Raw genomic sequence first — 70,222 nt, forward strand, 5'->3', positions numbered from 1 at the left:
TTCAGTTATTTGTTTGATTATCTTATCGTTTAGAGGAAATAAGAATCTTGATGACTGATCATTTTGTTCTAGATATATAGTGGAAGAAGTTTCACACAATTCGAACTGCTGATTATTTATCATTATGACTCCAAATTCAAATTAGAACCTTTGAAATCAACTGATGCGTAACTTGAAAGTAAAACTTATGTGCAACCGAAATCTGATGCTTATAAAACTTGAAATTAAAAAAAAAATAAAACGATAATCAATAAATTGCAATGACTATCTTACGTTTTTGATTATAACCTCACGCTACTTATCAGTAGCTTACTTCATGAAATGATCATTATTTATTGTACTCTAAGATCTCTCTATGTACTGACATCGGTCAAAGACTCATTAAAATTATATGTTACTAAAGAATTGTTTGGTGCTAACAATTTTTTAACGTTGGATCGGCATCTAATTTAGAAATAAACAAAAATACCAAGATATATGAAGTTAACTCAGAGTGATAAGAAAAAGGAAACAAATCTTACACCACCCTCCCTAATTTATTAATTATTCCTGTATGTTGGTGAAAACCATACTGACTAATTTTTGTTCACTAATGTAGATTATTTCTTTTTCAAAAAAGAAAGATTTTACATTGTCATATAGACCTAATTACTGAAGCTAGAATTGGTGGATACTTTAGTAATTTAATAGCTGAATAAATGAATCAATTAAAGCTAGATTGAAGTTAGACATTAACACCGTTGGATGCCAGCTCAGTGGTCTGGAGGTTAAGCGTTCGCGCGCAAGATCGATAGGTCCAGGGTTTGAATCCCGTGAGTAAGATCGTGGATGTGCACTGCTGAGGAATCCCATACTATGATAAAACGGTCGTCCAGTACTTCCAGGTTTTCCATAATGGTCTAGCTTTAATTGACTCATGAATTCAGTTATGATAGGTTTTATCTATCGTTACCTGTTTAGTCCTTTATTGTTTTGGTTGTAGAAAAAAGAATTCATCCCGTTATTAATTCTTGCTTATGGACTAATTTTCTCTTCAAAATATTTTTATTACAAATAAGATACTGACTAAAATTGATTTTCCCTCATTTTTTAGTTGTGTATTTCTAGGGAGAAAAAAATCTGACAAAAGCCTAACAAATAGATAAAAATTGCTTAGCTTAATAAACCAAGAAAAAAAATCGAAACTAATTTGTTAAAATGAAAATTGTAATTTGTTTTTCAAAAAAAAACTAACTTCCGTTTGATAATTTTAAAGAAAGGTAGAATGTTAGTAATTTGCAATACTCATTTTCTGTTTGACTAGAAATACCTTAATCTGAAAGTGAAGATGTCGGATTTAACTCGTGATCACGTAGTTAAAAGGACAATGCATACTTATGGGTTACATATTAATGAACTTTACAAAGTACGAACTTATTAATATTCATGTTTTCAGTAGTGTATAACGCCAGTCTAATCTTGCAAGGACCATATTTAAATTAGCGAGTGTTAAATTATTAGTTCACAAATAAGAGTACAGTTGAAGTTTATGGTTAGGGCCTCAATATTATTATTATCCTTAAACAAGCATTATAAATGTATCAGCATCAACTTCTTTTCTAGTATTTAGTTGTCGAATGGCTAGGTCAAAAAACATACATTAGTGGTATGGATAAAATATCAAAATGAAGTGAGATTCCTGACACAAGATAATTTAAATTTTCTGCGTGTCATTATAATGAAAAAAATCACAATTTACACTGAACTATTAAGTTGAAACATGGTTTTTAACAAAATTCTGGAACCAGTAAGGGTTTTTTTTATAAAATATTTTATTAATATTAAGAACAGTAGCCACTCAGTTTTTCTTGAGATATGTATATCCTATGCGGGTTGTATGTAACCTCCGAGCTATAAGTTCTGGTATGTTTGAATTATAATATGTTCTGTAAGCTAAGGGACTTTTAGTTAACTTGTTTGACTTATGCATTCTCACATAGTTCTAGAAAATTTCTGTATTCACTGTTACTTACAACTGATTATGGAAATTATTTCAGTTGAAACGTATCACTGTATTCAATGTTTAATATCTTTTTAAAGTCAAAGTACAAAGGGATATTGAATAGAAACTAATGGTAAGTCACTATTGTTGTGTAGAAGATAATTTACACTGAACGCAATTATATTCGTCAAAACGGAATTCAATAGTTAGGTAAACGAAGAAACATTCCAATGTTCATGTATATACCTCAGGAAACTATTTAGAATGATAATTACCATTCTCTCATTATTGTTGGCAGCCCGACTGAATATATGGGCTACCTCTTCCTGCCTTTTAAATATTTCAAGAAATATTTGCTTTTGTTTGTCTTAGCACATCATTATATCCATTAATCACACATTCTATTCAGTTGCGTTAATCAAAAGTTTACGACGTTTTGCTGCACATATTACAGAAATACAATCAGGAAATCGTGTTGGCTGACAACATGCATTGAAAAAAATGAATATTATTCAGATGTCGATTACTGAACTACTAAAATCTAACTAACGATCGCTCAATATTTACTTCTAGTCTCGATCAAGGAATCAGAAAAGGAAACTTGTTGAAATACTTTCTGTTGAGAACTCTATATTGTACCAACGAAATATAATATTGAATAAAACCAATAATAATAATAATAATGACTAATTATAATTTACATGATGCATCTCAAAAATCGATCACATGAAATCCATTAACTTTTAACATGTTAATTACACACAATAATCAATCTGGAACTTGCTGACAACATATCAACGACAAAAGATGATAGACGTTCCATTTGCAGAAGGGAACACGTTCTATTTTTATTAATTTTTGTATTGAATGATTGGAATACATTTTTTGTTTTAATATTATGAAAATTATTTCATCTATCAAATTTATTGATTAAAAATATTACAGTTGAGAGATCATAAATTTCAATGACATTACTTAATGAAGATGGAAAACTGTTTCTCTTTTTTAAAAAATTATTTGACACGTATAAACTATTATGAAACAATAAAAACTTTTAAGTATCAGTAACTGTTACGTAATTGTTTGAATAATTTGTTTTTCTGGTTAGCGTTTTTTTAGCTGGTTGGTTTTCTACGGGATGGGGTCGTTAACTCCATGCCCAATCCTCCTCCTTTGTCCGGGCTCGGGACCGGCAGTAGCCCCCGCAAAAGCTACAGGCGGCAACATTCTACCCTGGGAGATAACAAACCATATTTCAGCTGAGAAAGAAATCAGGAAGAAGCGCTGAAAGTGGATAGGACACACATTGAGGAAATCACCCAACTGCGTCACAAGGCAAGCCGTCACGTGGAACCATGAAGGCCAAAAGAAAACAGGAAGACCAAAAAACACATTACGCCGAGAAATGGAGACAGACATGAGAAGAATGAATAAAAACTGGATAGAACTAGAAAAGAAGGCCGAGGACAGAGTGGGTTGGAGAATGCTGGTCGGCGGCCTATGTTTCATTGGGAGTAACGGGCGTATGTAAGTAAAGTAATTGTAATGTAATGGCTTACAGTAAAATTGAAGATAATGAAATTAAATTCAGAGAGAAATTTTAATGTCATCTTTTATTTTGATAAATAATGAGAAAGTCAAGATGTTTCAAGCATATGAAATCTTATCATAGTATATGAATATTTAAGAAGGTGGTTCATATCATATTTAAGTGCTTTCTGCTTTCGTTATTGTCGGTAACAATAACAGATGTTTAAATTCACCTATTATTGTTTGGTTGAATCTTCCCATTGAATTTTAGGTCTTCAATCGACCAGTCTCTTATTGACTATATGCGCATACTGTTCAGATTGTCTCGATATTGTCTGGCCATCTGGATTCAGGAGCTAACTGGATAACATGATAGCGTTTGAAGTGAACGGTACTGGGTTCGAGTTCCAGAGTGAACAATAACTCTGAGGTGCAGGTACATCCAGCCGAAGAGTACCAAATAAGACGAAACGCACGTCCGGGATTCCACTGCTAGCCATTTTCCATCTTTGCTTATAATAGTAGAAGTTTTCTAGAATGATTTATTACTGTGACTTAATGTAAGTATGAAATCTTAGACAGAACTTTGTTATCACGGTTTGGGTTGTACGATCTGAGTGATTCAATCATATAGCGTTCATTTTCATCTTTGGTATTATCACCAACCTGAGGTTGAGGTATATACGAAAGTATTCATAAAATCATAATAACATAAAATAATAAGTGTTTTGAATCTTAAAAGTAATATGAATGACGTCGTTATGATTATTATTGACCAAAACATCAAGGATACCATAATCAATATATACTTGATAACAACTAGACACAACTTCAGAATAGATCACCTACACTGTCTACTGTTGGCAGTGTCACATAAGAAACATTTTGCACTTATCAATAAATTACTATTCAATGGTTGAATTCATGAGTCGACCTAAGCTAGACCACCATTGAAAACCTGAAAACACTGGACGGTCGTTTCGTTCTAGTATTGAACTCCTCAACAGTGCTCATCCACAATCGCACATGCGGGACTTGAACCCAGGACTTTTGGACTCATGCGCTGACGCTTACCCCTCTAAACCACTGAACCAGCATCCAACCATGTTCATGTCTAACTTCAATTCAATTAATGATTTTTTTATATAGTTGAAATCATGAGTCAATTGAAGCTAGACCACCACTAGACGTCCGTTTCGTCCTATTCTCTTGCCAAATATTTTATATTAAAATAAAGATATAAAAAGGAAATGGTCATTTTAATTAACATTTACTATTTATACCTGTTACGTAATGAACCTTTATATGCAAATAGATTTTAGTTCGTCTATATATATGAATAAAAGTTTCTATATGCTCATTTTCAACAATCAGGTGAAGGTTAGATTCAATTATCTGTTACTTTATTTGTTAATTAATTTCTATAACAAGTTCATATTATTCTAATCATATTCATATTCATATATACATTAATCATAATATAAATAAAATTTAGATGGATTATTATCGTTTTTAAATTATATACTACTAATTACTTAAAACTCATTTAGAATCATTTTGAACAATTTGAATATAATTTCATTGCTAAAGTATAATGAATTGTTACATTTTTTTAAAAAAAAGTGTTTCATGAACCCAAATAAATCGTTAGAAAATTAGGTCAATGTCATTCATTGAAACGTTTGTCATAATTTCATAAAAGACTATTATAATTGAGATAATAAAAAGAAAGAAATTATACATATACGTGATATTTTGAGATATTTGTGATTACCAGTATGGGTAGTGTGGAGATTTTTGAGGCTTTGATTGAGTTCATCAATCAATCAATGTTAGACTACCATTGAAAAATTGGAAGCAGTGGACGGCTGTTACGTTTTAGTATGGGATAACTCAACAGTGTTCACCTACGACTCTGTGTCAGGTGTGAGTCAGTTACTCAACGAAGACAGTGGTAGGTGGTGGCACAACATCATGGATTGATTGAAGTTAGAAATTAACACCGCTGGATACCGTCTATGTGGTTTAGAGGTCAAGTGTTCTCGCGCGTGAGATTGAATGTCCTGGGTTCGAATCTCGCATGTAGGACCGCGTTTACGCACTACTAAGGAGTCTCGTACAAGGACGAAACGGCCATCCATTGCTACCAGGTGTTCAGTGGTGGTCTAACACAGATCGATATTTGTTATCTTTAAATCTAACAATGAAACACATGATAGGAAGTACATGTTTTCTTGAAATTTTCTTCAAGATATTGAAGTCATCTACTAATATTGAATAATTTAGTAGAATTGTAAAGTTTTCTATTTTTTTCGTTTGCTTGTTTTTCGAATCCGAGTACAATTGTCAACAGTAACGAGTTAACGATTCCCCATTTTATAGATACTATTTTCTTTTTGATTGAATCTATTCAAGATTTACATAGATTAATCTAATCACCGTCTAACTATCAATGTGATGTTGATTACTGGTTGATTTGTATTTAACTGACTATATGTTTATATTGTATATTCATTGTAGTTTATTTGCATAGACTAAACATAAATCCACTTCAGTTAATATCTGAATCTATTTAACAATGAATAACATTTTAATATTATTCACTATTATGATATTTATTGGTATATTCAACTAAATTATTTGTACTTATTCATGATTTTCCATTATCACTTCAACTTAGGTTTAATATTCATGTACTTGGAACTATTATAAATCTTGGTTATGTTCTTGATTTATTAGTATACATTCAGGTAGATGAAAACTATACTTGGGCTTCGAACTAACTTAATCAACAGTTGGTATAAAGAATTAAGTTTATCAAACACTGCTATTGTGTGATCACCTATCCAAAGTTTTAGAAACTAACTGCCTGTCCCAATCTATTGTTTTAAATAAATAGATAAATTAATTAGGATCTATCGACAACCATTATTAGTAATACTGGGATGTGATTTATTCTAATTCTATGGCCTGTGCATAAATGTCAAATTATGGTTATTCAAAAAAAGTTCAGAATACGGAATCCATGATGAAAACATGCTCACTTTATTTCTTCAATGATAGAATGAATAGCTAACATTTAATTTTTAAATGTTGAAGTTTAGTACAATTTTCGTATTAACAAAACGAGAATAGTAATTCACTTGTTGTTCACTTGCATTTTCACATTGTTATTTAGGACTGCAATTCATCAGTCTCTTGTTGGCATATGTACATCCTGTGTGGCCAGCCTCGATATTGCCTGAAGTCACAAACTAAGTGGATACCGCGATGGCGTTTGAAGCAAACGTTACTGTGTTCGAGTCCCAGAGTAAACATCAATTCTGAGATGCAGGTATATCCAGCTGACGACTCCCGAAACGGACGAAACGCACGTCCTCCACTCCACTGCTAGCCACTATCTGTCTTTAAGAATAGTAATTTATTTCAACAACAAGTTTTGATTCTTTTTCAGATTTTCCAAGCCAATATCAGGGATTTATTTGAGAACAAACTTTTCAAAAAAATCTGATTAATGTACACAGTGATAGAATCGTGACTATGTACACTCACATATCCTATAATTATCTCTTAGTTACATTATATTGTCAGTAATGAATAAAATGAATTATCTAGTGAAAACAAAACAGTTAATTAACTGACTGTACTATCTCTAGCACTGGAATCCATCTTTTGATAAAAATTTTTTGATACAATGACTATTTAATAAGTTCCGTATATCCCAATTCTATTTATCCCTTAAAACAACAAATTAATTCGATGCAATCATGTGACTTTTTACTGATTTCGTTCAAATTTCGTTCAAATGGAATTTCTCCATGTTTTTGTTGCAATAATAATTTTCAATACTGGAATTAGATAATTAACTCCTCAGTGTTTGCTATTTTTATATTTTATGTTTACTGCTTAATTCGTGTGATGCGAATAGTGGTAAAATGAAATTTAGAAAATTTTTCATCTCATATCGATTGGAAATGATTTTCACTTAGAAAAGAGAAAAAAAAGCAAACTCGAAGAGATAATTCACATGGTAATAAAAACTTTAGTAGACATTATATTAATTTAAGTAAGTCACGTAATTTTCAAATTACAAATAGAAGTTTGTTTTAATAGATCTTCGTTCATAAAATGACTAATGGTATGCAAATTGTAAGGTGTATCAGACAGTTTGTGTTTTACTAGCTCAGTGGTAACTAGATTTTTGATTTATTTATGTTTTAAGTTAAGAAAAGAAAAAGCTAATCTGTTTAGTTCTGCAAATAATTGGCGCCAGTATAAGCTATTTGTAGATATATTCGCAGTTATTGGAATTATAGTTACACGTTAGCACTAATATGTCCTCTACAGACAACTGTACATTAGAAATTTGGGGTACAACTATTAACTAAAACTGATCTATAATCTATAGATTGTGCAATCAACCGAATTATTCTCTGTATAATCGATTACAACATTGTATATCAATTATCAATGTTTTTCTAATAATTAAGTGATCTCCTTCTTTGTTTCAATATATCGGATGTATCGAGTTATTATTTAGTTGTGTTGTCTTATCAAAAACATTTACCGAAATCTACTAGTAATCTTTAGAAATCCAAATGGTAAAGCCATTTAAACAAACGTTGTCGAATGATAAATATCGTTTCGTTATATCCCAATGAGTAGAAAAGTTGTATTTCTGATGCTTTATTACTTAATGTAATCAAATGAAAATAACAAAAGTACAAAAGAAACAATCAAGAATATTTTTGATACAATCAAAATTATAATAGGTCTGAATATATCAATGTCAAGTTATTCTTGGTCAAGGTGAATTTGTATGACCTATCACTATATTAATTTGTGTGTCAGAGTGTGGGTATGAAAAATGTATGCATATGTAATATGAAGTAATGGGGTTGAAGGATTGTTCTACATTAAGTCATGAAAAGTCCTTAATACAACTTTTCATTGAAATATAACAAGAATATATTTATTAATAACTTTCTACCCAATACTCAATTCATTTGAAACTGTTAAGTTAAACCTTGACACTGATACCTATAAACGTGGTCAAATTTTCACAAAAAGTAAAACGCGTAAATAGTTTTATAAAAGCACTTTCTAAAGTGAGGTATTAGTGTTAGGATGGCTCGTTGGCAAACTCAAGGAAGCCTCAAGAAGCCCAGAAAGAGCCAAAGACATTCCATCCAATCACCGCTAAGGGAACATACTAGAATGTCGACGTGTAGTTCTTCTATTAGTTGAATAAAAAGGACCCTCTATGTGCCTATCGGCTATCCAAAATGATTACTTACTTTCAGCCAAAAACTATAAATACATGAGATTTTTGTACAATATTTGTCACTGTTTTGGGAATAACATTCCTACTGACTAGTCTTCTGTCTTCTCTCTTGCGACGTTGCGGATTCGACCGTTCAAGTAGTCTAGATGTACGCGGCATAACAAAAATCAAAGCTCTAGATATAACAATTAGAAAGCTTTTTCACCAATGATCATTGTAATACTCGACTCAGCTAATTTAATGTTAACAATAAACTATGATTCTTAAGATTGTATAAACTTTCTTTTATAATTAAGAATGTAAATGATACATTGTGATTTACTTTCGGCATTTACAATTCGATCGAAACATTAAAAATTAGTCAGTAAAATAAGATTTAGTTATGGAAATAAAGTTTAGTTGTAAAAGACTCTCTATTTACAGATAACCATTATTATAATTTCTGAAAATTTCAACAAATTACGAGTACAATTTCCAATCCAAGTAAAACTCAGACCCACTGAGCACTAGAGTGACTATCTGATTTGAGTTACTAGTTGAATAACGCGATGACGTTTAGCATGAACGTTACTAGACGAAACATGCGTCCTGGATTCCACTGTCATTCATATTCCAGTTACTGGATACTAACATGTTTACAGATTGTTGAAAATAATTGTTTTTATCATATCTGACTAAATTTTATTAGATAGTAACTTTTACGACGATTACATTCCACATTTCATTGTCATATGCTTTATTTCTTGTGTAATCAAGGTAATCGATAGCGGGTGACTATCTGATTTAAATTTGAGAGCGAACACATCACTTATTGAGTGCCACTTCGATTGTCTGAAGGTTAGGGTTCTACTCCAACAGATTAAATGTCCTGAGTTCGATCATCAGTGAAGTTATCAATGTGCACCGCAGTAGAGTTCCATACTAGTGCGATGAAGCTGTGTCTAGGACTTCCGGAGGTTGCCTAACTTGGATCTGTCTGTGATAGTTCAGCGAACTCTATTTTCTTATCAATGATATCACCTCCCATCGTTATCCAAGTTGTAATGGTAATCAGAAGCAGTATGTTTAGTGATTTATTTTACCATGGCACTAGATCCTTTTTCTCATTTTGTAATTTGGTCATTTTCCTTACTTGTCCTTTTTTCCATATTTTCTTTATACTACATATTCTTATTTTATTTCCTTATAACCCATTAATTATCGCGGAACTTTTGTCCGAAATCTGAAAGAATATTCGTGATTTATAGTAAATAATCTTTTTAACCATACAACAAACTTCAATTTTGTCAAAGGTTCCTCTATGTAAAATAGATATAAGTACAGGAGTACCGCTTTAATAAATGGGTGCATAGAAGAAAAAAATTCTCACTGTTCAAGTCTATTTATGTATATTTTAAGCATCGGTGAATGTCCTTGTTCTATTTCTTAAATAGCTTAGATCTTATTTTGGTAATAATAATCATTGAGATTTGATATTCAGTATCATCCTGTTTAATCTTATTCAAAATGGAAATTCATTTATATTTTTTGTTGTAGTGAAAAATCTCGTGACGCATGAAACAATACGTATTCAATTCTATAACATAGTGTAAATAATTATTTGACTTTTGAACAGCAAAGAAGACTTTATTCCTTCTTAAATCCATTATTAAAAATATCTTTCTGATACAATCAAATAATAGTTCAAAACAATATTCGTAAAGTAAGGAAGGGAACTATTCAGGTTTCCTATGTAATCTGCCCCCAAATGCCCTGATACGGCCGAGAGTGGGGAGGGCTTACCCTGTCGTTCGAAATGCTCTCACACTGCCACGCGTATACAGCCTCTGCAAGGGAAGTCCTACTCACTGCCTTCTCGTGATATTACTGTTGTTTACGAAATTGAGAGGACGAAAAGCGAATGTCCGGCGCTTTAGCCCGGGTTGGTGGACACGGCGAGTCCACCTAGGGGAGTTGGAAAACCCTGATTCCAAACCAATGGCGCACATGGACTCCAGTGTCCTGAGAGAACAAATAGTGTATGAATCAATCGTTGGTCACCAGGTACCATGGGACTGCATCTCCTCACGATGATCCACTGCCTTTAGGTCGAACTCTCGGGGTATGGCCTCTTAAGAAAACCACCTGCTTCAGTCTGGACACCCGGGCAGTATCATAGCTCTTACACAATTAAATGAAATGACAATTTTTTGTCTTGCGCATATATATCTGGTGCCCCCTTGTACCAATATTTGTGTTCAAATAATAATAATAATAATGTGATCCAGTTTATTATCTGTTTGACTAATCGGAGAATATTATTAGTTTTCGTTCAAGAAAAAAACGAATGACTGAAAAGTTATCATACGAATTCTTATAAGTAATTTGTGTAGTGGAGAAGATCTGTAGCTCAGGTGGATGATTTTGATGGAGTTTTGTTCGCTGAGTTGGATGGTTTGGTCGTGGAGCTTTCATCGTTATTCTGAACGACATCATCATCATAAACTTCGAAACAAAACTCCACCAAAAAAAATTTATTTGAATGTTTACAGTAAAACTTATCACATGATTCACATATTTTCAGTTCATGAATTACGGATTTTATGAGATGGCTTAAAATATATCCTAATAAACTGTAATTACAAATGATTCTACAATTCCAACGAACAGTTTGTTTGTGCATACACCGTTGTTTTTTCTCCATAAAATGCTTTCGGAATATAATATCGTTGAATATCTAGCATAAAACAAGTACGTATTATTATTCCCATTTAAAACAGGGCATTTAGTGAAAGAATCCCTTCATAGTCAACTTATCATCGAATACATATGTATGAAGTTTAAAGTTTTAACTTTGTAACGAATCAAAAAAATAAGCAAACATATGACGTAACAGAAAGATTGTCATATGTTTTGTGGTGTACAGAGATAAAATAAATGGTTGAATGATTTTTCTCGGATGGGTGAATAATACAAAGTGAGCAAACTTAATAATCTAACATTGGATTATAGGGTGAATGGAGTAGAATGTTTAAAATGTTATTATCACAAGAATTACAATTATACGATTGCCCAGGTTGATAACAAATTTGTTGAAAAGAGATATCTGCTCTGAATTTCGCGTTTTCATACAGATCTTATGCATGACTGACTTTGTTGTTTTCTTCATACATTGAGTCTTAACATGTACTTAATTATGGCAGTAGCCTTCCATTTTCTCATGTAATGCATAAATAATAGTAATGATAAGCGTCTTAATGTTATTGACATTTTTGTGTTCTATTTAGCATAAAATAGTGCCCAGGAAATAAAATGTTATTATAAATAAGAAAAAGTGATAATACAAACCCTCTTGAAGAAGTCATTACTTTAAAGAAGTCTATCAGAATTGTATGTTTGGAGAAAAATTGTACTTTTACGCACAAATTATGTTTGTGTATAGAATAAAGGATGATCTATTATCACTGATACCAATGTACATGGACGGGGACGGACATGAACTGAACTGGGAAAATGTTGAAATTTCGAGTAGATGAAACTTATAAAAATATCAGATATCTTCTCGAAAGATAGTATTCAAATTAATGGGTAATCGATAGACATATGTAATTAGAACTAATCTATCAATTCATATGCATAGGGCTCAACCAACTACATGATGAGAAGTTAACCAAACATAGCACTTAAGTTGAATACAATAATAAACAAATCAGTCCATCAGATCTAAATGTTGAAACAATTTCTGTAAAAACTAAGTAACTCACATTTATACCAAGTAAGCCTCAAAAATGTTATTCAGAACTAAAATGAAAACTCCATAAATAGATTTTCTATCTCAAACAAGTCGGTATAACTGTAAACATTTACCTTAGTTTTAAATCTTCCTCAGCATTCATCAAAATTCAAACTTATACGTTAAAACGGTATAAAGTACAGCTGAAATAAATAATGAGATGTTTAGCATATCAACGATAGAATGACTTACTTTTAGAAGACTTAGAATTGATAGAAATATCATCATCATCATCATCATCATCATCATTATCTCTATATTATAAGGTTTAATGGAAATATTAATTCTTTTATTTAATGTGAAATAAATATCTCTTTTTATCATTTTACTTCATTATTTGGACAGAATATATTGCACTTGGTGTTGTTTACTTGTATCTTCACATTGTTATTTACGACTGCAACTGATCAGTCTCTTGTTGGCATTATTTTATTTATTTATTTAAACACATAAATATTGGTACAAAAAAACACCAGATAAATATGCGTCTCACAAATCTCATTTGATTTGTGAGGGCTGTGATACTGCCCAGGTGCCCAAACTGAAGCAGGTAGTTTTCTTAGGGGGCCACACCCCGAGCCTTTGACCTAAAGGTCTGATCCACAAGGCAGTGGAGCATAGTAAGGAGATGTAGTCCCATGGTACCTGGTGACCAACAATAGGTTCATACGCCATTCGTTCCATCAGGATACTGGAGCCCATGTGCAACATTGGTTTGGAATCAGGGTTTTCCAACTCCCCTAGGTGGACTCGCCGTGTCCACCAACCCGGGCTAAAGCGCCGGACATTCGCTTTTCGTCCTCTCAATTTCGTAAACAACAGTAATACCACGAGAAGGCAGTGAGTAGGACTTCCCTTGCAGAGGCTATATATTCGCGTGGCCATGAGGGAGCATTTCGAGAGAGAAAGCGGACTCTCTCCACTCTTGTTGGCATATGTGCATCCTATGCAGACTGCCTCGATATTACCACAAGCTTTATAAGCAAAGATGGATAATGGCTAGCAGTGGAATCTAGGACGCACATTTAGTCCTATATGGGACTCGTCAGCTGAATGTATCTGCTTCTCAGAGTTTTTGTTCACTTTGGGACTCGAACCCAGTACCATTCGCTTCAAACATCATCGCGTTATCCATTTATCTACTGAGTCCTGATAGCTACTTACTTGTACAATGGGGTGAAGTTTGAATTCATTTGGTATTGTTTATTCGAATGTTCCGATTGATGTTTAGCAATGCAATTGATCAGTGTGTTATTGGCATATGTGCATGGTGTGTGGACTGCATCGATATTGCCTGAAGTCCCAAGCTTTATAAGCAAAATATATTTCATAATTAAAAACTACGAACTGTTCTAAACTAGACTATTGTTGAAAATCCTGAAAGTACTAAAGGGTTGTTTTGGACTAAGACAGTGCTCCTTTTATTAGTTCCTTTAAAATGTATACACAAATGTTTGGTTTTATCCTTGGACTATGATTATAATGTTCTTTGACTTCTTATACATACATATCAGTGCAAAATATTAAAAAAAGAAACCAAGATGAATATTCATAAGTTCATAAGTACAAGTTACAAATAGTGAAAACTACGTTAACTATAAACATGTGTAACTGTGAGATCATATTACGTTATAAAAAATTGTAATCTAACGTTAAATAGAACATCTATAGGTTACATAGTTTATTGTATTTGGTTGTAATGAATTTATTATTTATTTGATACATTAGTGTTTTCATTACATTGTCTAGTCACTTTTTAATTTTCACGTATATTCAATGATCTAATTTTGTATTAAATTCCAAATATACAAAACCAAAATAGTTATAGTTTTGTGTTAGAAATCAGGTAGTTTCGATTAAGTTTTCAACAGATGCACAAACAAAGTTTTGACAATGGATAGTGGTCAGCAGTGGAATCCAGGACGCGCGTTTCGTCCTATTTGGGACTTGTCCCAGAGTGAACATCAACTCTCAGATGCAGGTACATCCAGCTGACCCGTCACAAATAGGATGAAGTGGGTGTCCATTCCACTGCTAGCCACATCCATCTCTTCTTATACCGCTTGTGACTTCAGGCAATATCGAGGCAGTCTGCATGGGATGAACATATGCCAACAAGAGACTGATCAATTGCAGTCGTAAATAACAATGTGAAGATACAAGTAAACAACACAGAGTGAAAGGTTCGACGGTTTACATTAAAACCGGATAAAATATTGAGCAAAATCATAAAATGTTGACAGCTTTCTATATAAGTTGTAAAAAACCAATTTAATTCATAATAATCACGGTTCTTATTTTGAATTGTAAAAGGTTTAAACATATTTAAAGTCAAAAACGACTCTTAACTTTTAGTATTGCTGAACACATTGAACGTGTGTGGTCTTTTGTACTTTCCGATCAATAATAGACCATTCTGATAATTTTTGAGGAGCTTAATTGGATAAAAGCGTTTTTGTTAATTACATAATTCCTTGAATGAAACAATAATCCGTGCAACCGGTAGATTAACTATATACGTCCTGGGAACTATCAGTAAATTAAACAGAGAAGTTGGTTCATAGTGGCTGCATGTACAAAAAATGCAAAATATACGAAGTACTTGTATAGCATTCAGATGAATTGATACAGTCAAGCTATAATATTTCAATAACGTACATGATTCGGAAATACAAAACCAGCTACTTGTAAAAAAGTAAATCTAATGCTACTCAAGAAAAGTAACTGTATCCTCAAGGGATAAATCAATTCAATGTGCTCAAAAGTCAACAATTAAAACTATAGGATAGCAAATATACAAACGTTAGGAAGCGTCGAACTAATTACTTGTCGAAAAGGAAGATATCTCTAACGAACTTGGAAAAGTAGTTTGATTGTCAAACGATAGTTTAATTCAATGAACTGAAGCAGTAGAAATCAAGCTTGATTTTCAATGTAACAAGTTAGGTCAAACAAAATAACACAATCGCTCGAAAGTTATGTAAAAGAAGTGAAACATTTAAAACGAATAAAAAGATTAACATGGAAGGATTTTTACACATACACATACAGAAGCGAAGAAGATAATATAAATATTTTGAAGGTGTACGAAACCGTTGTTTATTAAAATAAGCAAAATACAGTGTTCTATGATTCAAGTGTTTGCGTTATTGAACAGATTGAGTTTGTTTTAAAGAATTACTCCATAAATTCACAAGCAGAATTTCTGTAAAATAGATATTAATAACTTCAGTCATAGTTTCGATAAGGAATACTGTGTAAGACAAATGATTTACTATTTGGAGCTTAAAATTAATCTATTTTCGAAAATGGACGGTTTACAAGTAATTTCAAATTTACCGTGTATACATCATTTGTTAATGCAATCAATACACTTTATCAAAAAGAATGTTCAAATAGGACGAATAGCGCGTACTGGATTCCATTGCTAGCCACTGTCCATCTTTGCTTATAATACTTGTGAATTAGAGCTATATCGAGGCAATACGCACACGATGCATATATGCCAATAACACACTGATCAATTGCATTGCTAAACATCAATAGGAAGATTCAAACAAACAATCCCAAAAAACGAATTCAAACTTCACCCCATTGTACAAGTAAGTAGCTATCAGGACTCAGTAGATAAGTTGATAACGCGATGATGTTTGAAGCAAATGGCACTGGGTTCGAGTCCCAGAGTGAACGTCAACTCTGAGAAGCAGGTATATCCAAATGACCAGTCCCAAATAGTATGAAACGCGCCTCCTCCATTCCACTGCTAGCCACTATCCATCTCTCCTTATAATGCTTGTCAATTAAGGTTATATTGAGGCACTACGCACAGTATGCACATATGCCAACAAGAAGCTGATCAATTGAAATCATAAACATCAATGCGGAGATTCAAACAAACAATACCAAGTGAATTCAGTGTTCAGTAGTTAGAAAAGGGGATGTAATAACAAAGTTTAATTACTGAGTAGTGGGTGCAATGGAGTTTATTTACTGTTTATTATCATCTGTGTAACTGAATGACACAGGTTCAATTTGTTTTTAATAGGGTGATTCTATTAAAGATTATAGATATGCGTTGCTGTTAAGTATCAACTAGCGTGAACCTCATCTGTAGTTTGTTCTAAAAAAATGCTGTTAGCCAACTTGATCTCAAATATTTAACTCGTAAATACCTTATTTTAAATAATAAATATAATGATTTATTCAATATTGTACCAAACACATAATAGTCGTCTGGATCGTTTAAAAGACCATTATTAGTAGTTGTCTAATTAGTGTATTATAAACTGTGAAAGTATGTCGATTTAAACTATGCTTACTATTCATTAAGTATATCAAAAGAAACATAGTACCTTATGTAATTATCCGTGAAAACTTTTTGGCTACTAAAATGTCAACTGTATATATATCTAAGTTGAACCAACGTAAAATTAATTAATATGACCTAGATCATTAAGATAACATTGAAAAATGTGTTTTCTCAACAGATTATACACAAACTTAACTTATTCATTTTTAGTCTCTTTGTCTAATTTATCAATCTTATATACCTTAACTATACAGGATATTGTATTTCGGTTTCTATGTTAATAGAAATTATCAAATGATTTAACTACTCAACATATATATTTATCTAGAGTATTAAATCTTATACAAAGTATTTTATACTTTACAACATCTATCGACTGTTCACTGAATTTGAAATAGGATCAACAGAATACAAATGAATTAATTATTCGTCCTTTTAGATAAATGGACTTACAATAATAAACGATTTATTCTATTTCAATAGTTGTGATCATGAGTCAGTTGAATCTAGACCACTATGAAAAACGTGGAAGCACTGGACAACCGTTTCGTCCTATCGTGGGACTCCTCAGCAATGCGCATCCACGATCCCGCCTCACGAGATTTGAACCCAGGACGTATCAGTCTCGCGCGCGAACGCTTAACGTCTAGGACGACTGAGCCGGCATCCAATGGTTTTATTCTATAATGATTATGTTCTCAGTAACGAATAATAACCATTATCATTTGTAAGGCTTAATTTAAAATTTTACAATGTTGAAGGTCGAAATTCAAAGTAATCCTTTAAAAAGTGAAGATATATATTCTGAGTTCCCTTTATATCACTATTAATACTATGAAAATAGATATCAACGTAAACTAACAACAGAAAATTTCAAGATTTTAATTTAAATAATCCTTGTCCTTATGATGAATAGACTATTACAGTAAATAAACCAATGGGAAGTTGAATTCATTCCTAACAAGATTAAAGCTGTTTTTATAATCAAAAGGAAATTGCATTATTAGAAACGTGAATCAGCATGTGATTAATAAGGTGAATTTTTCTCGTATACATTACCGTTGTACTATAGTTGTAAAGTTTAAGATTGAAATTTATCCTGCATTATTGTAGACATTTCTGCATGTTGTTCACTGATGATTAAAAAAAACCCATCTCATTCATAATTACCGCCTGTTTTCCATATATTTCTCTTATCTATCATCACACATTTATCTTTAATAAGTCTTTAAGTTGGAAACTTCAATACAAAAGTCACTTTAAGAAAGTTTAAGTATTTTAGATAAATGCCTAAGTCAATTAAATTTAGACCACCATGAAAAACTGGAAGCACTGGACGACCGTTTAGTCTTATTGTGGGACTCCTCAACAGTGCGCATCCACGATCCCACCCCGTGAGATTCGAACCCAGGACGCGCGCGAGCGCTTAACCTCCAGACCACTTAGCCTGTGTTAATGTCTAATTTCAACCAACCAACGAAACGGCCGTCCAGTGCTTCCAGGTGTTTCATTGTGGTCTAACTTCAAGTGACTCATGATTTCAACCATAAAATTATCATTGATAAACACTTAATTTTATGAAGCAGAAAAAGTGGAGTAAAACGTCAGTCTCCACTCAGTGTTTGAATGCCTGTTATGTAATATCGAAATACTAATTAAAATTGTATATTCACAAATGATCAAATAAGTGAACTGATTTAAATAAGAGAGATAGATTATTAATAAAGTTAATCTGAAATGATATAAAGTCATGAAACAATATAACCGTTATAGTACCGTTATTGTAAGCACAATATCAGAACAATATCAAATATCTCAAGTTTCAAAAGGTATTTTTTGGGAGGGGGGAAGTAAAAAAACACAAAGCACGGATGATCTTAATGCACATATATATTGCTGTTGTCTGTTAGAATTGTCGTAACCTACAAATGATCAGATTATATTAAGTTTATGGGGTTAGGCTAACCTACAAACACATAATTGAACTAGAGTATTTTTATTAAAAAATACTTGCCTTTAAATCTGGCCTTTTATTTTGACTAAAAACTTGGAAGAGTTTAGGTTAATCAAAATTCATTTTTGCACTTTATTTTGAAACAATCAATTTTCATCACTTGTAAACTAAATTGATCACATTATTTCCTTAATAATAGTTACAGATTTTGATAGAGTTTTGTTCTCTGAGCTGGATGGTATGGTCGTGGAGTTTTCATCGTCCTTCTGAACGATCTTCAAATTATAAACCCCAATTCAGCAACTTAAATTCTCTCAGTTATTGGTGGTTTTCATTACAATTCAATTTATAAAGTTGCAAATGAAGCTGCCACCTTTACTGTTTTATTTTATTAAATGTATATGACATATTTACCTGAAAAGAAGTATAGATTGTATTCATTTAAAATAAATTGAAAATTAATAGCTAAAAAAATATAAAGTTTATCTGTAATGAAAATCTACCGTCAATTAACATTTTTTTTATTAGGGTCATTGTTAAAATAAGAAAAATTATATACCCAGTTTTTCGTGACTATAAATTTATTGTTAATTTGAGCTTCCACTTTATCGGAATAAACTTTATTATTGATTTAAATATATTTTTTTCTTTTTTGATTGAAAAACCTCTCGAATTTTTCATCTTGATATTTGAAAATATTGGTCAAAGTTTTATATTAAATAACATGATTTACACGGAAAAATAAAAGGTCATTAATTCATATGATCGACGGATATTATGTTGATCCTTAGCTATTCTATACAATAAATTTATAAAGTTTCATGAAAGAAGTAAGTGAACTTTACAAATGAAGTTATGTGAAACAATAATGAATGTTTTCTGAGTTTCATTTATTGCTCTTCCACCCAATTAGTTTAAAAAGGAAATTTTACACAATTTATACACGTTGAACATAATAGTGTCTATCTGGACTCAGTAAATTAGTGAACATCAAGTTGATGCTAGAAAAAAATTTTCTTAGATTCGAGTTTTATTGGGACCATTGACTTTCGGAAGCAAGTACATTCAGCAGACAAGTATTGTGTAAGGGGAAACGTGCATTCAGAATTCCACTGTTAGCTACAATTTGAAAGTCTCAGTATCGTAATAGCTGTCAAATAAAAACTAGTTAAAGCCCTAATTTCCAAAGCACCATTCCACGTAAATGACCTATTATTAGGATTTTATAACCTCTTTAATATTTATTATGTTATTGACAACCTGCTGAAATTATTCTGATTTGTTTAAAGCGTAATTTAAAACTCAAATCACGAACTCACGAAGCACTGTAAAAGTATTTTGTCAGTAGGACGGATCTTCAACCTTACTGGGGATTAAAACCATGAGTTTTAAGCCTTAATTATTTAGATTGCTTTCTCGTTTTCAGTGGTTGTTCAGTGAAATATATCCTAGTACGTAAATTAGAAATTAAACAACAATTAATGGCTTATCTTTCAGTTGTTTAAATATTATGCTTCTTCAGCTCATCAGCATATTTACCGATTACATCGAATTCATGCAAAAAAGCAAACAACGAACAAATATTTTCACTTTGTTTAACTTTGTAGTCAAAGTATCTTCATGAATGTTTATAGTTAATCATCTATTTCTTGACTCAAATTCAGTAATAAACGACATTTGAGTTCAAAGAATAAAATAGTAATGAAAGTTTTTTTCTTTATTATTGTTAATCGGATCACTAAGTGAGTGATGTAATCTACACAAAAACTAACATATCTTTGTATGCTCATTCGACATATACTAATATGTTCTGTGAAAAAATGACTAAAACTATAAGTCGATGTATTCTACTGTTATAATCCATACAGCAAATCACATTAAGGTATGCCTAATTGATTTGTTAAAGTGCCCATAATCATAATACAACAAAGGTCGCAGTTTTGGATCTCCTAATAGACAAAATTATGGTAATATGATCAGCAAAAATCAATAAACAATGTGGACTAAATAAACAAGACATTGGCCTCCACTGATAGGTCTATCAGTGAAAACATTTCGATCCCAGTAAAAGTCATTTACTGATCGAATGGCTCCATAGTAACGTCTTTCACTGCAACACTGTGTGACAAGTATTCTAATTCAGAAGTAGGCAGAGTTTCCTTCAAGGTTGTGGTCACATACTGTCAATGCGAAATAAAGAGTCCAGAGTTAAATAATTACAAACTGTGTGTACAAATATATGTAAAAGTGAACTTAATATATGTATATATATATCTAAATAAAATAAAGAATATAAAGACAGTTTGTTTAGATCATAAGGGCTCTGAGTTAGATAACTATTAAAAGGGTCAAATCAATGGACAGATGTTTCGTTCTTGTACGAGATGACAAGGCAGTGAGCATCTACATCTTACAATTGCTTACAGAAGGGTTAACCACAAAATAACTGACCTGGCATCCAGTGTTAAACTATATATCTCGAAGTAATAGATCAAATATTATCAATGAGCAACATGAACATACGTAATTGTAACTTCCTACTACAAAAGTGTACACGTACCGTAGCCAACCACACACACAGACTTATACTAGTTTCATTTTTTCACTTATCGTAACGTAATAATACAATTCTTCACTTAAATTCCGATTAACATGCAAATTTTCATCCGTATTTTTCAAATTTACCATCAACTACAATTAATCCATGTGTTATTCTAAATTCCGAAAATTTAATTCGTTACAATAAACAAAAAAAATTGAATGCTCAAAATAGAGATATTATTTATATTTTGGTGAGAGATTATGAGACTTATGACGACATTCAAATACTTTCAAAGTCTGTTGATGGTAAATGTTAATTCTACTTTTTCTTTTCTTGATTGAGATCGTGAATCGATCGATGTGAAACCACCAGTGAGAAACCTGGGAGCACTGGATGAACATTCTATCCTAGTATGTGACTAATCAGCAGTGCTCATCCACGATCCCATACTCGGGATTTGAATCCAAAACCTACGGTCTCGAGCGGGAACGCCTTGACCAGGAGAGCTAATCTGTGTCGGGTAGAGACAGATATAAGCTTCAGACAATGAACGATGGTCGCACAGTTTCGTAGATTGGCCAAAGTTAGATAATAACGCCATTAGATGCCGGTTCAGTAGTCCAGAGGCTAGGCGTTCGCTCACGAGGCCAAAGGTCCTGGGTTCAAATCCCAAGTGTGGGATCGTGGATGTGCACTGCTGATGAGTCCCGTACTAGGATGAAACGGTCACCCAGTGCTTCGAGATTTTTCACTGGTGGTTACACATCGATTGATTCACGATCTCAATCAAAAACTTAACAATCTCCACAACCCCATTCTGATATTTTATTTTCCTTGACATATTTGTAGTCACGATTGTTTTTTATTCAGTTTCTTTACTTTTGAAAAGAACAAAAAAGAATTGACAAACTAGTTTTCAACATTGGGCAATGAAAATTTACCAGTATTTGTTTTAGAAAAAAGAATCAGGCAAATGTTTAATATCCGCTTATCTGTCTATCCGTCTATGGTGTATGCTACTGATGTCAACAGGCAGAAAATGAAACATAAAGGAATTAAGAATTGAAAGAATTATAAAAGATATAAAAGACAAATGGCTGAAGATTTCCAAATAAAATATTTAATGTATGGTCTCCACATTTTATGAATGAACTCTGTAATTTCTCATTGAACAATAAATTGGTTCTCCTCATCTGATTTCTCGTTCGCTTCACACCTACTTATTTAATTCAAACTTATATGGGGAAATCAGGTTTAGTTCATTGTCTGTCTTATAATATTGTTGATAAACTCAGTAGTTTTATTAGTGTTAGTAGGAGTAGTAGTATTAATCTGACGTTCGGTCATTTCATCGTTCATTACTTTTGTAAACATTTGTCAATTCTAACATGTCCAGCAGTTATCATTTGATCCAGTACAGTGTATTTTGATTCGCTCAGGTAAAAATGTGTCACTTTTCTTAAAAACGGAATTAATAGTGGCGGTAAATGATGTTTATAAATAAACCAGTAGAATATGGTTCGGAGAGGAGTCTAGAAAATGTGTTTCGGTCCATTTGGGACTCGTCAGCTGGATTAATTTGCAATGGGACGGCTTGAACCCATCAACGATCTCAGGATGTTTAAATATTTATGAATACTATTCTCTATCTTTTTATATTATTATTTGCTCTTACAACTTTGAAATTCGCCTGTCCTCGCCGAACGTTCTCCAGTAGAACTGGCCATTATTTCAACTACGATATTAAAGTGAGCTAGAAGAAGCATAGTAGCAGGCATACCAAAACCTAGCATCAGTCCATAATATCACTAGCTGTTGATCGGACAATGTTTCTAGATGATGACTACTTGATTGGTTTCATGAGATAACCACGACCAGTAGTTAGAGACAATCCGTGACATGGCCCAGAATCAGTAGTAGTGGCTCGGATGCATTTACTTCTTATCTTACCATGGATCTCGATATCCAATACTCCTACATATATTCATCTTAATTTTGTCTTTTCAAAATATGTTCTCAGTTCGCACTTCTTTTCATCATCACTTTCACTAAAATTGTCATGACTCTTTTACTATTCATGTCAGTTTCATTTCGTTGTGCTGTTTTGGTTTGGTATTATCACTTTTACTACAAACGTAATTTTTAAATGCAAAAGAATCCAGAAATTTTTTGTTAACTGTAATGATGTGTTGGCCAATGCTGATGTCTATTAAAAGTAAATTGTGATCTGATTTGTTACGAAATTGATGAATAAATGGTCCCATGAAAGCACTAAATTTTTATTTAAATAATAAAATTACCTTCAATCAAGTTTCACTTAACGTTCAGTGTTAATGTCAATGGATGTGAAAATGTGAAGATACTCTTGGAACGATGGAATGAAAAAGGGCTGGCTTATAGATACCTGAAGAAACACAATAAAAAAAGTCAATGATGGTTAAGATGAACTGTATATTTTGTGTAGATAATGGTAAATTAATAGAAAACTTCCAACCTGAATATTTAGGAGAGGGGAAGCATGCCAGGATTCGGTAATGGTGCTTGGGTGAACACCTTCAGCTGGGATGGTTTATTTAATTATCATAATCGGTATCAATCTTCTTTCTCGATAACTCTAATGATTTTGAGGCGTTAACTACATTTATTAATGTCTTTCGCAGTATCTGTAACATAAATAACAATAGGATATAAGCGAATAACTGTCTATATTTATGAAAGCGAGTAACAGATTGTAATTTAAGTGGAACATGTTTCCCTTCTATACTCTTATTGATTGGTGTATCTGAAAGAGCATTTTTATTATTCCTATATTTATTTATCTGTCAGTATGATCTGCTCTGTCCCGTAGAAACATATTTCTATACTGTGCTGAAGATTTCACTCAGTTTTTAGCAGTTTTTATATTTTTTTACAATTGCTTTAAAATGGGCGTCAATAATAGTGTCTTTTAAAGTCAGCAAACCATTTAAGTTATTTTGTTGATAAGTAGTAGTCAATGCCTGACTTTATAATTTACATTGCATCGCAACTCATTTTGTTTGGATAGTTGTAAGGATTAATAAATAAACCCATTTAATACAACTCATACACATTGATGCCAATCACCAAAGGATATAGGTAATTATGACTGGACTGACTGATATGTTTGAATATCACAGTGCTATGGGAGCTCAACTGTTTTTCAAATCTCTGTGTCTTACTGCGCGTAGTTATATTACTTTTTAATGTTTATTCGAATCATATAGAGACGATGGATTCCCTCATTATTGTAGACATTCACAACTGACTGATGGCAACTAAAATGAACTCGTGATCCGTGGTGTTCTGGAGACTGTGTTCGACCAATTGGCTGAAAATAATTTTATTGCCTTTCTCTCAAATCAGGTTGCCCAGAATAATTATGCGATTGTAGAAATTTTTAATAGATTAAAATTGTAAAATCTCTTATTCTACACCAAGATTTGAGAATTGTGAGATATGTTCTTTCATTTCAGCCACATTGAATTAAATAAGTCCCTACCAGTGTTAGATAAATCATAACACTGTGAAAATGAAGTCGATCAACTAAAAATAAGATAGACATGTTACACCAATATTTTGCGATAAAAAATGTTTTATTTTCTGTTTCACTGTGACGATTGTAAGAAGATGGGACAAAACTAATCATGTTTAGACAATCATGATCCATTTGATCTAAATCTGTTCGGGAACTGTGAAAAGAATATTAAGTATTTACCTACTTAACTATTTGGATATCATGAAACATAATTAATATACGGTACTGACAGATTTTATATCATTTTATAAACCTTATTACTTAATTCATTGGGAAGATTTTACTGTGAAAGTCATAATTGGACAGGAGGAGTAAAGAGATTGTAAGATACACCAATCATTGCAATCAAGTGTTCGTGTGAATAAATGTATTTTCTTACAATTCTATTCAAAAATCATGCACGGATTACACAATATCTTTTAATTAACAGAGGAATATTTCAATGGTTGGTTTGCATATATTTGTGTTACATTTTTAAGATTAGTTTGATCATGAGTTTAAAACCATAAACTAATCAGCAATTATTGCTTAGTTATTTGTGACTTTTCAGAAGCCCACATGTTTACAATAAAGTCCGCTAATCGTGAAATGTCATTGTTTCATTCCAAATGTTGGAGATGATTTGTAGCTCAGGTGGATGATTTTGATGGAGTTTTGTTCTCTCTGAGAACATTAGGACGAAATAACTGTCCGCTGTCTTCTGATTTTCAGTGATACATTGATTGGCTTTAGCCTGTGGCGAATATATAATCTAAAAATTAAACCAACTTACATGAACTACCTTCAAATGAGCTGAAAACAATTTCAGTTAATTTGTTTTTTTCTAACTAAATAAAATTAAAATGCAATAAGAACATGGCCCACGTCTGAAATTTTTTCAGACATAACTGATTGCTAAACAAAATGTTAAAGAAATCAGTATTTTCAGTAATGTTGATAAGTGGCTACCTAGGCTATGTCCTTCTTCGAACTTATTAGCTGGTCATACCTACATCCAAGTGTTCAAGTATACACTCAGACTTCAAAAGAGAGCTTGTTAGTTCTAACAACAACGAATTATTGACTGAGCTATTTCATTCAGATAGCTTGTGAATAAGTACAAATAAAAAGTCATTCATCTAAAAAAATGACTAATCAAATGCAGTTATAACGTCAACAACTAGACTATGCAAACCTATACAGTCTCATTTCATACCTGATGCACAGCCTAGTAGCTATCAGAGTTCAGTGGGCAGTGATTTGTAGCTAAAGGTTCTTGGTTCGAGTTCTAGTGTGAGCACTAACACCAAGTTGTACGAAATCAGCTGAACGGTAGTGAATATAAATGAATGTGAGTCTTGGATTTATGTGTTAGTCACTATCTAACTTTCTTAAGAATTTGTGACTGTATAAAAGCAATCCTTTAAGGATGCACACATACTAAAAGATGTCAATGAATTTAACTCTTTAAAACTTAAAACGGAAATTTACAGACTCTTACAAATAGTATTTGTTGAAATAAAAAGAATTATTCTGAATATAAAACTTTTTCTAGACTACTTTTCAACTACCACTGAATAGAATTGGTTACATTTACAATGAACAACCAAAGAGACCATATAAGCAATAAAATGAGAATCCAACTTCCTTCAATGAATTGTAATAGTTTTCCTCCCTAATTTGTTTGTAAACTGGATTTATTTCCACTAGTTACAGATGTATTTCCTGAAATTCTCTGTCTAACAAGATCAATCATACTGTGTTTGCTTTCAATCGTATTTATTCCTTAAATATTTAGACATTTGTATGGATTCCAAATGAATTTCAGTACTATTAACTTTTATTTTAATTCAGTTCTATTTCTAGGACAATTTTGCTGTTAGTTGTTCTAAGAAAATCCATTAGTTTAATTGAATGTCTTAATTTTTTTAAATAAACTATGTTTATACAGTTGAAAAGATCATTCCTTTTGGATATAGTTGTCATCAATGCTTGTTACAATCCTTTTGTTACAATGTTTTCTGTGTTATCAATTTTATCATAAGGATATTTTTAGCACTTTATTGTATATAATCGGGATAAGAAGAAAGTGATTGATTAAGATGTCTGTTTCAGACAATTAAATATTCTCTTACGTGAATTTTAGTAGTTTGCAAATGAAATTAGTCACTTCTGATACTCTTAAAAGATAACTAGTTATAAATGGTATAGAATATTTAGTTTCTATTAGTCTCTTCAAGCAAATTTTGCAAGTTTTATTAGATTTCAAGATAGTTTAGTTTATATGCATGTGACTTCAATTATGTAAACATTATTCTAGATTGTATTTCCTGCCTATGCAAGTCATGAAATTTATCACTTTGAAACAAACGAACGTCAGATGATGAGGTAAGATTTTGTCATTGATAATACAACAAATACTGATTACTGTATGATTAGACCGAGTCAAAATGACAGAAGTTTTTAGTTGAATATCATTGGTCCGTTTATTTATTAACCATAATTACCAGGTCATCTTTAGCCCAGTACACATACCTTCGAACGTCGAGTTCACATAGCCACATTTCAGACATTAAGCAGTTGTTCTTTAACGATTTTCAAATGCCAAATTACATTCAAATCAATAATTATGGAACGAAAAACATTTTTAATTAAGATAACAATATGATCAATGTTGGGTGACTGTTGAAGATCTGGAAGCACTGTATGGCCGTTTAGTCCTAGAATGTGACTCCTCAGTAGTGCGAAATCACGATTCCAAATGCGGGATACAACACAAGAGTTTCGGTCTCGCCTAAAAGATTAACCTCTAGATCGACGGTGTTAACGTCTAACTTCAACCAATCCGTGATATTGCGCGGCCATCTTCCGATGTCTTCGATGGTTAATTACTTCACATCTGACACGGCTGAACACATTTGTATAGTATTTCGAAAAACTCATATCTTGGTTTATTTTCATTTCATATATTCTTGAAAAGTGTGTGTACTCCCTGATCACTGGGGGATAAACATGTTATTGAGATCGTGAATAATTCAAAGAAAGCAAAATACGATGAACCTCAATAAACCAATGTTTTATTTGTAAAAAGGCGGCTTTAAATTAACTAATATTTATACATAAAATTGTCTAAATTCCACAAGGATGAAAGGACTGGCAAGTGATGATGAATAGAATAGATAGATTGTGGAATCAAGGTTCCATCTTTCCTTTTAGTTGTGGTTTTTCAGTTGGACATACCTGCATCTTGATTTTCACATTCAAGTTGTCATTTAAATTCAATGCTTTTCAGTTCGAAAGTGACATTATCCACTGAGTTATTAATTTGAAGTAGCCATTGGCTTGTTTTGTCCTAAATATCAACAATCGGATGAACTGAACCATTTCTAATAATGATAAAATAATATTCTTATCCAGAATAACAATAAAGACTTTAAAATTGAACAATCCTGTTGAGTGAATTCAAAAGCACCAAATCATCTAGCATTATCGATAAATCTTTTTTATCGATCCAAGATTCAACTAAATGTCAGTTAATAATTTCTACCAGAACATAATATATTTTTGATTAATTTCAAACGTCTAACTTTCCAGTTTAGTATCCATTCATACCATGTAAATACCATGTAGGCATCCAAAGTATTTTCAGACATTAGACATAATGAATCAACCGAATAATAACTGAGATACGGTAATCAACCGGATATTTATTTATGCTACATTTTAATCTGTAACAAAATATGTAAAATGCACTTTTGAATATAGAAATGAAAAGATCAAAATAAAACTAATTTGATTGAGTAATTTATGACTATTACTGATCATTAATAACGTTTAATTATTGTCAATTTTAATGGTTTTTATCACTTGAAATAGCATACATGAGATCGGTCATTATATTTCTTTTGGGACGTTACCAGAAGTTTCTTTTTAATTACCGAATTTCAAGTTTTTCATCAATCTATTTCTTAATATCACAACATGAAGTCTGTGCCAGAAGATGATTTTCAAAGATACCCCCAAAATTAATGAGTACTCATGAGTTATATATATATATAGTTTATTTTCTTAGTCGTTCAAGGTCATTTTAATAGGGATCATATTACGAACTTCTATTGCTGGCTTCCTTTGATTTTTCGTCAAATCTTCAAACCCTCATCACTGTTATTAACTTGTTTGGAGAAACAATAATAGTTTCACAAACAAACAACTCAGAGCTAAGAGAGCACAATTTCAGCTGAATCAATTACAAGACAGTAGCATAATCCTAAAACCAGCTTGTAGAATCATGTTTTGGAAACTTTCAAATGATATAATTCAAATTGTTCATACATATATCTATTTATTTATTTATTGTTCAGTTTAATTCATCGAAAGTAAACAAAAGAAAGTAATATATTATTCAAATCTAAAATTTTTAATAGAAATTAACAAATTATATCAGGGTGATAGGGAAACGAATAAAGGAAAGGAGACCATTTTAAAATGATTAGTAATTAGATAATAAATAATCAACAAAAAATGATGAAAATAAATAATGAATTAAGACAAAAATAAATAGATTAAAAGAAAATGAATCTTGCTTGATTAACTTTACAATTCAATAAAAAGAAGCTTTGAAACATCAATTATATTATGAATAAGCTGTGCATTGTATTCTTGAGAATAGTTGGTAAATCTATAGTTCATAGTAACAGGAAACAGTAACTTGATATAATGGTTACCCTTTTATAAATTATTTGGTAAATATTCTGTGAAAATAATCGATAAATGTATAATATAGTCACATATAATATTGAATATTGACTAGAATACTATTTCTGGTTCTTTTTGTAAACTAAAACATTCTTATTTCTGTATACAGCTGTAAATAAAATGTATAATGAGTAAAGTGAATGTGTATTCAATAAATCTGGCTACATTAGATTAATCTGTTGTTTTTATTCAAAGTTGTATTTTTATTTTTAAACTCTAAATGAACATCTGACTGAACGTGAACCAATTGGACAAATTGGACGAAAATTATCGGTTTGACCACAGGTTACACAATTTGCATGCATTTGTCGTAATGTTTCAAGCTGCGTTTAGAATAAAAGACAAAGAAACAGAATATATATACATATATGTTTGATTAAGGACAACACAAATGAGGAAAAAAATTTAAATTATCCCATTATGATTAGTCTTGACATATATACATCTTATGTAAAATAGTTATTTTATTACACAGTTTTATAGAACACAAAGATTCCTGTGTCAGTAGTTTCATCCGAATCCAGACTCCTCATCTAGATGTACCTATATCTCAGTGGTTATTTGAACTTAGTTTTCCTGAGTCACTAATTCTCTCTTGCCCTTCTCTGTCTCTTATAATAAATCATTTATTATTTAGTATAATTGAATATATCACATTAAAAATTCAATCTTTCATTCATAACGAACTCGTATTAAATAGAATAGAAATAGATTGAAAACAAAAAGAAAACAATTCAACTGATTCGAATATATTTCGATCCTATCAGAACTATGTCAATAAACAACAAAACAAAAAATAAACTGAATAAGAACAGAAAAGAAAAATTGCGATTATTTTTCATTTTTTCGTTTTTTTTTGTTTTTTGAATTTATTTTGTTTTTTTTAAAAATAAAAGAGAAAAATGATTCTCTTCTTTTTTATATTTCAGATATTAATATATAGAAAATAATAAGTGAACTAGTTGAAAGAAAATATTATTACTTGGAGAATAACTGTCATTCATTTATTCCCTTGATTAATTTTATGAACTGTACACAATTTAATGCGATTTAATCAATATGAATAAATACAGATTTGATAATTTAAAAAAAAAGTAGGTTTATTAGTCTCCAGAGTATTTTTATGTGCTCACATTTCACTCAATTCTTTAGTTGTAGTTTAGGGGAAGTGACCAAAGGAAAAAAAGGGGGAATGAAAACATTCAAAATATTATTACCTTCGGTGATAACTGGAATTCATGTAGTAAACTGAAATTAGGATGTGAAATTTAATTTAGTGATCTGAAATGATCTTACTCTCTGCAAGAGAAAACATTCGGTGATTCTATTCATTGTTTAGTGGTGTGATTGTATTCTATTCAGAACTAATAATTCTGTAATGTTTAGTATTGTTTGATGGGTTTGTTGTCTAAGGATGGATTTTTGAAATGAATTACTTTCACAACATATCTTGTTATAGATTTATTGTCAGTTATTGCTTTCGTAGATCTATTTATTTCCAAGAGTTGCTACTTTAGCCGTTGCTGATATTGCGATCTGCAATGGGTCAGACTTTTTCGACATACGTACACAGTGAAAGGATTAACTCAATATTACCATTTAGCCACAGTTTTTTAGTATAGATTTGTGATGTTTAGTAATGTAATAGGAAAATGTGAAACCTTATAAATTAAATTCATACGCGCTTTAGAAGGTGGTTTAGAGGTACATCTATTCAAAAAATAGGACCAAAAGCTTTTCCTATATTCCACCCGTACGGAACAGGTGTTCAGTGCTTCCAGGTTTTCAGTGATTGATACATAGCCTCAAAAAACGTAGGTAGAGCAATAGAAATTTTTATTTCTTCATCCAAGCGTAAAATGTCGAAAAAATAGTAGATAGAGAAACTTACTTGATCAATAGTCATCACTACCGGTTCATCTAGAACGATCCATGTGACACATTCATTACATGGTGGTGTAGTTAATGATCCGGAATATGTGTAGTATCTGGATAAATCATCTGCATGATATAAAAATATTGCGGGTAAGGAAAAACGATAATTTAACATGCAAATGATGAACTGATCATTTATAAAAGAAATGAGCTAAAGTAATGCATATTATTTTTAAAGTTCAGTCAGTGTGCTGCACTCACAAATTCCGGTCGCATTCCTGTTCATTTAAAAAGCGAATGCATCACAAAGAGTACAATTTTCACCAAAGATTTCAAGTATCCAGAGAATTTCTGAATTGTCTGCTATCAATATCTCAGTGTAGAGTGACTCAATATTCTTGTTGAAAAGTATAAATACGCTGAAAATCAAGGCATGAAATTAAATCTATCATGAAAATAACACTCCAATACTCAGCACTCACCCACTAAATGAACGGAAATATGACCAAAATATCTGGTGACAACAAAGTTATAGGATGTAAACGATGTTCCAGAAAACCAGTGTCAAAAAGTCATTTAATGAAATGATCTCAAACTGGAATTGATTTTGAAATTACACTGAAGAAAACGATAAAATTTCAAGATTATTTCATCACTATCCACTTAGAATTAGGCACATATGTACGTCAGCTGAAGTTATGATTACCAAATTAGCCTGATGAGATGAAATTAACAAGATGTATGACATTAAAGGTATAAATAGTTAAGCACTAAATGAAAATGAAAAAGACAGCTTTAAGATTAAGGTTCAAATATACAGAGTGAAAAAGTATATTTAAAAGAATTCATAACTGAGAGGATGATCAAAGGTGAATACATCTGTGCCATTGTGAATGACTGACAATCATACACATAAAAATGACTTTTTTGTTCTTATTTCATGATTACAGTTTACTTATGTTACTTACTTTCTAGAACAAAAAAATTTTTATTAGCAAAACAAACATTTTCCATTACTGTCTTGTCTAAAAAGCCTCATTTTCACTACAACTTTGTATGGATGTTATCTTACCCCATTCAGTTAATTTTTTATTTTCTCCAATAATTACATGCTTATTACAAGATGTAGTGTACATTATTGAACTTCACAGTCTACATCACAAACCTATAGTAATAAAATAACCAATAAAAACTGGAGGCATTCATTCTTCATCGTTTGATACTTTAGTAGTGTTTGTACAGGAACACACTAGTAATTAAACCCTAGAAGCTTGAGTCTTAAGATAGCTGCTTAACATTTTCGTGAATAAGTCCTCATAGATTAAATATCTGGTTAAGATTAGTTTGTAATAAAAACTTAGATTGTTTCAAATTGTATTTGCTCAGATTGGCTTCCTGGTCGTTGTTTGATAATCAAATCAATGACTTTAACTCAACAAACAAGTCCTTGAACTTAACATCTTCCAACGTATCTGTTTGACAAGTGAATCATTATTATTATTTGGTTAATAACTATAAAACGATTACTATTAATGATGAATTCTAATTTAGGTGGATTATTGGTAAAATGCTTCAGTATGTACGCGTATTTTTCAAGATAATCTACTATGATCGAGGTGATATGTTACCGTTTTGAGACACAACAAATCAGACTGAAGGTTAAGTAATAAGAAACGCGCAAAATGAAATTAAAGGTATGCCATTCTAAAATTTGATTAAGGCCCCTGATAGTAACGATAAGATATGTCCTAAATACGATACTTAATCTGACACAGATAGACCAAATAAGCAGTACACAATACACGCAATTAGGAAGATAGGAAACAAGACCAAGCAATAGAATTTTGTACCGTAAGAAACGATAGAAATACTAAAATATATGCACTGTTGGACAAGACAATTGGATTAGTAGAAATAGGTGTCAACCATGTGGCATTGCTACGCCACAATTATGTCCACGTCTAAACGTTTACAGTCTTAGTCGTTGCTGTGACAACCCTAACAGACCCAAATATTGATTTGGGCCTAACCAAACTAAAATTTGTATAAAAAGTTTTAATGAATGAAAAATGGCTAAATGCTAGAGTTTATAGAAATAAAAATCATGAATTTCATTTACCAGCTATGTAATCCGCGCAAAGAATAAAGATTCAAGTTGTTTTCTTAACAAAGCAGACGAACTTGATGTGCTTCTGAAAATTTTCATTTTTACAGTTGGAGGTGAATAAAACGAAGAAAAGTTACATTTAACTTTCGACTGCAGTATAACACAACAGTCCACAAGATTAAATACATAAATGAAGTAATGTCCTGTAAGGTTCATAGAGAAAAGTAACATTTTAAGAAAAGCCGAATATAACAGCTCACTCGAGGACGTCCATTTCGTCTTTATTAGGACTTATCAGCGGGATGTAACTGAACTCCAGTGTTGATATTCACCTTGGGACTCGAATTCAGAAGTTTTCGATTCAAAACGCAAACGTGTTATCCACTTATTCATTGATTCCAAAGAGATAACGGTTCGTAAATCCCGTATGAACATTAACACTGTGGTGCGGATGAATTTAGCTGACATGTATGAAGTACGACGTAACTCGAGTTCTAGATTCCCCAGGTAGTCACTGTCCAACTCCATTTCAAATGCTTACAACCTGATGGAAATATCATAGCAGTCTGCTTAGAATGCTTATGTTCCAAAAGAGATTGATCAAATACAGTCCACAAAATCGACAGCAGTATTTGTACAACTGATGGAATTGAATTGAGGTTAAAAATAACGCAGAGAATCGCAGTTTATCATTTCCACTGTCGAATGTACCCCAATCCCATATAAACAAATATTCATCCGCTAGTCTTAATAACATTGAGATTTTAGATTGAAACATTAAGTGATGAGGTGATTGGATGTCTTTTAAAGGTTGAATGTCTTAAATCATCTCAAGATAAACATGTAAAATACTATTACCGGAAAGGCTTTGTGGAGATTCTTTATTTTTATAGTTTACATCACATACTAACCTTGGTTAAGTGACCAACTGAAAACTGGAAGCATTGCACAGTTCTTCAGCAATGCGTATGTATGATATGAGTCAGCCTCCGAATGCCCTGGTATGGTCGAGTGTGGGGATAGTCAGCTTCCCCTCCCGAAATGCTCTCACATGGTCACGCGTTAACCGCCGCTGGCACAAACGTCCTAACCACTGCCTTCTCGACATGGGGCGTTGTTTACGAAATTGAGAGAACGAAAAACAGATATCCGGCGCTTTCACCGTGTTGGTGGATCTAGAGGATTCACCTAGGGGAGTTGGAAAACGTTTATTTCAAACCAACAGTGCATATGAACCCCAGGATCCCAAAGGAATGAATGGCGTATAAATATATTGTTGGTCACCGTCTACCATAGGGCTTCGTCTCCTAACGTTGCTTTACTGCCTTGTGGATTAGACATTTAGGTTAAAAGCTTGGAGTGTGGTTCCATAAGAAAACCACCTGCATCAGTTTGGACGCCTGGTCAATTTTCCAACCCTCACACAAATCAAATGATTTGTGAGGCGCATATATATATGGTCCCTTCATGTATCGCTGTTTATGTGTTTAAATAAAATAAAATGAAGAGATGAAACAAGGAACTATGGGTCTCATGACAGACGCTTAAAATTGAAACCACTTAGTCCCCATTCGATCATTTCTATGTTTAACTCCAATCAGTCTACAATATTGCGCAATCAACTTTTGTTGGTTTGAATGGGTAGCTGTTTCACTCTTTAAATAGTTGAATCCCGTGGCTCTTAACTAGGACTACCGGAGTAAGTATGCCGAATAAGTTTCTAATATGCAAACGATTATGACAAACTTAGAGAAACGATGGAGATTGTCAATTGTATAGCTGTCTATATACTGAAATCTCGCCATGAGACCTGAAGTCCGTGTATCTTACCTTCAAGTTCGTGGATGGAGACTTCTTTTAAGGTTTTCAGTACTCACTGATTTACAGTGTTTATCTAATTAAGATCAGCTCGTAATCTGAACTATAAACGACAAGGTAACATTGAGTATTTAATTTATCATTTATACTGATTTTGTTATTATCCGACTGAAATCATCAATAGATCAACGTCAGACTACACTTGAAAACCTGGAAGCACTGGACGGCCGTTCACTCCTAGTATGAGATCGTGGATGCACACTGCTGATTAGTCCCATACTAGGACGAAACGATCGTCCAGTTCTTCCACGCTTTCAGTGGTGGTCTAACATTGATTGATTTTTTGGTATCAATCAAGATTTTTAGTTATTATGTTCAAAATATCATAGGTTGGCTAGTTAGAAAATGTATCCCTAATAAACAAGTTATTATATTACATTGAAGAGCTTTAATTTAACTTGAAAAATCAGATTACAATTAATGTTGTGTTTATATTACCTAATAAAATATTATTGATACTAGGATAATATCACGAAATATCTTCAAATACCATATTCATAATAAGAGAAAGATGTTAAAATAACACCACCACACCCCTATACTCAAAAAAATGAGAGACTTTTGAACAACGAAAGGAACTTATTGTTTCATTGAGAATGAAGAGAGAAAATTTTCTTCGTCATGATACAGTTTATTTAAACTAAATAATTATTTGCATTTATAATGAATAAAAAGGGGTTTATTAGTCCGTTAAAAGTTAAAGGCAGATGTATCGTTAACCGTTTCAAGATTTTAAATTTTACAAGAACCATCATGAGAATATTACGTTGAATGGATTTTTTAAAGGGACAATTTAACACAGTCAATGAATCCATAGAGGAATATTCCATTTCACCTGAATAAGCTTTTAAAATAATCCACACAAATGAAAGAATTGTTGTGTATTGTAGGATTTTTTAACAAATCAGGCATTCGTGACTATACTCTACGTGTGTGTGTGTGTGTAAATGTATCACACATAATCACTCATTCTTTCATGATCTTAACATTAATTCTAGTTTGTTTCTCTATATTTTGCCATCAATAACCAGTAAGTAATGCCCTTAAGCAATTTTTCATGGATGTTAACGAGTTGTGATTAATCATATTTCTACCTTTCATTTCTTTCTCCATTCTGTTTTGTGGACAATTATCTCTCATATTTACATCTTAATATTCAAACATTATACAGTGTTTAATAACAGTAACAAGGAAATCAATAACAATCAAATGGTAGTTTGACAAGGATTATAAATTCCTATGTGCTTTTAAGAAAAATAATGAAAAATCACTAACATAATGGACATGAATTATGTACTCCTTACACCAATAATGCAGCTTTGGTAAATGATTTTTTAGAAGAGAAGTTTTTTCTAGTGAATTGTCTTCAATTATTTGTAATTAAGCAATCATATAAATTGGGTGAGGATAACCTCCACTCTCGTTCGCAATTTTGACCCTGTGCCGAGTAACCATCTAAAATGAAGAGGGAACTATTATTTGCACTACCGTAATGCATGATGGAGGGCGTATTTCGTTCTCTGTCGTTTTTGCTGGCCTACATGAGAAGTGTGTTTTCTTTGACTAAAATACTACATCATCATGTTACGGACGTGTTAAGTGTAGCAGAATCAGTCATGACAGAAGAAAAATTACAACATAATATAATCATACCTGCAATTAATTCTATAATAAAAATTATCCCCAAATATCTACAATTCAGTGACTAAATAGACGAAAAACATACCCATTATCACTGACTACGATAAACTTAGATAACTTAACAACGTGGAGTTCATCCGCAGCCTATAAATGTTATTAATGTTTTAAATCAGAATTTTATTGTCTAAATCTTTATTTCATTACTTAATCCAGTATATAGGTGTCGTTTGAGGCTATGGGACAATATGACTTGTAGTACGAGTAGAGTTTTGAAAAAAGCGATGAAGATCTTCGACTTTTAGTCCACCATTGTTTCCAAGTTTGTTGAAATGTTGAGTTCTAACGTCGGTAAAGGTACTAGCATTTGCCATATAAAAAGATTGATATAGTTAAAATTCACAAGAATTAAACAAGGTTTGTATTTCTATCGTGTACGCAACTGCTTTTTGTCGAAGAGGCTTGCACTTTAAAATTGGAAGTCTCAAAAGCATTAGCAAACGAATGCTCAGTAATAATTATATTGGCAATCAGTCAAAGTAAGATCTGTAGTTCAATGGATTTCGGCTCAATAACCTAGAGGTTAAATATTTGGGCACGAAAAAGAAGTTTCTGAGTTTAGTTTCAACGGCGGAGTTCCGTACTAGAAAAAACAGCTGTCTACTGCTACTGTATATTCAGTGACAGTCTAACTAAGATCGTTTTCGGGTTTAAACTATGAAAAGTCCACAACATAGTGAATATTATTTCGTGTTTAGAAGAAGTGGTAACCTAACTTTAATCCTGAATGTGGAAGATAAAATATCCATTCTAAAAACAATTGACAAAATCTTCACTCCGAATTCAATCCGGGCATATTGTACTCATGAACGACGAAGTAGGTAATCAACGCTCACGCACATGCTACTTTTTCAGATGATTTTAGGAAAAATTATTATGTACAAAAATGAAATAATATTCAATTTTATTTGTATTGATTGTTTGAATCTTCCCATTGATGATTAGGGCTGCTGTTGATCAGTCTCTATTGCAATATGTGAAGCCTGTGTAGTTTGCCTAGATTTTAAAATAAAATCACAGTATCGCAGTATCGAGACAATCTGCACAGCATGCATATATTTCGAAATAGACTGATCAATTTCAGTCGCAAAACACCAATCGAAAGATTCGAACAACCAAAAGAAATGAGTTAAATTTCATCTTATTATACAAACCAGTGGCTAGCTGAAATCAGCAGGTAGGTGCATAATGGGATAGTATCTGAAACGGACGGTGTGGCTTCAGGTTATGGTATGAACAGTAACTCTAAGATGTAGCTACATCTAGCGGAAGAGTCCGAAAAGGCTGTGTGAGTCCTCGAGTCCACTGCTAACCACCACCCGACAGTCAATTCTATTTACAAACTATGCTAATATTACATGGAAAGATAGACCTAAATATCAATGATATTTTGACAGCACTAATTGTTGGAATGTTAGATAATATCCTTTGCTTACGCCCTCAAGTTTGCTTCTTAATTTACAGACACATTTCTTTAACATCACATCATGTATATACATACGAGTACAATGCATCTAGATTATGTTCACTAAACAGTGACAATTTGGAGAACTTTTGAAAAACCATTGATCTCCGGAGAGATATGAATTTCAAATGACGCTCATTTATAATAAAATCTATCGTCTGATTATAAAATACTTCCCAGAGTCATTTCTGTACAACATAAACATGTACTTAACGACTAGATTTGAGCAGGATATCTAAACGTTCTATAGAGAAGTATATATATATATATATATATATATATATAAATATATATATATATATATATAAATATATATATATATATATATAAATATATATATATATATATATATATATATATACGATTACCACTCAGGACCGTAACAAAACACAGTTTTGCTGAAGTTGAAAGTACTGGCCTTTGGTTTGAAACTTAATAATCCGATCATATAGTCTGTACAGGAGAAGTTGAACGATCTTAATTATACTCCATATGAAGTAATAAATATGTATGACTGAAAAGATTCAAACAACGAGTAAAAAAATATCCAGCGCTTCTTCAGTTTTCAGCAATGTCAACTCGTTATATAAAATGACCGATAAATTACTTGAAGCCTAAGGAAAAACGAGTAATGTACTATATATATATATATATATATATATATATATATATATATATATATATATATATATATATATATAAACCCAGTACTCTCGAACTAATATTTGTTGGAAACTTTTGTAAAACTCAACTCAATCTCTTAAGTTCATTATTCCAGATCTAACATCAATCGTTATTCATCGGCAAGAATATTATATAAAGATTATCTTGATGAATTACTATTAGGATTTATCAGAAGGCGATCATTCACATACTTTATTAAATACTATACTTAATGTGAAGCATTAAGAAAGGATCTTTCAACACGTATTTCTTTGCTTAAGAACACCAACAAAACTACGTACACAGTGAATGATAACGATAAAAAATCATAGCAATTAACCTAAAGTAAGCATAAAATACGAAAATGCATGTATAATTTACACAAATTATCTCAGCAATAAGATTATTGGTTACTATGTCGTTCAATCAATTTATAAACTTATAGGCTACGAAATTTATTCCCTCTTACAACCCATTGGTCGATTGATTTTCACCTTTGGCATGCATACTTGAAGGTAGAACAACAAAAAAATAGCGAACAAGTAATTTTTTAACAGTCATACAAAAATGTATTAAATTAGTTTAATCGTTGGTTAACATTCATTGTAGGTGGAAAAAAAAGAACGATTACTAAATAGTTAATAATCAATAAATAAAAAAACGCAGAAAAGTAAAAAAATTTAACAACCTAATAGAATAACATTACTGCCTAAACATCATTTAGATAAAATGATTGTATTAGGCTTTGTTAATAAAAACTCAATATTTAGAAGATTTTATAAATTTTCACTAATCTCCAAAGGAACTCCGTGTTATTAAGTAGATAAGATAATTAGATAAATAAGCTACTTCCTTGAACAAACTATAATAAACTAGAGAAACTCAATCATCTTACTAGGAAGTGTCATTAACTGATATGGAACATACAATGTAGCCTAAAAGATAGAGAGTGTATGTGGCAACCATATGGATGATTTTCATAAATTGCAAAGTTGATGGAATGAAAAGATTACTTGTTACAATATGAATAATCTTTTTTTCATATTTTGGTATGACAACGGAAATCTCATCAGCAATATTGACTTTTTAATCATTGGGGTAATCAACCTGTAAGGTCTGGTGATAGTCTCAATACCACGAGGAAAATCATTATCTCAATAGTTTAGTAATCCGATTTTTTTAGAGAAATATTTAATAATTTTATTCGTAATTAAATAAAGTTGTTAGATTCGGGTAAAATTATTGGGCATAACATGAATTAGAAATTAAAAACTGTGTTTATAATATTTGACATTTGTCAATGTTATTTAATCAAACCGTGTTTAAATGAATGAACATACTTTTCTGTTTCTATCGTACAGTATTAGATAATACTAATAATAAGTATTGTAGTAATAGTAGTAATACACGTTTTGAGATTATTATATTTTTCGTATTGAATAAACAGAGTAATATTTAGAAACACCACTGATCACTGCTCCTTACTAGAACTCAAGGAAATACCTCTTGAAGCCAGTCACTAGTGGTCATATGTTGATTAATATCAGGAGGGATTTTGTGGATATTATAGTAATTTCAATAGTTGAGATCATGAGCCAATTGAAGCTAGACCATTATAGAAAAACTGGAAGCAATGGTTTCTAGTGAGAAGCAGTAGCCAGTGGAGTTCAACTGGGATAGTAACTCACTGAAGACAATAGTGAATGTACCGCTCAATTTCGTGGATCGGTTGAAGTTAGACGTTAACACTGTTTGATGCTGGCCCAGTAGTCTAGAGGTTAAGCGCTAGCGCGCGAGACTGGTAGGTCCTGGGTTCGAATCTCGCGAGGCAGGGTCGTGGATGGACACTGCTGAGGAGTTTCACAATAGGACGAAACGGCCGTCCATTGCTTCCAGGCTTTTCATAGTGGTCTAGCTTCAATCAACTCATGATTTCAACTGTTGAAATTACTATAATATCCACAAAACCCTTTCTGTTTAACAATATTTCTTCATGCATAAATATATACTAATAATAGAGAATGGATCAATTTACTCATCATTTGTTATAAGTGATTATGTTGATGTAGACGAAAATTCAAATTCACTCTTTTTCAAATTTATTTTTAATAGCTATAAGTGAAAAGCTATTGTCAGTTTTGAAAGTTAAAGTCTAGATCTCATCAGACAATATTGTCAACATTTATAATAAGGCATTATACAATACGAACTAGACATGGAAAAATTAAAAATTAGGAAAAATTACAGATGAGTTAGTTGAAGAAAATAAAGATCTTAATACATAAGACTTTTCTTACAATTTCAAATTATGTAATAGATATACATTTTGACTTGACAACCAGAAAAATATATACATAATGGGGAATTCAAACCCTTACTAAATATCATATATATATATATATATATATATATGTATATATACAACTGTATATACTTAAAAATTATTTACTTACTTGGCAAAAGTGTGTTCAAATCAAGCATAGGTTGAATATCTTTGCTTTCGCCTTTCTTTGTTGATTTCAATAATGTGCATAAACGTTTTAAGGCGTTATTATTATTCGATGATTTGCCCAACTAAAAAGTAAACATTAATAGGGTCTGTTAATGCTGTTATCAGTAGTGGTAGTAGTAATATACTTAATGTAATGTTCCAGCTCATTCGATGAATTTCTTCGATAAGTGTTACCCGCAAACTGACACTATCCCCACAAACCCCTTTAATTAAACCACCTAACGGTACATTTATTATTCAGGTTTATTTTAGTTATTTTATTTGATTATAAATAACCCCATCGTCCAACCTCATACAGTTTATTTGGGTTTATCATATGATGATCACTGGCAAATAATAGATTAATAACATTTGTGTATCATTTATTTATTTACTTAACTGACATGAAGAATCTGCTATAAATAAAACGCCGCTAAAGCTTCATTATAAATTTAGTTGCTTTTTATTAAACATGAAAACCGCTTAACAGACTAGTTACTTGGCAAAGCAAATTATCTGAATTAGGAATTAATACTTAGTTACTAAAACGAAAACCAAATCAAAAGATTGATCACATTAAATATATTTATCTTTATTTCTCCTCGCTATTTAAACTAATGTCAATACAACTGAATTATTCATTTATCCTGTAAAGATGTGAATTGCACAAAACTGTGAAATTAACAGAATTCAATTTACTACTCATTAGGATTATATAAAAATAGATAAACATTCTTTCCTATTATTGTAAGTAATGATGAACAACCATAAAAAAATTACTATTATTCTGAATAAATTAATAAACAATATCAATTCCGCCTATGGCTCCCCCGGGGGCTACTGCCGGTCCCAAGCCCGAATAAGGGAGGAGGGTCGAGCATGGGGTTAGCGACCCTATCCCGTACAAAACCAACTCGCTAAAAACAGGCTAACCAGAAAAATAAACAATATCGTATATACGCAAAATGTTTAATTGACTGAAATGATTATTGTGATTAAATCACAACAAACACAACGAATCTTTATAGATAAACAAATAAACAATGAAAAACAAATTAGATTTATTTCACTTTTAATTAAATTTAAGAAAGAATCGAAAAAAATTATTCATTGGAACGGCGCAAAACAAAAATGACCTATAATGAGTTTACCGCTAATTATATAAAGAGTACTAAGCAAGAAAAAGAGAATAAGAAGTAACTATATTAAATTATCCCTAAGAAAGAAAAAACAAAATTAAGAGGAAGAAAAGGAGGAAGAGAAAGTTAAGTGTTTTTAAGTAGTAAGAAATATTTTCTAATAAATAAAAAATATTCAAATTAGCCTGAAAGTAGGCCGAAGTTTTGGAATTCACAATTTTTTGAATTCTTATGCTGAATACAGTAAAAATTTGATTCGGTGGCTCCTCAGACGTTTACTCCTAATAGCTATTTTTTGCGTGGAATACATACGGTGCTTACTAATTTTCAAACTTAAGTGTCCGAGAAGTATTAATCAGGTGTTGGGGAAGAAACACGTAGATAGTATTCAGATAATATACATATATATGAAATATTAGTCAATGATGAGTACTTGTGTTATAAGTTTTTCGCATTATTTTTTATTCATTTTCCAAATCAAGTAGAACACCTTATTCAATTTTGAGTTAAGCCATTTTAATAAATTTTATGGTAATTGATCTATACACATTTTGAACAGTAAAAGTAATTTCGTCATCTGACGCGGTGATTTACAATAACATTCAATAACAATCAATTAAATCAATTATAATCATTCCCAATTAATAGTAGGGTAAAATGAGTAACACGTTTTGACACCTAGTTTACCGTTAAAGTATATTAAAATCTTAGTAACAAGATGTGTTATGGATTACCTTTAAAACATATTAAAAAGCGTTTACACTCTCTCCATAAACCTAAAAATTAAAAACTATTTAAAAAGCCGAACTTATAGCCAGTTTTTGTGATTATCTGGACCATAAAAGGTTAATTTTTATCAAGCGACTTAGAGAGATTTTTTACTACTCAGATTCTGAACCTCTAAGATTCGATTTTGTATGATTTAGTGAATGTACTACAGATTACTATTTGTTCAGCACTCCAACGCTTTAAGACGTTTGATAGTTAATATCCGTCATTCGCAGGAGGTTGTTATCAAAGTACTCTACAACCTCTACAAGCCCATTTCGTCTCATAAAGTATAGATAGAATGTAGTTAGAAGTTGCATCTAGGACTTGCGTTTCATCCGATTTTGGACTCGTCACCCTGATGTATCAGCATTTCCAAATTGATGTCCACTCTATAATTCGAACGTTACTTCAATTTGTAAGTTTCAAAAAGCGATCTGAATATATTTCCCGTGAATCGAGATCAGAATAATCATCAAACATTTATTCTTCAGGCTAATAGAAGAGAGAATATTTATGGAATCATTACATTAGTGTAAAATCAGACCTATCAATGTTAGACCACCACTGAAAACTGAGAAGCACTGGACGGCATCTACGATCCTGCTCGCAGAACTCGAACCCAGGACCTTCGACCTCGCGTGAACCTTTAACGTTCAGACCGCTGAGAGTGCATCCAAGTGATTCATGATTCATGATAACACTGATCTGCTTATGATTAAAATCAAATTCACCAAACTCTACAACCTCTTACTGAAAATATATATTTTTTATTTCATGAGAAAATATAGTTTAATGCTATTTTAGGCTTTAACCAATGAATTATGTTGACATTTACTTTGACTAGTGAGTCTATCAAATTATTGATTTTTCTTTCACCATTAATATTACCTTATTACAGTATGACTATAATTAGTGTATGTTATTTAACAATTACAGGTTTATTTATAAACTGCTTAGAGTTGGACTTCAATTACGTAAAAACCAATGTTCCTATCCAGTTGATCAAACTGAAATAAAGTGAGGTTTCTAAATATAATCCTCCTTTTTGTAGCCCACGAACCTTAATTATTTACTGAGATTGAAGTGGATGAAACAAACACAGAGATGGTCAATTTATGAATTCGCAATATAATTTGAGAAATAGATAGCTAAATAGCGACCATATATATCGGTCTATCATTATTGCATCATTTGGTCATAACTGATCTTTTATCCCCGTGGATTGAGCCGTTATTAGACCTAGCTTGCAATGGAAATTGATGAAAACGTTACTGTATATTTTTGTTACATGGCAAATAAAACTTTTAGTTGAATGGGATTTGTCTTGGCAGATTTTTTTATTAGATTATATTCTTGTTTTTTTTCTTATTAATTGATTTTACTATTCTTTCCTCCTGTTTTTCCTCATGATATTATCATTTTCTTTTCAACAGCCACTTTTTAATGTCATGTTATACCAAAGTTTACTTCATAGATAAATAAACAGAAAACAATGAGTGTAGGGGTTTGTAAAAATGTTTAAGTTTTATACTTTACATCACAAATTGAGTATAGTTTGAAAACCAGTGAATAGCAGGTAACACTGGACAGATGTCATCCTCATATGAGACTGCAAAGGAATTCCCATCCACTACGCTACTGTGAATCAAACGCAAGATGCCTAAGTATCGTGATAAGTGCTCAACATTTAGACTACTTAGTCTATTTCCATTATCTTACATTTTTAACTCAATGATCTACACGTCGAGCCCTCACAACGAGATATTAAGGTTCTGGGGCCGATTTTGAGTGAATATCTATTTGGGCATGGCTGGTTTGTCCCAAACACGTGTCTTTTACCTCCTAGTTTTCATCAGTTTTCCGAATATGGTCATTTCGTCATATAAGCTACCAAACAGAACCTAAATCTGCAATATAAAAAGATTAATTTCAAGTGTTTCAATCATCGAATCAATAAACCATCTTTTTAAGATACCATATGAAGTAAAATAAACTATTTTTGTAATCAAAATTTAACTAACTTGAAAAAATATACCGACAACTGACAATCCATCAGAATAAGTAATAGCGGTCTCCATTGTAGCATATTTAGTATTAATAAATACACAATGTAGTTCAGCAGGACAACTTATCCCATTGATCATATGCTCAGAGCCCCAGTTATTACCAGATCCCCAATGTAAATGAAATTGTGTCAGTTTATATTCTGATGTTAATGGACCACCGGATAATACTACAAAATAATAGGAAAATAGTGTTATAGAAAAAAGTTATAGATTTTAATTTATAAAATATTGTCTAACATAGGTTTTTTTATGAAGTACTCTAGAATTAGAAATTCCCGACAAATATACAAACTTCGTATCTTTAGAACAGCTATTTGGACTCAGCAGCTCAGTGGATAGCACGTCAGCATCTGAAGTGGAAGATATTTGGTTCGAGTCTCAATGTGGACACCAAAACTGACATGTATGTGTTAAATAGAATGGAACGCGGTTCTTGGATTCCGCTGAAAGTCACAAATCTTCTATTCTAAGAACTAAAGCGCCTAATCCTAGACCATATAGTGATTTCTTTCAGCAGTGTAAAAACCATTACTTTACTAAGTTGGTGGTTACATTTATGGATCAGTTTTCCTGAATTTTAAACAGTTTTCTCTCAGTATTTTATAGAACTGATCGACTTACATGACTTGAGTTCTGTAATTGAACGGACTGATGACATCAAAACTATGGGAAGGAATATTTTCTGGTTTTGTTTTTAGAGTAATGATAAAGTCGAGGAGGTACTACTTATACTGAAGAAGATCTGGCTTGACTGGACAGATCAAACAACTGACAAACAATGACATTTCATCGTTGAAAATCACACGTAGGTGACAAGAGGGATGAGGGAATTTAGATAGTATTTCTATGACTTTAGAAAAGCCAATGAAGATAACTGAACAACAAAGTTCGCACGACATTTTCATGACTCTAGAAACAATAGAAGCCAAAAAGATGAGTGGTCAATTACATGTGAAATTTTAATATTATATTTGCCCAGAATTCATATTTTGACTAAATTATTTGCGTAACAGAATGATAATTGCAGTGACTCTGTCTCTTACGTAAATAAAATGAGATGTAAGTTACTATGACTTCACCTAACTACTGAAATAATTCCTTACGGTAGTTTGTTGTAAGAAAACACTTATTTAGTTGGGTAATTATTTTAATGACAGAAAGTAACTATCCTATTTCTTGTGATCATAACGTTAGAGAGTTAGTGAAACAATCTGATTGATGAAATCTATCAGCAAAGCTTTTTGACTAAGCATATACAACACAAGATGGTGAATTTTTTTATCTTCTGCTGACACTAAAGTTAATGGGTTTTTAGTTAATTCAAAATATTTAAATGTCACCGAATGCTGACCAATCAAGTTAAAAAGCTTCAAACCGATGATGTGCTTATCTAAAAATCATTTTTTTGATACCAGATCAAATAATTAAAATAGAATAGAATATCTGAAATTGTCTAAATAACGTTGAATAATTGAGGTTGAATTGTGACCAGCTATGGAAACAAGAACATGCATTTCATCCTGTCAGTAACTACATGAGCTCAGTAGATAATGTTTTAACGCTTAAAACTGATAGTACTTGGTTCGAGTCACATTGTGAGTATCAACGATAATATGCAGGTATATACAGTTAACTATTTTCAAATAGGACATAACGCATTTCCCAGATTTCATTCCTAGCCACTATCTAGCTCTAACAAATACTTCAAACTAATTGACTATACGCTCAGGATGCATATTTATCAATGCAGACTCATCAATTGTAGTCTTCATAATAACAACACGAAATTGTAGAACCTTATAAAAGAAAACATGACTTTTAGAAAGTTCATAATTCACTCAGGGGTGTAAAAATATTTCTACTAAATCTAATCAAATGAGTAGACATTTTTGTTATATGATCTGTCATATTCACCTTCCTTTATCGAATTGCAAGCATAAGCATTAGTTATCAGCTTTCTTTAGGACGTTTTCAGTTAAAACGGAAAATAGAAAATATACAAATAAAATAAATAGTGTTCAATAGTCTATAATTTTTTTCTCATCTGTTATCTCATCAGTTAGAATTAAAACAAAATTACCAATTAAGCTCAAAGACTAATTTCTTCATACGCTAGTGATTACATATGTATGTATATAATTTATAATTAACAATAAAATCAATACCAATTACAAATTGTTTAGTCTGAATTTTTGGCCAAGAGTGAGATTCAAAGAGGAAATAAAACAAAATTCAAAGATACTGAGGAGTCCAACAATAGGACGAAACGTCCAACCAGTGCTTTCAGATTTTCCATTGTGGTCCAGTTTCAAGGGATTCATGACCTCAACTACTAAAATTATTATTTATTAATAAAATTTTAACAGTGTTTTGAAAAATTACTATGTATTTCATAATAATCATTTCAAGATTAAACTGTCTACCCCCATTTGACTAAATTCTAATTAATTTATTCTTCGATATTGTGCTTACCATTGAAAAGTTGAAGCGATCTAGACTTTATTTTTCATGTGATCAAATTGCTCACTGTTTCAAAATCCTAAACTAGAACGATTTAACCGTTCAGTGTCTTTTATTTTTCCGAACGTATATCCACTTTATTTTTGTTACAAGTGATTGATTGCTGAGTAGTAGATTTGTGTTAAGGTTTGTCTAATCTTTAAGTGTAAGCGATATTCAGTCACAGAACTAGAAAACATAGCATCGGTTACCACATAGTTATCAACCAACCTTAAATACCTCGGTCAATCCTAGACCGAACAGCTAAGTGATAACGTCTCAATCTGTGAAGCTATACAACACCGGTCTGGATCTATCAAGAAGTATCAGTTAACCCGGGTTCCCAAGCACGTCTTAACAACAAATGTTAACTAGATATTTGATAACTACTTAAGATCCCCTGACTTTTATATTTGTCTATAATAAATGCTATCTTTTTTAACTAAATTTTCTCAAACATTGTTGATTCAGCAATGACTGGAAATAGTGTTAGGAAAATTTGTGTTAGTAAGTCAGCTATTACATATACTTATTAGCATAAGCTTCTTTAAAGAATTTTTCTGCTGTCTCGAATACGAAACGAAAAGAAATCGAAGAATGATTCTTTTAAATCTTTAGTGTACAAACAAACAAAAAATGGGAATGGGAATTTATAAGAACTTTTCGATTAGTATATATTTTCTCAATTAAGAATAGAATTTGTCATGATCTGCATCTTAATACAAGAATGGATAGACAAGGAAACTTCAACGAAATGACGGAATAAGGGCGATTTTCACCATAGTGAGATATCGATTTTGAAAAAAGCAAGCAAATAAGAATACAACTATAATATGAGGATGATGAAACAAAGGTTAAATTTTATCAGTCATATTTTTCCGAGACACCACATATAGTTCATGGAATTATTTAAATATACTATGTCGTGTTCACCATATTTAAGAAATGTTGAATTGGTTTATGTTCATGGTTGTCATGTTCTTAGTTCAAGTGAAATACTCTTCGCAAACTTTTTCCACTACAACTGGTTGGTCACTAAGTAGTGTCAATTAAAGTGTGCATCTTGTCCTGTAGTATTAATCAAGTCCTGTCGATGATGTCACAACTAGTTCATTAGTCGAAGTAAACCTACATCATGTCCACTGTGTCAAGATGTTAGGTGATTGAAAGCAGTCAGCATGAAACCCTGTCTGAACCAGGCTCCTTAATGTTTGGCATTTATCATTAAGAAGAACCTGTAATGTTGAGGGAAACGATGACTTTTTGGGTACACTGATCTTCACATCTTGATAAGTCATCACCAACTTATTCAATCCTCGATGGATCTTCAGTAGGACTGAGTTATCTTCAATAGATTGGTCACTGAGTAGTAACTAATATCATGCCTACGTGTTTTCGTTGTCAAAATATTTCCTACACACAATGTATTATTATGAAAACGATGTTCTTAACCCATTTTGATTTCAAAAAGATCTTATGTTATGATGGAGAGAATTTATACCTAAGGCAGATATTGATCGTATTAAGTTGCCTAGGCTTAGAGGAAATAATATTACCAAAGGACTTTATGAGCATCTCTAGTTAACATATTCAATTATATTTAATTGTTTGACTAGCTGATCTAAAGCCACTCATTATCGTTTGGTATACCAAGCTGGATCAAAATTGAGGGCATGTTAGTTTTTATAAGTGGAAATTTGCAGTATTTTTCACTTTATGATATTCTCCTATGTGGTAATAATTTGGAATGGGTCACATTTAGTTTAATGTACTTGTACGATTTATTGATTTAATGATACTTATCACGTACACCAAAGTGTTTTGTAATTTTTTGTTCCTTAACTACATCTTAGAGTTTTCTTCGCTTCACTAAACCCCAGTTTCAGTTTGCGTAATTATATGCAACCTGACTAATGTTTGATTTTTATTAATTCTTTTAGTCCACAATATTAATCCATTATTTTAGTAAACAGATACCCAACTTAAAAATATACATGTATATGATTATCCTTTTTTCTAAAGAAAATGAACCTTACTATTTCACTAAAAGGCGGCCTGCTTGAACATCTGGACTACCTGTTCCTTCTATCTAGGTATTTCAACAAGTTATCTAATTTTGTTTGTTTTAACACATCATTATGCCTATTAGTCGTATAACCTATTCAGGTGCGTTTCTGAAAAGTGTACAACCTTTCGTTGTACAAGTTACAAAGGCCCAATCGGAGATATCGTGGTTGCTGGCAATAAGCAGCGAAAAGAATGTACACAGTCGATTTATTAGACTGCTAAATTCTAACTGGCGATCACTCAATATTTGTCGTCAGGATCGATCAACAAGTCAGAAACGGAAACTTGTTGAAATACATTGTGCTGAGAACTCCATATTGTACCAAAACTATAATATAGAATAAAGCTAATGATAAAATAATTACCCACAATCTTAAACTAGTCTAATTCATTCTGTACTTAATTAACAAATAAATAACCATAGGAAATTGTTATTTTCTGCTTTCATGAACAATAAAATGTTTAAAAAAAGAGCGATTATTTAATTCAGCGAGGGGGTTTGTGGAGGTTGTAGTTTTTTTTGACAGTTGAATTCAGGAGTCGATCTAAGCTAGACCAGATATTTATTTACCATAATGTGTAGAATGTTTATACACCTGCCCAGCTGACATAAAATATGTTGGAAAACACTTGGTAATTTACAAATATAATTATTATTCTAGAAGATATATTTATGTATATCCAACTCATTTTTTCAAGTACAGATTTCTGTATTTGACTTTGATTTTATCATCTTACAAATAATTTTGAGTTATCTTTATTTCTTATGTATATATGTATGTTGCTTTCACAGAGATCAACTTTGGAAACTTCTTAACTTGTGTAGATATATGCCCGAAGAATGCTAGGAGCGAATAAACCATTATGGGAATGAGTTGTTAGTAAGTGTGGACCATTTGATTGTGGTTTGCATGGTTATTTTAACCAATAGTTGGTAATATCTTGTATTATAGCTAAGTGTCGATCATAATAGCACATATGTTCTCATTGTTTATCTTTGCTTAGATTACGAGTTTATAAGTTATTGCATACCTTTCTATCTTAGAAGTTCCCTTCTCGAAGCATCATGTCTATTCCTAATCTTTTCTATCACTACAATTACTATCAATAACGTTATTACTTCTATTGCTCTGCCATGTGTCTGGATTATTTCATCTCACTGTATTGATATGGTTTAGCAACGTGAACTAACGTATATGTATTAGGTTCTACTTTATTAATGACTTAATGAGTTTTAAAATCAATTATAGAAAAGCAATATTCTATTTAGATCACTTAAAATGAAACAGAATTAATGTATAGACAATGATTTGAATTTTACTGTAATTATGTCAAGTTTTCTATTCTTTAGCTTGATTTTATTCAATTTTAAATACATTAGTTTTCTGAATTTAATGATTCGCTTTAACCATTTTTTCTTATTCAAATAAAATACTGGAATACGTCTTTTTTCCATTTTCCTATGATGATCAACTTTTTTGTGATATAACTATTATCAACTAGAGAACGACTGACAAATTAAAAGGTAGTTGATAACTGATTAATTTGAAACTACTTAAAAGTGTACACCTCAACAGGATTCGAACCCATAACCCTGTTGATTTTGGCCTCAGTTTAATATCATAAAATTGTCCCATCAAAATCCATTCAGTTAATTAACTCAGGATATTACTGCAACTATTACTGAATACCAACAATGATGACTCTCTTTCAGTTATAATTTCTTCATGAATCCATCTCAAATTTAACCATCACTGATGAACACACATGATTACAGTTTAGTTGATGGTTTGTTGTAGATATTAATCGGATTCTAAATATCGTTCAAGAAATATCCCAAAGTAGAATGTAAAAACTATTTGATGGATTTTAACTTAATACTTTAAATTAATTAAGTAAGTAAGAGAAAAGCTTCATTAGATGATACTACCGGAAGTCTTTGTTTGTTCGATTATGGATTTCATGAAATGATAAATAATGTGTGTTATCAAATCAATGTAAAAGTAATGTGAATTATATTAAAACATTCAAGGTAACGAAAAAACAAAAACAAAACAAAAGTTAATTGAGTATATGTAGATTTCAGTAAATTAAGTAGTACTCTAAGTAATAAGTATAACTATTATCAAACTAAGTTGGTAATTGTTTCTTTTTAATAAATCCATTAACCTATCAGATGATAAGCTAATTGATAACAAATAATTATATCTACAGTAATTAATCAAATTTATTTATAGAGACGTTGTTAGTTTATAAACTCTAACTCTTGTAGTGTGAAAATTATGTTTGTCTGTTTATTTTGTTTCAGTAAAATTGTGATTTCAACGTAAATTGTGAAGTTTTGCACAAGTTGTAAAAGGATTTATTAAAACAAAAAAAATCAGGAATCATTGACACAGCAACTAACTCGTTTTCGTATTGGTCGTGTACACCTTCATATTTATGTTTCTGACTGTAACTGGCATATATACATTATATGAGGATTGCCTCGATATTGCCTTAAATCACAAGCACTATTATCAGAAATGGATGGTGGCTAGCAGTGGAATCGGAAACACACGTTTCGTCCCATTTGAGAGTCGTCAGCTGGATGTACCTGCATCTCAGAATAGATGTTCACTGTGGGACTAGAACCTAGTACTGTTCGCTTCAAAAGTCATCATGTCATCCGCTTAGCTAATGAGTCTAGGTAGGCACTAGCTTGTGGAATGAGGGGGGTTAAGTTTTATTTCATCTCTTCATATAATGCTAGTGATTTAAGGCGATATCGAGGTAATCCGCTCAGAACGAATGAAAACTCCCCCCACTAATTCCACAAGCTGATGGTTATCTAGACTCATCAGCGAAGTGGATAACGTGATGACGTTTGAAGTGAACAGTACTAGGTTCCAGTCCCACAGTGAACATCTACTCTGAGATGCAGATACATCTAGCTGACGAGTCCCAAATGGGACGAAACGTGTGTTCTCGATTCCACTGCTAGCCACCATCTATCCCTGCTAACAATTAACTCTGTCTTATCTGCTTTATTTGAAACTTTACACTAGAGACACTCGACGTATATGCAAGTAATTATTTCTCATAGATATAATCACTTATAAAAATATGAACAACTATAATAATATATTTTTCACACTTCAGTTTTTACCTTGTATTAACGGTAGCGATCATGACAGTAAGAAGATACAGTTTTGTCAATAATTTTAAGGCAACTACAAATGTGTGTCATTTTTTAAGCAAACAATAACAAACATTTCAATGAAGTAGCTCTGAATTCATTTTATTTCCTTAGTTAATCATCAGTTGGTCTTATAACCTGTGATAAATATAATAAGGACTAAAATTACTCACACAAAGACTTTAGTTTGAAGTTATTTTGTGCACTTATCGGCATACTATAGCAAAGATATTGATAAATTTAAGAAACTAAATACGATCATTGTATACATATTTCTTTCATAGAAGACTACACAATGTTGATCTTTGTTCTTGCCCTCTTCGAAACCTAGTAGTTTGGAATTTCAAAAATTAATACTTGGAATTTACAGACAGCAACTTATGTTTTAGATTACACAGATTTGTAATTGACCCGTTTCGAAAAGCCTTATCTAACTCAGTATATATCTGGAATACTGTCGAACATGCGTTCTACAATATATAAGCTAAATCATGTACACCCATTTTATAACTATTATCCAACTTATTAATTCCCATTAGGGAAATCAACGGACCTAAATTGACAATTGGATACTTCATTTTAATTGACTATTGATGTTATCGGATACGAACGAAACATGATATTCAATCATTCACTACATTAGGAAGTAAATGACCCTTTCTTGCCATAGCTTTAAATAATTGATTTGTTAAATGACTTCTGACAATTTCACCTCAGTTTATGTGTACAGAAGCAATTTGTAACCCCCCTATCCGTTCCATGGCCGGATATAACTTAGCAAATGAAATTACTATTATTTTTAAATTTTATTTTTAATTTTGTTATCATTAGCATTATTTTTACATCCGTTATTTAGTTGTAATTTTCTGCCTCTTTCCGTTTGTATTCTTCATTATTTAATTATTTATATACTTCTTATTACGTAATGATTTTATTGTTTTGTGATGACTATTTACTCGCATTTGACCTATTTCCAATGTTGATTCTTTTGTTCAACATTTTGTAAATAATCATGTTATTTTGTTTTTAGTCTCGTCTTTGATCGCAAATCATTCGGATCTTAGATCAATAATCTGATCTCTTACATAATTTCATTCCATTTTATCTATTCAGCAGTATTCCTTTCTTTTATTTTAATAACCAAAAATTCACTCATAACAAAACAAAATCGTCATTTATATCTGATATGACGGGATAAAAAGTCAAAATCAGATTGATTTTTGTTCAACATTGATTCTGTTTTAGTTTAATTCGATAACTACCCAGCGTGGTATTTGGTTTTGATTTCCCGTATGATATTTTATTCTGTATAATATACGATATTCTTGTAATAAGTTAACATGAACTATATTCAGCATATGATTTGTTATAATTGTATTTTTCATATGTGTGATTTTATCTTAATTATTAACCAAAATGGATGTGCAATCAATGTATAAATGTATGTATTTTTGAATAGAGTCGTCGTCGTTGTGTTTTGGGGTTAATAAGCCTTCATTTGTACCAGTCTTTGTGTTCTTACTTTCGCGTCGTGGGAATTGGGGGTGGTTCCTCGTTTTACGAGTATAAGTGATAAGCGACTCCGACATAACAAACAGCGACGACCAGATATAACAATTGGTGACACAGTCATAACAGTTGACCAACAGTCATAACAATATCAGGTATGTTAACTCTATGAAAGAAAATCTTAGACTTTGGGGTTTATAATTCGAATAAATAGATTGTGAAGATCTGTTGAGATCGGAGACTTTTTACTACGGAATGATGTAAACTGAAGAGCTATTGAAAACGAATTCGATTCAGATAAGTGCATTTAGCATATTTTACAAGTGTTCACGCTTACTACGATATATGTAAATGAGCCTATAGCATTTCTGTTCTTTATCAAGAATATTCATGTCGATTGCTGAATACAAATCCAGGGATTCATATTCTTGACTTTAATCACCTTTGAATATAGCTGGATCATCAGGCTGATACTGGTGTTAACAGTCTGACGCTAAAGATACATCAGCTATATGGTTACCGCTTTTCACTAAAACACCTAGATTTTTCGCGAAGCGAGTCTTAGATATAAGTAAATAAACATGAAGATTTGATTTCTTGATATTTATTCAGTTTCAAAACGTTTCTTATCATCAACACCAGTTTAAATATTACTTAGGGATAGTTTTTCCCCAAATGTTCAGAACGTTTAAGTAATAGAACAATTATGACAAACAAAAACAAGTTTTTTTATTAAAAGTGACTTAACTATTTCGCTAAAGTATATACACAACAAGTGAATTACACTTTTTCTGTTGGAATTGAAAATGTAATTAAGAATTTTCTTGATGATTAAAATGTCGATATCTAATCAGGATTAATGGAAAGTAATTAGAACCGACCTAATCGTTATATTATAGAACACATACTATACGACAGTATAGAATTTAACCCTAAACAACTTAATTTTACTCTAACTCAACAGAGTAGTGTCGTTTAACTTCATACAAAATATATACTCTAATGACAAGTGAATGAATATGTATGGGACTGATTAGTTCCATTGAATACCTGTACTACTCATTTAAGAAATTCCGTTGTAAATTTTTCAAAATCTAGCTTTAAAACTATTTGAAATTATTTACAGCTTATAGATAATAGATAACTTTAAAAGTAACCATATCTACTCTAGCTCACTTTGTATACAATTAAGGGGGAAAAAGCAAAGAATACAAAACATTAGTTAAAGTTTTCGAAAAAAATTAGTTATTCAGTGCTAAATTTGCAAACTACCACAAATTCGCTCTTATAATGTAAAAATAACTTAAATTCTAATAAATAGCAAAGTCATGTGCGTCTGACTCATGCAATCATTTAACCGGTTCCAATGAATTATTATTATTTCTTAAATAACATTGGCATTTCAAAGTTATTTATTATATTTTCAAGGGATTCTTTATTGTTTCTATGCTTACTTATTCATAATAGTCAAAACATATGTGTGTTTATTTGGTTGTTTAAACAGTTTGAACAACAAACTTCATTCAGTATATGAGATTTGGTAAAATGAAGTAAAACGTAAAATGATATTATCAGACTGAAATATATATTTTGTATGTTAATCACTCTTGGCATGATATATTTTCTTGTGTTAAAAGTTTTTTTTCGATAGATAAGCGTACAAGCTAAATGACATCATACATAACGGGATCTAAATTAATGTTAAACTACAAGTTCACTTAAATCTTGTTGTTTGTAGTTTAAACCAAAATACTTATTGAGACGTAAGTAGTTTAACAAATACGTATACTTTCAGTGATTTTATAGTCATAGTTTCATTCATGTAATCAAGATAAAAATGGATCCATTAAATTTGACGTGCATTAATTCATTGTGACAATAATTCAGAATTTCGTGGATTGGTTGAAGTTAGACATTAACATCTGTTGGATGGCTGCTCAGTGTTCTATCGGTTAAGTGCTCGCGCGCGAGACTGATAGGTCCTGGGTTCGAATCTCGCGAGGCGGGATCGTGGATGCGCACTGCTGAAGAGTCCCGCAATAGGCCAACCAGTACTACCAGATTTTTCATGGTGGTCCAGCTTCAATTGATTCATGATCTCAACTATATAAATAATCAGTTTTTACAATTTTCTTCTATTGTTAGATTCCTTATATGTCAATCTACCGCGTGTTTTTGATCTGTATTCGCTCCAAGGGAGTTCAACAACACTCTCATCCATGTTTATATAGAGGCGACTACTCATATAAAAGAAGTACACAAATAGAAAATTCAATGAACGTTTTTCATTCGATGAAATCAAAATAATCATTCGTAACAGTTTAAATAGTAAGTAGGTAGTTATTGAAACCAGAGAATATCCTTTTCCTTTCTCTCATGATAATAATAATATTCATAATAATTACCCTATTCAGTACCTAGGCTTGATAAATTGGAAAGATTGTTGCACAAATCATGCAGTATCCGAACTTATATTTACTTATCTTCACTTCTGCAATATCATGTTATAAAGCTTAGTTCTGTAACTACAATTCTTTGTCTATTCTATTTGCCAGTCTTCACGTCCTATAGCAATCACGTTGTTAGTCTCTACGCATAGATAATACGTATTAAGTTTTTACTTATTTTGTTACTTTGTTATACTGATCGAGCAATCATTGTTATCAAATGTGCATTATTATTTTAAAGTTGCAAATACATTTGCGAGTGTATAACTTCAATATTTAAATCTTCAGAAAGCTATGTTTCTTATTTAAACCATGTTATCTTGTTTAGAACAACATTTTTTAATAAGGAAACTTCACTGGGAGACAACATATAATTTTTTCATTTTCTCAACAGATATAATCTACTTGTTTGGCAGTTTTGGTCAAGTTTGCATTTATAAATGCAGAATTAGTTGATGATAGACCACGCTGCTTCTCATATTAGAACTAAATCATTGTTAGTTAAGATCAATGAGGATATAAATAGTATTTTCCATCCTTATTTGAGAAAAAAGCAGTTGTTTCCATTCGGTTAAAACTTGATTTGGACAAAACTCCATTTATTACTTAAAGAAATCTGATATCAAAGTATTTTATACCACTAATTAAAATGGAGGTAATTCTCAAAATATATACACATTTTAGACAAAATTGTGTTTTGAGCATACAAAAACTCCATTACATCTATCAGTTTTTTGTTCAGACAATTAGATGAAATAATAGCACTTATGAGCATAATGCTGTGATGTTATTTGGTAATTAACACATATATTCTGTCGATAATGTTATTATTCACATTTTTAGAAACGCCCGGTTAGAGTAGGATGATTACTTTCGGTCTCCTGCATTTTCTGTGGCCTTTATTTATGAATTACGAAGCGATTCAAGTGAAAATAAATAACTGGTGTTGAAGATCTATTAAAGGCTACAAAATGTGATACCAATATTATATGTGACTGAAAGACCTCTTTCTTGGGGATTCCGTGTCATGTTTTTATGTTGAGCCTCGAAAAGTATTGAAATGAGCATTAGTTAGTGATTAAATAGGAAAACAAGGACTTGTCTTTTACCGTTAACCTCATCAGTACATGATGTTTTATCCTGGTGTATACTATTACAGAAAAAATGTAGGTTATTAACACTTGATAATGTACAACTGTGGCTGATGGTCCCACTACATTCACGGAACAACTGATTATAAAATAACTACACACTAGTATCCGGGAGCCTCAATAATGGGATTTGTATTGACGTCACCTGAAGCGTATTTTTTTACGAGACAGATAAATAAACAAGTTATTGAAGATTATTATCTTTTTGCTTGTAAATGGTATATATATAGAGGTCCCATACTTCTGAGCATAAAAATAGAATGTAAAATGTAAATGTATTTACTGCTTTCGCTAGTCATAATAGCTCTTAGCTAAAGTGTGAAAAAAATGATTTTCGGAAAAATAATGGGTAGTATTTATGTTCGTATAATTTTGGCTGAATATTATTTGTCTTTAAGCCGACAAAGTGATGAACCTAGGCTGTAAAGTTACACACTAGTCGCCGGATAAGTACTTCAGAAAGGTCCATTTATTGAAAGTTTCAAAAACACCCACCTTAAAAACTCAAAAACGGATATAAAATTTATATGGAGCTTTCAAATCTACAAAGCAAAAGCTTTCCCATAAGTTAACGGTAATTATTGAGAAACAAAACAGAATTTCAAAGGGATATACTAAATCTGTAACCATATTTCTGGGGAAACGCTGAAAAGATCCTTTAATTGGCACTTTATGAATTTGTGTTAATAGTCAAGTTAAAAATGTATGCCATTCATTTTGATTTATAATCTTAGAGAACAGAACAATCATGATACACATTCCTGACACTGAAGAATACCTTAGAACCGTAACACATCTATGCCGTATAAATAAGAACCAACATGATAACGTCTGGTATAATGAATACATTCCCTATAATCGGCTTACAGAAGTCTATTCAATTTCCCATTCACTAATAACTAATACTAACTAGTTAAACTACTTAGATGGTTTATTTTTAAGATTCACTATTTAATGGGACGATCTAACAATGCAGGAAAAAACAAATAAACAATAAGTTAATTTTCGCACTTAATCGAAGAAGTTTGACTTATCACTGATGAAGCTGTGATACGTTTCCAACGTTCACTGCCAGTCCAAACAGGGATTTGCGATTCCATATTATGAGATATTTTTATTTTGCTTTATATAAATTAGATCATTTTAACAGTAGTTTCGCTAAATATACTTTTGTATATGTGACGTTGAGAATAATAACGGAAGTTTTCGACACTTTGTTTTCAATTACAACATCCTTAAATGTACATTTTTTCAGATTTTTGCTCTCAACAAATCCTTTGTAGAGACTGTCAGATTGGAATCAGTAGAGATTAAATAGATTACAAGAAAAACATAACTGATTCGAATTTATTTTGAACCGGACAAACACTTCATGCTAGTAGCAGCGATAAAAGTCATGTAAACCATATGGAGTCTATGAGCAAGAGATGAACTATCAATTTCGGTAGACGTTTTGATTATCTCTCGGGTCTTATGGGTAAGTCAATCTCATGTTATTTTCCAGAATACACATATGAAAGTCGACCTAATCAATACCAGCACTTTTAGCCGAATATTTACTTAAAAAGCTTGTATATTTTGTCCGCCGGTGAAATAATAAGACAGACATCTTTTGTTAAGTACTACATAAATTAATAATTAAAAACTTTGAAATGAAAGTTTTACCTGCATTTCCCTTCACTTCGACTGAGAAATTGTGATCTTTAACGTGTAAAGTTTGGTTCTGAAGTTCATTGAAGTCCACATTTATTGGAGTCAGTGATTCATCAAGCCTCATTGACATTGTGTTTAAGTTGATTGGGGATTGTTTTGTTCCTCCAGCATTAGGAAAGCGTAACACCCATGTATGAGGGCCTAAACATGAACTTAGTAGGAAAAAGGAGTGGTACCATTTTTTTCGCCATAGTCATATGACATCTTTTATGTTTAACGTGTGTGACGTTATCGAGGAACGAAAAGCCATACTAACCTATAGCTTATTAAATACGTCCAATGTGACCTTGTGATAAAAATAGCTTACTAAAACACTGCAGGAGTTATGCCAATTCTGGCATGAAGAATACGTTGATAGCCGAATACTTATAGAGCAAGCATTTGGTAATTGTTACAAATAGTTACTTATTAAGACTATCGACATACCTCACATGAAACTACAATGAAGACAAAAGTAACAGCTGTGCAACAATTTTATCGATACCTTATTACTACTGGTAAAGGAATAACAACATTCGGTGCACAAAAACAATTTCACAAGTTCTATGTATAGTTAATTTAGAAGTACAACCGAAAAGACCTTTATATAGTAAATAGAGTTCCTGTCACATCTCCACACTTTCTTGTATTCCGAGACATGTTCAGTTCGTAAATCAGGCCACACAATAATAAGCGTTAGAGGAACTGGAATTCTACCAATTTAGCTAATAATTGACAACTTTTCTCTCCACAATCATTGCGAACCGCTCACCACATTGATCCAGAATCTGTTGTTTGTGCATTTTCTGGCTTCTTTGAATTTGTACATGCTGTCCGCTTAAACTAGGGAATAACTATATGATTTATACTTCGTAATTGATTGAAATTACCTGTAAAAGTTCGTCTTCTTATGTATGCCAGAAGCAAACGGTGGAAAGTATACAGAGATATTACACACGTTCAACAGCTTCACTCACAAGCGCTTACATCTACCTAATAAAGCTTGCTGCAGTCAGTCAGTCACAACGTAGAACTTCGTACGTACGTACATCAGTTCGAGTTGCAATACCAAATTAGCACAGAGATGAAGTTGTCGACTCAAATCCTGTATTGGTAGAAGTAGTAAGAGTATAAGCATTAATGTAAAAGATTAGGGTTTGAAGATGTTATTCAAGGAGTATAATCCAGTGAAATAAATTTGGAAAGAGAAGAAGAATAGGGACATGGGGAATTCAAAAAGTTAGAATTCGGTAGAACATAAAGAGTGGATGCACCTTCACCATTGCAAACGATTTTGAGTCATGTCATTCAAGGTCTCTAACCATCGATTGCTATCATCTCGCGGATCCCAACCAGGTAGTCTACACCTACCAGCATGGCTCAGTCCGCTTGTCAGTGACTTCATGGATTTGTGTCACGTTTTGGTCTGGCCGCCCCTAGCTTTCTTCCAACCTACTCCTACACCATGGAACATTGCACGTCGGGGTAGTCGGTGGTTGGGCATACGTAACACGTGCCCCAGCCATCTCAACTGATGAAGTTTCACTACTTCATCAATCGATTTGCCATCCTTACCTAGTACCCGTTTCCTAACAACTGCATTACTTACCCGATGGTCCCAGGATATACGAGCAATGCTTCGGAGACACCTATGATCGAATATTAGTAGCCTACGAATATCCTCTACTCTTATCGGCCATGTTTCACAGCCATAAAGTAGGACGGAACGAACTGCTGCGCAGTAAACCCGTCTTTTTGTTGTTACACGGATATCTCGCCTACGCCATAAATGACGCAAGTTGGCGAAAGCTAGACGAGCCTTCTGTATTCGTGCTGAGATTTCGTCACACACCAGACCACAAGGGCTGATGAGACTCCTATGATAAGTGAAGCGGTCGACACGCTCAACTACTTCACTCCCTATCATTAGTTCAGGTGTCGATGCAACCCAATCCTGAAGTGATATTTTGCACTTCGAGGGAGAGAATCGCATCCCGAACATGCCTGAATAGTTGCTTATAAAGGTCAGAAGACTCTGCATTTTGTCAGCGTCTTCGCCAAAGAAAACTATGTCGTCGGCGTATTCTAAGTCAACAAGTGAGCCTCCTGGTAAAAGTTCAACTCCAGGAGATTGAGATGATGAAAGTGCTATCTCTAAAAGCATGTCGACGACAAAGTGAAACAAGAATGGAGAGAGTGGTTAGCCCTGACGAACGCCACTTGAAGTAACCACTTCTGATGACAGTTCGCCATAGGCTCTAACTCGACCAGTTGTGTTCGAGTAGAGAGCCTTTATGAGGTTAATGTACTTCTTTGGTACTCCTTTCAGTGACAAACACTGCCATAGAACCTCACGATCAACGGAGTCAAATGCCGCCTTAAGGTCGAGAAATACTACTATTGTGGGACGTCTGAATGTATGTCTATGTTCTAGGTCCTGACGTAGAATGAATATCTGGTCTATGCAACCACGTCCAGGTCGAAAACCAGCCTGGTTTTCTCTAGTCTGCTCTTCACGAGCTTTGGTTAGGCGCCTAAGTATTATTGAAGCTAATATTTTAGACATTATAATAATCAAACTGATTCCTCTGTGATTGTCAGTCATGAACATCCAATCACTATTTTTATACCCCAAATAGAAAAACTAAAACCTTTTTAGTTTCCATTTTGACATTTGATAAATAAAAAGGAACGAATCAAGCGAAGAAATTTCTTTTCAATTAGTTTTTCATCATGGCTCTACACTAATATTTATGTGATTTACAATAATTAAATAACACTCAGGGAGTGGATACGTTACGTAATAATTATATAATGACATCGATTATAAACTAACATTAATTGGAAGAGAAGGATTAATACTAATCAGAGTTATTATTCGAAAATCAATCAGTTGCTACGTTGCATAATATATAAAAAAGAGAAGAAAGAACTAACAAAATATTTTGATGAATGGTCAGTAATATAGTAGTTATGTAAGAATCAAGAGACGAATGAAGAGAATAAGTAAAATACAAAAATACAAAAAATGGAAGGAATAAGATAATTGTTTACCGAAATTCTGCTACAAACTCCGCTATACCGAGAGTGATTTCGACAGAATCTTCTTCCGTGAAAGATTGTAAGTTGGTTAACTATTTGAAGTACTCTTAGCGCAGTGTCATGCTTATAACAGCTACTGGCTGTAACATGTCGTCACTAGTAACCCTTCCCAACGTTGTAAAATTCCATCCAAATACCCTGTACATAGATTTTTGCAAACTATCGTTTTTCCGTACATATCATTGTTTAGGGATCTTGCCCTTTCCATCATGTATGTTAAGGCTTACTGATGCATAGGCTACTGCTGCAATGTTTTTCAAGACCTGCATTTCTTGGTGTGTATAAGATAGGAGGGCCAGGTCTTTTGTGAAGTCCAATTCATCTAGTTACATCTAACCTGTCCATTTTAATCCGCGCTTCCTACGAATTACATGTAATATTGACGATCTTCTCAGGTATACAGTAGTACCAAAGAAGGTCCCATAATGTTCTCTTGTCCACGCTGTCAAACGTTTTCTGGTAGTCAAGGAAGTTGATGTATAGTGACGAATTCCATTCCATCCAGTTGGTTGCTAAATAATGATCCGTGGTGTCGTGATTAGCTCTATACACGATCAATCCTTAAAGAATCCAGACTGTTGATCTCGAAGCTAAGAGTGTCTACCGAATCTTTCATCTGATTCAGCAACACTGTTGAAAACGTCCCCTGGTATCGGTAGTAGTGTGATGCCTCTATAGTTCTCACACATGCTGAGTATTGATTTCCATGGTATCTTGATGAGGTGTCATTCTATCCATTTTGTTAGCTCTTGTTCTTCCAAATCTTACAGAATAGAAATGGAGCATCTTGACAGTTGTTTATATGTGCTACTTCAGTGCTTCAGTAAGCATATAACTCATACATATTGATGTTTGATTATCCTTTGCCCCTAATTGAGACGTTCATAGAATCACTACAAACCATTACTGCATAAACGCTTATTCTATCATCATCTCTTACTGCAGTAATAAGTTGGATTCTTATTTATTTAGTTATAGTCTTTTTTGTCTTTCCTTTTTGTTATTCGTTTGGCGATACATGCATAGTCGTTTGTTCTTTTTTTGTATTCACAAACATTCTCATTAAACTATGCACTTGCGTTTTCTTCGTTTCTATTCCCTTGTTTTCTCCCTTTCCTTCTTCAAACTCAACTCGATATTCTTCTCAATCACACAGAACCTGATTGCGTCATATTTGTCAGTATTCTGTAGCAGCCGTGCTCTGTTTATTCCTTCCATAATTATTACGTCACAACATTCTTATTAACCTGAGTCTTTTACTAGTAAAGACTTTAATCGCGAATTCACATGTTTGATTAAATTTTCAAGCTTTGATGTTCTTGAAAAAAGGTGAGAGTCTCCAGTGCAGACAAAGAGAGGTGTATTAAAGCGAATTTGAATGTATCATATGCTGTACGACAGTGAGATTATTGAGTTGAGGTCCAGCTTACGTAAATGTAATTTTATTACATCCCGCAATAGATCTAGAGACTTACTTGACTTCATTTATTTGGTTCCAGATGAGAGCATCGGAAGAATCACTGACACCATACTTAAGGTAATTCAATTCAGTAAGGAAATCAAGTTGGAATCTCATACGTTCTTGCATCGAAGCATGACTTCTGAAACACTCTCACTCTCACTTCTCTCAATAGTGGTTTCCCCAGATCGGAACGATTTCTCATTCGAGGCGATCACAGCTCCATCGGTGGATAGTTTTAAGATGATACTTGACGAACACGTACTCAATTGTGGATTATCATCACCCTCTTACAGCGGCTGTGTGTAAAGTATGCCTCAGAGACTATCACGGTTGTCATTACTGCATAACAAGTAACCTTCTCCTATCTCTCTCATTACCATCTCTGTTAGCCTTTTATTCTTTCAATCTCATCTTCTTACTCGTTATCAATTACGTGAATCATTTGTTTATTTGCGAAACAATAGTCTCTTAGCTCTCACACTGTCGCTTTATTAGTTTCACACTGAAAACAACTGATCTCCTACCTTAAGATGTGGCAACTGCTGGTATCCAGGATCCTTACTGCGCTGAGACAAACCCACTCAACCAACTACAAGATATAGAAATCCACAAATAACCAACGTATCGACTGGGATTAATGCACTCGGCTGTCTAGACTGCCATCCATTAGAAGCCAACAATTATCTGGAACAGTAAAGAAATAACAAGAAGCAAAAGCAAAGAAACCAATGTTTGCACAAGCTCGTGCCAAAGATATTGGATATTGGACTCTACGATCACCATGCCAAATTTTAGTACTTATATAATTGTCAAGGTCATATTATGAATATCGATGCTCTCTGTAAATTTCACTCCACAGAGTACGATTCATCAATTAGGTTTTCAAATAATCAGGTGCTATACAGCAACACTGATGGAACATCATGTAGGTGCGTCTCCATTTAATATTTATGTTAAAAATCGAAACCACGCTTTCAATCACAATTATGGGGTTGTTTTTTGCTGAAAATAAATTCTACACAGGTTTATCGAAATATTGGATGCGGAAACAACCAACGTGCAACTGTTTGAAAAGCATCTCAGACCTCTTGTTAAGGCATTTCTCGCTGGTTACAATGCATGCATAATGTGTTATGGTGAGATCAAGTCTGAAATCCATAGGCTTTTAAATGGATCCCGGGCTGATAAAAGCGGTATTTTGAATCTAACGATTACCGAAATACTTCGGAGTATATCTTATGGTAATAACGTTTTCATTCACTCTTCATATTTGTAAGGTGACATCAGCTTTGATTCCTTGAAAGACGTCTTATCATTTCATTCTTTTGTCCTTCAAGATGACGGATTTTCGGACTTGTTGAAGGAATTGGGATCCAAAAGTGATGGTCTGCGGGTGGTTTTTACGATTAATGAAGGATATCGACTTGAAGTAATCAGTTTGTAAATAATTTTATGAATAAACTCACAAGCCTATTAAAGAGACTCGCGTAGATTCGTTGAGTGCAGCCATGAATCTTTGCGAACAAGCATCGAGAAACTACTTTGGTGGAGTTCAAAAAATCAGTCAGGAATCAAACAATGAACCAGGCGTTTTCGTTTTTCGAGTCAAATTGAACGTATATCTATATTTTTCACTTTTTTTAAATTAACAGGGAGCTAGTTTGAATGAAAGACGAACGTTTAGGAGTAAATTAACTATAGTGTGTTGCACTGGCTTTGAGAAAATTTATCCGTTTATGAAAAATGAAGTCGAGTTTGGGAATCACACCTCACTGAATCTATTATCACTGTATAACCTCTCTTTCCAATTGGCATCTGGAAGGCCTGGTATTCGTAAGCTTCCAAACTACAGGTGACCGTTGACTGAAAATATTTTTAGCCGCTTTCTACCATTTCATTTGTTTGTTTTGAAATAGTCTACTTTCTTGCATACATAGGATGTTATATTTATTCTGGTCTACTGAAAATTATTACTTATGTATCCTTAGTTTCGTAAAATTTACAGTTATTTACCTTCAAATCTCTTCCTTAACGCATAAGGACTAATGAATTTGTGTGGATACAGCTGATGAAAGTCCCCTTGAAAACCGAAGGTCAGAGATTGAAAGACGTTATTTCGTAGACCAGGGACCAGTTATTTAAAACTACTTTGTAATTACATGGAAATCATATTGAGTATGTCAACTCCTCTAAGCTTCTACTAGCTTTGGTTAGCATACAAACTTACCTAGACGATGGCTAACACTATCAAGAATTTTTTCAACAACCTGGTAGCATTCAAACATAGATTTCTTAATAAAATAAACTGTTGTTACCACTATATTTTCTTATCAGTAACAAGATGACTAAGCTGAATTCATTTACTATAAACCAACTAGAATTCAGGAAGGAAACTGAGTAGTTTGCTCCAACAAAACGTGGTCAGTTATTCCTTCGTCAAACAATAAAGGTTTGTTAATAATAAGAATAATTAGAAATTGATGTTTAAACTCTTTTTGGTTTCTTTGAGAAACGAGTAAAACATGATTGTAAAATCATTTTCTAATAGAACTGAAATTCTAACCGTACACTGCTTACTCAGACTCTCTTGGAACTAGCGGTAAACAACAAGGAACATGTTTTTGCGATTAAATATGTGTCTGCAATAGTTTAATGGTCAAGCATATGAAAATACTTATGAAACATGTTTTGATTGTTAAATAAACACCAAGACTCACTCAAAGCGAATGAATTTATTTTTCCCAAAGTTATTTGAAAACTAGATAAGGCTGAAGGGATTAATCAATTACCGATGATAGCCAATTTTCTTATGATTTGAAGGGTTAGAAATTTAACTCGTTTGTCCTGTAAAGTTCTCTCAGTGAGGTTTATGCCACTCGTCTTCAACTACATAAGAACTAGTTTGTAACTTTTTGCGAGACAAAAGCGTTTTCTCATAAACTGCTGCATTTAGTATTAGCTACCTCAGAACAAGCAGAAAGTCAGGTATAGTCTTCGCTAGACAGACAACGCAGAGTTCCATGTGAAAGTATTGAAACTATTTCCAACTTTTATTCGAAACACAATATTTCGATTTTTGTATACTGAGGTAGTGTAATATGGTTGGTAATAACAAGACAAATATTCACATACTGAACAAAATGTACAGATTGCAATGATAATGTTGAGTTCGTTTGGTAAACAGCTCAAGAAAAATAAATGAAAACATGTAGGAAATAAGTTGATGTTGTTTTATTTAGTTTCTTGGCGAGAATAAAAGCTAATCATTCTTCTGAAAAATGCTTGAAAACCTAGCAGTGTTTTTCCAGAGCTTTTAGCGATGAATTTCGTAGTCAAAAGATAATTTGGTTAGCTTATATAGTTTATATTGTTAATTCCGGATACTCAAAAAAAACAGAAATAATACTTAGTCGGTTATTAATGTCATGAAGTTAAGTTAACTGTATCAAATTATGCCAAAATATTTATACGGAAATTATCAAGTTGATAACCATTTTAAGAGAAATATATTAGTGATACTGTGCTTTCCAGCCACCAAGTAACTTTTATGAAGTTTTGCTATCCTTTAAAAACGGACTTCAAAGACAGGTAAACCTTTGGAACTTCATCCACAAGTGACCAAATAAGTATCTCATGGACGTCCAGTGAGAGTGGTCGCTATCAGTAGTTGTGATATTATTGACCAAATATATCGTTTAGTTATTGTGTTATACGAAATTTTCTTCGATTTTGTGGTTGGTTGTTGTATATATCATAGGTTCAGTCCCAATTCAGATAGTCCACTGACCATTCGGTCTTCCTCTATATCGACGTTTTCGTGAGTCAATCCACATACACAACAGTTTTGGAGCACTGTTATTAGTCAAAGTACATTTTAACTATGTATAATAATTTGAAGGCAAATGATGGTACTCGTTCTTCAATGCTGTCAAAGATAAAAATAAACTTGATTGAATCATGATCCGCAGCTTAAAAAGTTGATGGATTAACTACTAAATTATAGTTCTATATTTTTATATGACAAACAAACACAATTATAGTAAACTTAACAAATCTGTAAGACTCTACGCCGTTACATTTATTTTGTGTTTTGTTTTACATTATTTACAGTGTTTCAAATTTGACAAAATTACTGTATGATGAAATTGGTGGGAATTGTTACACTAGAATAATTCTTTGTTTATCAGATAATCCTGAGCCAGAGATTTATTCTCTTTTGTTGAGATTTACTGCTCAACTTACTAACATTACAAATTCACCGGTTATGAATGATGAATGTGCTTTACTGTTGGCCGAAAGAGCAAGAGAAACTCAAAGTATACTGGAACAAATCATTAATGAACAAAAAACTGGGACTACATTGAACAATGGCACTAATCTACGGAATACGGATTCATCTTTGGTACACTTAGGGATTGTACTAAGATGGTTTTGTTGTAATTATTCACTAATTAACTAGTGAAATTAGGTTTTATACATTGATGTAAGAAAAATTCGGAGTATGTATTAATCTATCGATAGAATTTACAAATAGAAAGGTAGATTACTTGATCTCACTTTGTATTGTGTAAAAGAGAAGAATCACAACAACTACATCATTCTTTAGTGTTTGCTGATGCTGTATAAGTAAGGTATTTCAGCCAATCATTGAAATTATGCAGTCCTATGAGACTTCAAATTTAGAATAAGATAATTAATGGTGTGAGTCTTATATTTCTATTTTTCTGGTTAATTAGCCGTACATAATTTCAGCTTTGAGAAAGCTGTTCCTGCAAGTTCATTTGGGAATTTCAGTGTTCTGTTACATGGGTAATACTAGAAATTTAACTGTTTACCACATTTATTACTTGGGACTTACTCCGATAAGATCAGGAGATCATTTGCGAGGTTGAAATTTTACACGTAAATAAAATACGTCAATTTGATCCATAGTACTAAGATTGCTTTTAATCATTTTCATTGCGTAAAGGATACCGTGGAATGATGTGTAAATACCTCCTTCTCACAAATATGCAAGTCATCGCTGTTTTGTTCTCTGATTCCATTATCAATGATTTCAGAGCACAAGTCTAACTGATTGGTTTATCTTGGAAATGCTATGTTCCATCAAATAGCATCATAGAATTGATAACAATCTCTATACGTTTATGTATAATCTCGTTTACTATCAACTAGTGTATTTAAATGTCAGGACTAATCTAACAAGTTATAATTTTTAATTTACAAACTTATGATGAGTCGAGCTGGGAAGATATATGATTTCATTAGCTTAATAACCTTTCTGTTGAATTTGGGTCATA

General features: G+C 32.2%; 1 protein-coding gene and 1 non-coding gene across 3 annotated transcripts; one reads left to right on the top strand and one right to left on the bottom strand.

The window, feature by feature from the left end:
- Positions 1 to 21,980: 21,980 nt before the first annotated feature.
- Smp_tRNA_01796_Pseudo_???.1.1 lies at positions 21,981 to 22,054 on the top strand. Its single transcript has one exon. It is a non-coding gene (tRNA).
- Positions 22,055 to 29,231: 7,177 nt separating this feature from the next.
- Positions 29,232 to 60,637, bottom strand: Smp_028670.1 (putative carbonic anhydrase II (carbonate dehydratase II); the record flags this gene model as incomplete). 2 transcript variants are annotated; one of them, XM_018799974.1, is made up of 6 exons in its annotated part: positions 29,232 to 29,985; positions 31,554 to 31,663; positions 41,802 to 41,922; positions 45,771 to 45,982; positions 60,332 to 60,520; positions 60,556 to 60,637. In XM_018799974.1, 6 exons carry the CDS (start codon positions 60,581 to 60,583, stop codon positions 29,872 to 29,874), a joined length of 774 nt encoding a protein of 257 aa, XP_018653834.1. In that variant the 3' UTR covers positions 29,232 to 29,871. The 2 variants fall into 2 exon arrangements, with proteins under 2 accessions (XP_018653834.1, XP_018653835.1); XM_018799976.1 differs by lacking the exons at positions 29,232 to 29,985; positions 31,554 to 31,663 and adding an exon at positions 31,789 to 31,956 and having other exon boundaries at positions 60,556 to 60,583.
- Positions 60,638 to 70,222: the final 9,585 nt, after the last annotated feature.

The sequence above is a fragment of the Schistosoma mansoni genome, chromosome W (genome assembly GCF_000237925.1).
Source record: "Schistosoma mansoni strain Puerto Rico chromosome W, complete genome".
Lineage (NCBI taxonomy): Eukaryota > Metazoa > Platyhelminthes > Trematoda > Strigeidida > Schistosomatidae > Schistosoma > Schistosoma mansoni.